Source organism: Tachyglossus aculeatus, unplaced genomic scaffold, assembly GCF_015852505.1.
Source record: "Tachyglossus aculeatus isolate mTacAcu1 unplaced genomic scaffold, mTacAcu1.pri scaffold_198_arrow_ctg1, whole genome shotgun sequence".
Lineage (NCBI taxonomy): Eukaryota > Metazoa > Chordata > Mammalia > Monotremata > Tachyglossidae > Tachyglossus > Tachyglossus aculeatus.
The window spans coordinates 111965-184053 of record NW_024044914.1 but is presented as its reverse complement, the minus strand read 5'-3'; the positions used below and the strand labels follow the sequence as shown (position 1 = coordinate 184053).

Genomic DNA, 72089 nt, shown 5'->3' with positions numbered 1-72089 from the left:
TCTTCCCAGAAGCCTTCCCGGCCTAAGCTCTCATTTCCCTACCCCATCCTCTCTCCTTTCTCTGTCCTTGCATCCGTACCCGCTAAGCACTTAGATACCCACTCCACTCCCACAGCAGTCATGTACATATCCTTGATCTCTGCTGCTTCTCCTATCTGGAATGTATTTCCTTGCCTGCCTCCTTCACTAGATTGAAAGTTCCTAGAGGGCAGAGACGACGTCTTCTGTTCTCAGGCTCTCAATGCAATGCATCGCATCGCAGCATGGCCCGTTGTTGGATAGGGACCGTCTCTATATGTTGCCGACTTGGACTTCCCAAGCGCTTAGTCCAGTGTTCTGCACACAGTAAGAGCTCAATAAATATGACTGACTGACAATGAATGAACGAATGGCATAGCAGCAGCAGCATGGTGCAGTGGATAGAGCGTGGGCCCGGTAGTCATAAGGTCATGGGTTCTAATCCTTGCTCTGCCACTTGTCTGCTGTGTGGTCTTGGGCGAGTCACTTCACTTCTCTGTGTCTCACTTATCTGTCCAATGGGGATTCAGACTGTGAGCCCTATGGGGGATAGGGACGGTGTCCAACCCAATTTGCTTATATCCACCCCAGTGCTTACTACGGTGCCTGGCACATAGAAAGCACTTAACAATTACCACAGTGAGGGTTCAATAAATGTATTTTAAAAATATAATTGATTGATTGATTGAGTGCCCGGCCTTCTTGAGGGGCGGGGAGTGGGCAGGAAGCAGATGGCAGTTCCTGAGGCTGACCCTGACTCCTGGGGCCTCATTTGCTCCTTGGAAAGGTCATCGGCTCCCACGGCAGCAACTACCAGTCCAGTTGACTCCAATATCGGCCTTGTTATCCCAGACGTCACTCCGCCTGTGCAATCTCACGCATCCCCCTAGTAAAAACCATAATAATCATAATTGTTGTCTTTGTTAAGCGCTTGCCATGTGCCAGGCACTGTACTAAGCACTAGGGGAGATACAAGGTCATGAGATTAGACAGAGTACAATCTCAGTTATCCCCACTTTACAGATGAGGGGACCCAGGTGCAGAGAATTGGGATAATTGCTCATGGTCACGCAGCAGACTAGTGGCAGAGTCAGGATTGGAACCCAGGTCCTTCTGACTCCAGGCCCGTGCTCTATCATGCCCTGGGATTCTTTCTGTCCCAGACAACCCTACTTGGGTGTCTTGCCAGCACCTTAAGCTCAATAATTCCCAACCTGAATTCATCACCCTATCCTCGCCTTCCCTGAACTTTCCCGTCACAGTTGACACTACCGCAACACTATACCCCCGCCTCGGAGGTCTGCCATCTTGGCGGGGCCTTGACTCTTCCCAGTCTTTCGGCCCCCACTTCATTCAGTCTGTCATTAAATTCCGTCAGTTTTTCCACCTCAGCACTTTCTTTCCGTTCAAACGGCCGCCTCCCTCCGGTCCGGGCACTTGGCGTGTCCCTCCCAACTTGAATACTATGACTGCCTCCTCTCTGTCTGGCCTCCCTGCCTCCGGTCCCTCCCCTCCCCGGATCATTCTTGGCTCTTCGGCCCAGATCATTTTGTTCAGCACTCCTTCCCAACCAGATCGTGTGACCCATTCCTCTGGGCATCAAGCAGTCACTCGGTCCATGGTATTTATTGAACACTGACTTTGTGCAGAGCACTGTACTAAGCACCTGGAGGAGTAAAATAGAACACAATAGAACAGACACGATCCCTGCCCAGGGCGAGCTTACTGTCTAGAGCCTAAGCTCCCTACTGAATGGATGAGAGAAAATAGGACTCACCTAAGGTTACATCAGGAAGATCACAGACCCAGAGTGGGCTGTGTCCATGGCGAGATCTGGGCTGTCTGGGATCAGTTTCATCTTCAGGGAGTTTTATTTTATGGGCCGGGTCCCCTTAACTATCCCAGCTCCCAGGACCATGTCCATCAAAGGGGAGAAACGCCATGGCGTAGTGGCTAGAGCACAGGCATGGGAGGCCGAGGGACCTCAGTTACATCAAGCAGAGACTCAGCAGTGTGGCCTAGTGGAAAGAACATGGTCCCGGGGTCAGGAGAAGACCTGGATTCCAATCCCTGCTTGGTCACTTGCCCGCCGTGTGACTTCGGGCAAGCATCCAAGATCTCTGTGCTTCAGTTTCCTCATCTGTAAAATAGGGACTCAGTAGCTGTTCACCCTTCCACTTAGACAGTGAGCCAGCCTCAAGTGGGATAGGGACTATGTCTGGCCAGATTAGCTCATATCTACCTCAGTGCTTAGTACAGGACTTGGCACATAGTAAACGACAAATAAATACAGTAAAAGAAATTTGACTTAAAGGCTCTCAACCAGCTCTATCCCTCTTACAGAGAGGTAACATGGTCCAGTGGAAAGAATATGAGCTTGGGACTCTGAAGAACTAGGATCTAATTCCAACCCTACCACATACCTCCTGGGTGAACACGTTAAGTCGCTTAACTGTTCTGTGCCTCAGTTTCCTCATCTGTAACATGGGGATTAAATGCCTGTTTTCACTCCTCCTTAGACTGGGAGCCCCATGTGGGACAGGAACTGTGCCTACCCTGCTTATCTCGATTCTACCCCAGAACTTAGAAAAGCCCTTGACACATAATAGGTACTGAATAAATACAACAATGATAATGATGTTTATCAATCGTCCTTTTCAGCTACTCTGCAACTCATTCACTTTGTTCTTTTCAAGCACCTATTCACCGTGGTTCATCATTCACATATATCTCTGGCCACTAACCCCTACCTCACACTCTCCCCAGGGCCCTGGCCACCCCTCCCCATACAGACTCAACTGAGCACAGCTCCCCTCCTCTTCCAATCCCTTTGGAAATCTCACTTCCAGGAGAAAGCCGTCCCTGCCTCGTCTCTATCTCCTCCCCTTCCCAGCTCAGAACCCCCAACTGCCACTTTGACATTTCTGCACCACTTAGGAATTCAAAACCTCCCGTAGTACTTCCGTGCACATCTTGCATGCATACCCTATTTCAATAGAAATAATCATAATAATAATAAATGCATTTGTTAACTATTTACTATGTGCCAACCACTGTTCTAAGCCCTGGGGTAGATTCAAGAACAGTAATGACAGTAATGATAATGATGGTATTTGTTAAGCGCTTACTACATGCCAAGCACCGTTCTAAGCTCTGGGGGAGATACCAGGTAATCCGGTTGCCCCACATGGTACTCACAGTCTCAATCCCCATTTCACAGATGAGGTAACTGAAGCCCAGAGAAGTTCAGTGACTTGCCCAAGGTCACACAGCTGACAAGTGCCAGAGCCAGGATTAGAACCCATGTCCTCTGACTCCCAAGTCGGTGCTCTTTCCACTAAGCCAAGCTGCCCTTTTGCTCATTTCTTCCATCTTTCATATCGCCTCTTCTCCTCCACTAGACTCCCGGCTCCCCAGAGGGCAGGGATCGTGTCTTCTTCACAATCTCTGCTAAGTGCTTAGTACAGTTCCCTGCTTACTGTAGGGGCTCACTTATGTGAATTGATGGATAGCTTCAGGATCGATGCTGGAAAGCTTGACTACCCTGAAATGATCCTGTTGGTCTCTGGTCTCATGCTAGCTCACTAACTAGAAGGTAGTAGGAAAACCATTTCATCCTATTGCTTTTTGGATTTTCATGGGATTTGTTAAGTGTATAGTACGTGCCAGGCATCGCACTGAGCACTGGGGGAGATAAAAGCTAATCAGGCTGGACACAGTCCAAATCCTCAATGGGGCTCACCGTCTTAATGGTCATTTTACGAATGAGGTAACTGGGGCACAAAGAAGTTAAATGATTTGCCCAAGGTCACACAACAGACATGTGGTGTAGCTGGGATTAGAACCCAGGGCCTTTAGACTTCCAGGCCCATGCCCTACCCCCTAGGCCAAGCTATTTCTCTTCCCCGTTCAAGCAATAAGAAATTCCCCTTCGTCCAGGGAGATCTAGCTCCTTTTACGGCTGAACATGTATCCATGTAATTTTGTGCTTGGTAATCTCTGAAAACAGATTTTTGTCCAGGCCTGATTAACTACATATCCTGGAAAAATAGTGGAAATTTGCTTTCAAACATAGTACCTTGAATTTTTGTGAGTCCCTGAGTTTATATGATATTATTTTATTGTGTCCACACACACACACACACACACATATATATATATATACATATATATATATACACACATATATATGTATATCTGCGTGTGTATCAGTGCTATGTGCTTTGCACATAGTAAGCGCTTAATAAATGCCATCATGATCATGATTATATATGTCGTCTTCACTACAGATATGTTTGTACGTGTGTATGCTTGGTTTTTTTTCAATAAGTCAGAGTGTGGGGCAAAGGCCCCAGACAGCAACCACAAGGCTCAACTGCTCCCTGGGCGGCTTCACGGACAGTACACCACAGTCCCAGAATGCACTGGGACTCGCCAACCAGGGAGGGCAGGAAAAGGGGGCAAAGAGGCTTTTCCATCCCCCAAGTTAGTGTCCTCAGCCCAGGAAGCTGAGGGGCACCGGATCGGCCTCACCCACGGGGCTGAGGACCGGCGGGTTCAGACGATGGAGGCGGTGAGAAGTGGGGCAGAGGTCCCCCAGAGGGCATAGGAACACGAGGATGAGGTCTGCAGGTCTGAGACCCCCTGAGCAGTTTGGAAAATGGGGGAGGGAAGGGGCTGGGCAGCGCTATCCCCTTTCCGGCTCCCACGGCTGACCCGTCGTGGCCTGGCCCTACTAGGGGCCAATTGTGATCCGTAGGTGATGTCACAACGGGCCTAGGAGGGGACTGCCGGGCTCGGCGGCAGGAGAGCTTTTGTGAGGGGTTGGAGTCGGAGAGAGCGGAGGTGGTAGTGGTGGTGGTGGAGAGATATCAGTGGTGGTTTGGTGGTGGTTTGTTTGGTTGGAGAGCGAGAGGAGATTGGAGTTCGGAGAGGCGAGAGAAGGATTTTGTTTTTAGGTGCTGGGAGTGGGGTTTTGATTGGTTGAGGAAGAGGGTGTTTCAGCTAGAGGAGGTTAGTGGAAGGAGAGCGTGTGAACTTGTTTGCGGGATGCCTCGTCCCAGAGGGTGAGTCCGTCTTTCGATCTGACTGGGAGGGCCTGGAGGGGGCAAATCCAGAGGGAGGGGTCTGGGGTGTAGTTTGGGCCCAGAAGGAAAACGTATAGAGAGACGTGAAGAGGGGGGAAAGGGGAAGAAAGTTGGCATTGGCAGTGGGTTGGGAAGGGCAGGAGGTCCTTCCCCGCTGTTCTGCAGGTGGGGAGAAGGGAGGGATGGGGGACAGGAGCATCCCGCCCCAGGAGCCTTGCTCTGCTCCTGTACGGTCCCTAACTCGTCCCTTTCCCCCTGTCCTCCAGGAGAATTTTTCCAGTGGGCGAGACTCCTAGGGAGGGGTGCTGCCTGGGCTGCATCCGTAAGATCATTAGAAGAGTGTTTTGGCCACGCTCCGTCCGGGTCATTCCAGCACCTGAGGAGGCAGCCATCAGCCAGGAAGTACAGGAGAGAGGTGAGGAGCCAGGGGGTGGGGGCGGGGCCCGTTGGAGGGGAAGCTCCAGTCCTAGGATCCCCCAGATAGGGGCGGAGTGCGTATGGGAGAGATCCCGTCTATCCCATCACCGACCCCTCACCCACATCCCGCCACTGGCCTGGAACGTCTTCTCTCCGACAGACAATTACTCTCCCACTATTAAACGCTTATTGAATCCACAGCTCCTCCGAGAGGTCTTCCCTGACCAAGCCCTCCTTTCCTCTTCTCCCACTCCCTTCTGTGTGGCCCTGACTCAATCCCTTTATTTATCCCTCCTCCCAGCCCCACAGCGCTTATAACCATGACTGCAGTTTATTCATTTATTCATTCATTCATTCATGTCTGTCTCCCCTCTAGTCTATAAGCTCACTGTGGAGAGGGAATGTGTCAGCTTATTGTTGGATCGCACTCTCCTGAGCACTGGGTACAGTGCTCTGGACATAGTAAGCACTATGAATGAATGAATGAATGAATGAGCGAATGAATGAAGCACCCCTCTGATCCAGCTTTCACAGCGAGGTTTCCCTCTCTCAGAACGCTGCTTCCGGCTCATCCTTAACGAGCTCCGTGGGATCCAGGCCGAAGGCGATCTCCGGGTAGGAATGCATTCCCCAACAGCCCAGACTTCACCTCCTCTTTCCAGCTAGACCCACTCTGGGACTGAGAAACTCCAGAGCCCAGAGACCCCGAGGGTCATCACCACCATCATCAGAATTCATTCATTCATTCATTCATTCAATCAATGGTATTTATTGAGTGCTTCCTGTGTGCAGGGCACTGGACTAAGCGCTTGGGAAGTGCAAGTTGGCAACAGATAGAGACGGTCCCTACCCAACAGTGGGCTCACAGTCTAGAAGGGGGAGACAGATGACAAAACAAAACATGTGGACAGGTGTCAGGTCGTCAGAACAAATAGAATTCAAGCTAAATGCACATCATTACCAAAATATATAGGATAGTAAATATGGACCGGTAAAATAAGTAGAGTGAGAAAGCTGATCAAACTTATATACAGGTGCTGTGGGCAGGGGAAGGGGGTAGGGCGGGGTGAGGGGGGATGGTGAGGAGGAGAGGACAAAGGGAGCTCAGTCTGGGAAGGCCTCTTGGAGGAGGTGAGCTCTCGGTAGGGCTCTGAAGGGAGGAAGAGAGCTAGCTTGGCGGCTTGGAGGACGTGCGGAGGGAGGGCATTCCAGGCCAGGGGGAGGATGTGGGCCGGGGGTCGACGGCGGGACAGGCGAGAATGAGGTACAGTGAGGAGGTTAGCGGCGGCAGAGGAGCGGAGCGCGCAGGCTGGGCTGGAGAAGGAGAGAAGGGAGGTGAGGTAGGAGGGGGCGGGGTGATGGAGAGCCCTGAAGGGAGAGTGAGGAGTGTTTGCTTGATGCGTAGGTTGGGCAGCCACTGGAGATCTTTGACAAGGGGAGTGACATGCCCAGAGTGTTTCTGCACGGAGATGATCCGGGCAGCAGCGTGAAGTATAGAGTGAAGTGGGGAGAGACAAGAGGATGGGAGATCAGAGAGGAGGCTGCTGCAGTAATCCAGTCGGAATGAGATGAGAGATTGAATTACTGAGGAGCTACAGTGTGCGTCCTAAGTGCTCAGGAGCATTCGATCAAACTAGAAGGTTTGAGTTCTGCTCTCTGGGAGCTTACAATCTAAAGGCGGGAGACCTAGCAGGCACGGTAACAAGAGGAACACAAAGGAAAGCTTAAATACCTCCTGGACGGCCAAAGGAAGGCCAGAATGAATAGATCGGTGCAATAAACCGTGATAATATAGATGCGGTTGGCTGAAACGGCTGCCGGAAAGAGCTTCGACATGGAGGTAGGGATTCATCCGGGAATGTGTAGGGATTCATCCGGGAATGTCTCCTGAAGAAGGGGATTAGTTAGGAGGGATTTGAAGGCGAGGTTTGAGGTGGTGAGGCAGGTGTGAGGGTAAGGGAATTCCAGGCCAGGGCAACAGCTTGCGCAGTGGGTCAGAGATGGGAGAATTGAGAATGAAGTAGAGATGAGGAGCTAGGAGACTGGAACGTAGCGGGAGAGGAGATCCCAGAAGTTGGACACAGCGGGCAGAGAGCCCAATATCCAGGGATCAGAAACGGATGTTTGAGGCTGGCAGGCCCTGCAGGAGAGAGACCCATCCCACTGGAGGTTTACGAGGAGCAGACAGACCGGTGCGTTCTCGGCACCACTGTTGGAAGAGGATCTGGCAGCAGAGGGAGGCTGGGTGCTCCAGGAGGAGCTGCTGTTGAGATTTGTGGGGTGGGGAGGGGGCAATACGAGAAACAGGGACTTCTGGGACCAAAGAGCTTCTGCTGGGGTGGAGGGCAGCGCCTGAGAGAGCCTCCCCAGGGGGCAGCACCCAGACCCTCCCTCCCCTGGCTCTTCTCTCCTCAGGTCTTGGCCAAGGATCTTACAGCAGTCCAGGTGAGGGACCTTACCCAGGAGGTCCTGATGGGTTTGAAGAGCACCAGCTTGGCTAGGGTGAGCGACGCAGTCAGGGTCCTCCCCGTCCTGCTGCAGAAGCCCGGGGCCACAGCTGAGCAGGTGAGGCCCCCCACCCGGGGACAGAGGGCTAGAAGAGCTGAACGGGATTGTCCTCAGAGGCTGCGGGGCCGGCTCGCCTCTCCTCACTTCCCAGGCCTGCCCAGCCACAGGATCGGCGGAGTGGATGGAGATGGGGCCGAGGGGGGGAATGGGGTCGACTCAGTAGCGATAGGACCGTTGGTCTTGGCCCAAGGCTAGCGCCTTCGTTGTCACCTATTTGCCAGTGCGTGGCCACTATTGCATGGCCTGGTGGAAAGGGCCTGGGGCCTGGGACTCAGTGGACCTGGCTTTTTAGTAAGACTCCACTTCTTGCAAGGTGTGTGATCCCAAGGTCATTGAACTTCTCTGGGCCTCAGTTTCTTCGTCTGCCCGATGTGGGCTCCGTACCTGTTTGCTCACTATCTCTCTGGCTGCTCATTCTCAGTCTCTCTGGCGGGCTCCTCCCCTGCCTCCCACCCCGTAACTGTGGGAATCCCTCAAGGTTCAATTCTGGGTCTCCTTCTATTCTCCATCTACACCCAGTCCCTTGGAGAACACGTTCACTCCCCTGGCTTCGACTTCCCCCTCTATGCAGATGATTCCCAACTCTACATCTCCATCCTTGATCTCGCTCCCTCTCTGCAGTCTCAAATTTCTTCCCGCCTCCAAGGCATCGCTACTTGGATGTCCCACCAATTCCTTCCACCTAACGTGTCCAAAAGAGAACTCCTCCTCTTCCCACCCAAACCCTGTCCTCCCCCTGTTTCGCCCATCACCGTGGACAGTACGACCATCCTTCCGGCCTTACGAGCCCGAAACCTCCGCGTTATCCTCGACTCGGCTCTCTCATTTAACTCACACATTCGATGTACGTCTAGTCAACGATCAATCCTATCAGAGCAACTTTCACAACGTCACAGAAATCCACCCTTTCCTCTCCATCCAAACCGCTACCATAATAATCCAAGCACTTACCCTATCCCCCTTGAGTACTGTATCAGCTTCCTGGCTGACTTCCCTTCCTCCTGACTCTCCCCACTCACATCTATGCTTAACTCTGCTACCCAGACGATTTTTCTACAAAAACTTTCAGTCTCCAGTGACTACCCTACTGTTTAACCCGGCGTTTGACCCACAGCAAATGGGTAACAAATACCACAATTCTTATCATTCTGGAATTATAGCGGGAATATGATTTCCAGGTAGAATCCACAGCTCTCGAATTCAGTCCCTCTCAAGTCAAAGCAAACTCTCAGATTGCCAGTTCCGGTCCAGAGGAGTATTCCCGGTCGGTTTTCAATCCCCGGGGATTTTCTCCGCTCCGTGTCTGAAATGGGATCGGTCTTCACTCACCAACCCACTGCCTGGATTCGACTCCCTCCTAACTGCACGGGCTGTGTCAGAGGGTCGCGGGAGGAGCTGAGTCTGACACCGGCCCTCTGTCACCTGTTGCCCTCCAGGTGGCCGACCTCGGGAGGAGCCTGTATCTACAGCTCGCCTCCTCCCGCACCCCAGCCCGGAAGACCCTCTTCCTGAAAGCCCTGGCCCCGCTCACCTGCCGCCATTCTCAGACCGTGGTGCTGGTTTTACTAGAGCACTCGCTGCCCCTGGACAGGTACAGCCTGCCCCGCTGCCGGCTGGGTACAAAGCGATCCCAGCCAGGCTGGCCCCAGGTGGAGCGACTCCAGAGCCCTCCTTCGTGGCTGCTTGCCCCAAGTGTTTCTCCATAAGAGGGCCTGGTCCCAGAGAGGGGGGCGACGAGTTGCCGGGAGTCATCTTCGTGACCACGATATGACCTCCGAGAGTCATCATCCGGATCATTGCATCCCCCAGCCGAGCTCCACCATTTCTGCGTCCGAGACGCCAGATACAGGGGTGGAAGGGCTACTGGGGGTTAGGCAGAATCGGGGTAGGGTGGGAAGGCTGAGTCCAGTCACGGCCTCCACAGACAGGCCACGGACATTTGGAGAGCCTTGGGAGCTGACACCCATCTCGCCTCCCATGTGCTCGGGGTGCTGACATCCTGCATACTGGTGCGACCGGCATCGGGGGCAAGCGACTGTGCTGCCTGGGACGGGCACAGCCTAGAGCCCATTGCGGTGAGTTCCCACCCCGGCCAGCCCCAGAGGGAGGGGGCGAGGGGCAGGGATGACCCCGGAGCCAAGAGTCCATTCCCTTGTGGCCCCTCAGCCCGAACCCTGCTTTTGTGCCCCTGTGACCCCTTTGCTTAGTTCTCGGTCTGGGCAGTGAGGTGGCTTCTGGGAACAATGGGAAGAGCATCCTCCCATGATCCTGGGTTCCAGTGGCCTGGGCAATTGGATTGAACCTGACCTGGCCTCTGCCCGTCCCTGCCTGGGTTCTCAGGCTCCAGAGGCACCTTGGGTTCAGGTCAAAGGGGACAGTGGAATGACACCAGCAGCTTCTCTGAGAGTAAGTCAGGTGGCATAAGGGAACTCCGGGCTGAGACCGTGCGTACTCCCCACAGGCCACCAACACCATTTACGAACAACTAACTCTTCGTTCGCTTGGGGGTACTCCAAGTCTGTGGCCCAGTTCTTACCCCAGCTGTTCCTGGCCCTTCTCACCCAGGTGCACTATGTGCTGGAGCTGGGCCTGTGGGCGGAGCAAGAGCAGGAGGCCAGAGAGCCCACCGTGCCCTCCAGCCTTGGCCCCTGGAGGTGAGCGGAGCCGGGAAGCTGGGCGGGAGAGGGTGGCCCACAGGCCTGCGGGTGTGGCTGCAGCCACAGCCTGATGTGGCAGGTGGTTTCTGCTGAAGCCTAGGTTCGGGGCTGGGCCCAGTCCTTGGGGTTTGAAATGTTGGGAGGCAGGGACCGACCCACAGGGCTAGTAGTGTCAATGTGGTGGGTGGGAGGTGCCGGTGGAGATTTGAGGGGCTACTCTGGCTCTACTCGGAAGGAAACTGTCCCTGACTTCTGCTCTGGTGCTCTGTGGATGGCCGATGAGGCTACTGAGTCGGGGAGGAAGGTTTGCTGCCCTTGACTTGAAACGCCCCCAAACCAACAGGGACAAAATGCAGCACACAAATGTGGGCCCCAGTTTCTGCTCTGAGCAGGAAAGGGGCCAGGGGAAGTTGGATCATGGACTGAGGGAGCGCTGGGAGGTGGGCAGGGTGAGAGGGTGCTGTGGGGCCTGGGTGGTCCCTACTGGTCTGCGGGACTGGGCACACCAGGATTTGGCAACTAGCAATTGGTGGGGCTGTGGGGCACCGGGGAGCAGCTCTGATATGTGTCCCGGTCTTCAGGTTGGGGGAATCTGTCACAGTCAAGGGCATTTCCGTGACTTCCTCAAGTCCATTTGCCTAACAGACGCTTTCCCCTCCCCCGCCCCCACGGCTATTCATTCATTCATTCATTCATTCGTATTTATTGAGTGCTTACTGTGTGCAAAACACTGTACTAAGTGCTTGAGAAATACAAGTTGGCAACATATAGAGATGGTCCCTATCCAACAGCGGACTCACAGTCTAGAAGGGGGAGACAGACGACAAAACATGTGGACAGGTGTCAAGTCATCAGAATAAATAGAAGTAAAGCTAGATGCACATCATCAACAAAATAATTAGAATAGTAAACACGTACAAATAAAATGAATAGAGTAATAAATCTGTACAAACATATGTACAGGTGCTGTGGGGAGGGGAAAGAGGTAGGGCCAGGTGGATGGGGAGGGGGAGTGGAAGGTGGGGGCTCAGGCTGGGAAGGCCTCCTGGAGAAGGTGAGCTCCCAGTAGGGCTTTGAAAGGAGGAAGAGAGCTACCTTGGCGGATGTGCAGAAGGAGGGTGTTCCAGGCCAGGGGGAGGACGTGGGCCGGGGGTGGATGGCGGGACAGGCGAGAACGAGGCACAGTGGGGAGGTTTGAGGCAGAGGAGCGAAGGGTGCGGGCTGGGCTGGAGAAGGAAAGAAGGGAGGTGAGGTAGGAGGGTGCAAGGTGATGGAGAGCCTGGAAGCCGAGAGTGAGGAGTTTTTGCGTGATGCGTAGGTTGACTGGTAGCCACTGGAGATTTTTGAGAAGGGGAGTGACATGCCCAGAGCGTTTCTGCACAAAGAGGATCCGGGCAGCAGCGTGAAGTATAGACTGAAGTTGGGAGAGACAGGAGGTTGGGAGATCAGAGAAGAGGCTGATGCAGTAATCCAGTCGGGATAGAATGAGAGACTGAACCAGCATGGTAGCAGTTTGGATGGAGAGGAAAGGGTGGATCTTGGCAATGTTGCGGAGGTGAGACTGGCAGGTTTTGGTGTTGGTTCGGATGTTCCTCAGGACCTCTCTGGAGGCCCTGAAGGGCCTGGTCTCCAGCCAGGACAGCTGGACGACATTCACTTCCTTGGAGCTGCAGGACGGCTGGGACCTGTTCTCGTGCCTGGAAACCTTCCAGGAAGGCGTGATCCTGCTGGCCAGGTAAAGGGGAGCTGAAGGACAAGGGTCTCTGGGGAGATGGGGCCAGGAGAGGTGGCCAGCAGGAGGAGCCTAATCGGGAACCCCCTGGCCCGGCTCTTCCATGCCCCAAGCTCCGGTTTCCCAGCCCCGGGGCTGCCGGGCAACCCCCTGGGCTCAGACCGGCTGTGCCGTCTCCCCCAGGACAATGGTCCAGAACAGGTCCCCCGTGGTGGGTGGCCTCCTGACGGTGGTGGCAACTCATCTGCCCGGGATGGGCCCGCAGGGACTGCGCGTTGCCATGGGCCTCCTGGCCGAGGTAAGTGCTGGTGCCGTAGGGCCCGCGGAGACCGTGCCGCGCCGAGCGTGGGGCCAGCGGAGCCAGGCAGGGACCGTGGAGCCGCGGACACTAGGAGACACCGTGGGGTGGGGCTGGGAGTGGGCAGGGTTCCGGGGGCGGAGGGAGGAGCCGGGAGGAGCCGATCCGTTGCTCCGGCTCTTCCGCTGTGGACGGCCCTCCCCTGCCGCTCCCGTTCAGTTTCCATCCTTTCTCGGGGAACCCTTGTTCCGCTTCCCCGAGGGGCCCTCCTCCTCCCACAACCCATCCACATCCTGTGTTTCTCTCGGCAGCTCATCTGGATCCCCGAGTTGGAGTCAGACCTGGAACCTGCTACTCTGCAGAGCATACTGCAGGGAGTTCTGGAGGGCCCTGACCCCACGGTGCAGGTCACCAGTCTCCAGGCCCTCAACAGCCAACCCCTTAACCCGGAAACGGTGAGAGGCCGAGGCTGAGTTCTGGCCCCCACCGCCCCAGGGCCCAGAGCCCAGAGCCCAGCCAGAGGGAGCCGGGGCAGGGAGATCTCAGCCCAGGAGCCCAAAATCCCCAGCATCTCCTCAGGTAGGGCCCGGTTGGCGGCAGGAGGGCGGCGGAGGCGAAAGCCCTTCTCCACCCTGCTCTCTCTTCTCGTCCCTCAGGGGTCACTGCTCCAGGCCCAGCTTCCAGCTCTCCTGGAGGGGACTATACCACGAGGGAGAGGAGTCCCTCTTGGCGGCCTTGGCCACTGTGATCAGGGTGGCCCACAGCCTGGGGCATCAGGCTCTGAAGGGTCTCTGGAAGGAGATTGCTTTGATGCTGGGCCCCTACATCGATGACGTGATCCCGAGGCCTGAGGGTGGGGTCCGGGGATCAGCTTCAGGGCCGCGAGGCCAGGACCCTCTGACTCTAACCCAGAAAGGACTGCCCTCTGCTCTGCTCTGCCCTTCTCTCCTCTCTGCCCCACTTTCCCCCAGTAAGAACCACCCCAGGGCTGCCCCTTCCCCAGATTCATCCCCAACACAGCTGTCCCCACCCCCACCCACCCGCCCAATGCCTGCCGTCGGCCCTTCCTTCTGGCAACCCTGGCTGTGTGTTCCCCCAAGGAGAGAGCTCGAGTGCGCATTGCCACCTTGGAGCTGCTTGGAGCCATGGCCCACGGCGGGGTCTGGGAGAAGCCAACTGGGGTCCGGCAGGAATTGATCTGGCATATCCTGCCCGTCCTCGTCCACATGGTGGATGAGGATGCTGCCGTACGGAAAGTAAGTCACTCACCATCTGCGTGCCCGGCCTTGCCCCGGCCCCTCCATTTCTCTCCGTCAATTGGTACATGGCCTCTCTGTCTCACTGACCGGCATCTGGCCCTATTTCTCCAGAAAGCCAGAGCGACCTTCTTTTCCCTGAACCACAGCCTGGGTTCAAATCAAGTCTGTGAGCTGGAAACTGATGGGGGAGCAGGGATTGCACAGGGCCTCCCCCACCATCTGGAATTACATGGTGAGCGGGCTCAGAACCGTCGGGGGCAGTCCTCGGAGGCTCTGGTGGAAATTGTGGGGAGACCCCTGGATTCCGTAGGGAGGTGTCTGGGGGTGAGCTCGCAACAGCACTGGGATGAGGAGGCCGGGAGCCTGGAAGGGCCGGTGGAGGACGACGCCCACTGCCTGGAGAGGGAATGGGGATGGCAGTGATTCTCTGCAGACCGTGGGACCAGGGAGGTTCGTGGTGTGTGGGCATCCACAGCAGGTTGGGAAGGGGTCGGGCTGGGGTCTCACTCTCTTCCTCCCCAGATGAAGACATTAAAGGGCAGCCCGCCAGATGTTTATCTCCCAGGCTCTGGGCTACGCCAACAGCCCCCAGACCGGGGTGCGAGCAACTGCTGTGCTCTTCTTTGGTGAGTGGGCAAGTCGGAGCCCCTGGGGGGAACGGCCTCTCTGGCCACCCCCGGCCCCAGGGATGGCCCCTCTCGGACCCTTCTCTCCACTACCACCGGGGCCCCTGGGCTCTGGGGGCACCAAGTGGATCCCGGCCCTGGAAAGTTCCCCTGGGAGGTGACCGATTGGACAGAGCGCTGGCCTAGAACATGGCAGATTCTTCATTTCTTCCCACCAGTATACACCACCTACTACAGTAGGGGAGAGGCGTGGCTCTCGGAAGACGAGTTCAACTACCTCTCCCAGAGTGAGTCCTGGACAACAGCATCGATACCCTCGGTCTGCCTCTCTCTCCAGCCTGTATTTCCCCCACTTCAACTCTCCCTTTCTCTCCGTCCCTCTCTCCCCTGCCCTGGACTCTGTCACTACTTTCTCCCCTTCCCCTTCTTCCCTGCTTTGTTCTCTTCTCCATCTCTTCTCGTTTAGGATCTCCCCTCCAGTCTCCACGGCTAAGCATTTCACTCTCCCACCTCTTCCTTGCCCTCTATCTCCAGTCCCTCGACCCCTATGGCGTGGATATGTGAAGAGTGCGCGAAGTTGGGAAGGAATGGGGAAGAGAGAGGGAGAACCTTTTGAGGGTCCAAGTGGGAGGAGAATGAGGAGGAAGAGGAAAAGGGGGAGGTTGAGCTGGAGAAGGAGAAGAGGATGTGGAGAGTTTGGTTGTTGCCCAGGAAAATGCGGCTCTGGGTTCCCGTGAACTTTCCCCTCGTTTCAGCGTTTCAGTGTCTGAGAACAGACCCTTTGCCCTGGATCTGAGGTTATATCAGCTGCATTTGGACAAAGAGGAGCCAGGGCTGGAGGGTGACAACCTGAGGGAGAGGAGAAGAGGATCAGGAAGAGCCGGTGGTGGGACCAGTCCCAGTGTCAGGCTGCTCCATGGGCTCACGGAGCCTGGAGTGTCCTGGGGTTTCTGAAGGATGCGCCCACGTGGGAGAAGGCATTGCTCCCTAACTCTCATTACTCCTACTGTTACTATTTTGCACTCATAGCATTTTGCCCTGAGCTGAATAGGAACTGTTGCTTGACTGAGGCGGATCAAAGCAGGCCCTGGTTCTCGAGGTCTGCTCATGGGTTCACAATGCCATCCTCTCTTTCGAACGGGGCAGTGGCATCTGCTGCCACGGTGGTGTCGGCTACTGGCGAAGCTGAGTCCGGGAGGACTCCCTACCATCCTGCTCAAAAGCAGCAGGGTTCAACGTGATGTCACCACCATTTCGCTTCCCAAAGACTGAATCTGAAGTAAAAACGTTCAAATCGTTCCTGAACTGAAGCCAGATAACCCTCTCTCTTCGAGTTGCCCAGAACTGCAATCTCAGGTTGTTCCAGATGAGCCATAGAGTGACGTGAATGTTTTTGTCCTGAATCAGGGAAGTTTGAGCCATTACGTCATTGAAGTAAAGTTGATGGGCCCAGCATTCCCGGGGACTTCACCTGGGGATCCTGTGACTCCGGCCTCTGCCCTCTCCTACTCTGCTCCCTCACCACCCTTTTCGTACTTCCTCACCTTTCCCTGCAACCACTAGAACCTTTGACTTTGTTTCCTATCCTTCCACAACTTCTGGGCACCTGCGCCCATGGACCAAGCGACATAAAGGAGCAGGGTGTGGAATCTTTGTCCTGGATTTAAATTTAGAACTCTAAGTACCTTCTGTCTACACTCTGGATCACCTTTAATCGTCTGCATTTCCTGGGCCAAATTAGACCTGCAGATAGATGTACAGACATAGAGCAGCCTGGCCTACTGGAAAGGACGTGGGCCTGGGAATCAGAATAGTAAGTATAATAATAATGATGGCATTTGTTAAGCGTTTACTATGCACAAAGCACTGTTCTAAGTGCTGGGGAGGGTGCAAGGTGATGAGGTTGTCCCACGTGGGGCTCGCAGTCTTAATCCCCATTTTATAGATGAGGTAACTGAGGCCCAGAGAAGTTAAGTGACTTGCCCAAAGTCACACAGCTGACAAATGGCAGAGGTGGGAATAGAACCCATGAGCTCTGACTCCCAAACCCGGGCTCTTTCCACTGAGCCACACTTCTTCCCTAAAAGGTACGGTTTCATTCATTCATTCATTCATTCACTGGTATTTATTGAGCACTTCCTGTGGGCAGAGCACTGTGCTAAGACCTGGAAAGTACAATTCAGCCATCGAGACAATCCCTGCTCACACCGGGCTTATGGTCTAGAAGGCCGACAGGCTAATCTACAATTCGATTTCTAACTCCATCATTTGACTGCTGTGGGACCTTGGGCAAGTCACTTCCAGTTGATACAGGATCAGTAAAATGATGCTAATACTTCAGGGAACCCAGAAGATTGGAATCTGGCAATCAGCTAGCCAATCACCTTGCAACTTTGCATCAGCTTTTGGAAGTTCCCGTTTGCATGGGATCAGGATATATCTCCAGAGGAGAAATTGCATTCCTGACTTTTATATGAGTCCCTCCAGCCCACTCCAACTCACCTTTGAAAAATGGCAGCCCAGGAAAGAGAGGCTTTTCTCAGACAGAGGGATTAGATTTCCCAGAGCTGTGGCAAGTGAGGGCTTTTTTTCTGATCTTCAGGAGCAGGGCACAGGGGCACAGGGCACAGATTCTGCCTATCTCAATTCACCAGATCTGAACTGACACTCTCTGACCACCATCTCCTCACTTGCCTTCTGTCCCATACAGCCCGATTCCTCCCCTTACTATCCTCTCCCTCACACAGAGACCTCCAATACCTTAAGCACCTCCACTTATTCCAGGCCAACTTGTCCCATCTGAATATTCCCTCATCAACCTCCCCGTTCTTGATGCACAAATCCCCACCCTCAAGCCTGCCCTCTCCACTGCATTCATCCATCCCTTGCGCCCCCATACCTCCACCAATCTCCCACCACTCCACAGTGAATTTCCTCTTGTCAGGTGCTCATCCTGCAGTGCTCTGTGGGCAGAAATCCAGCCACCAGCCCGACCACATCCATCTCAGACTCATCCCCAAGCTACAACTCTGCCCTCGCCTTTGTCCAGTAACACTTTTCTTCCCCTCACCGACAACGCCTGACCTTTAATTCTCTCCTTTAACCCCGAATGCCAATGCCTTCCCATTTCCTGCCCATGTTGGCTTTGCCATATACTTCACTGACAAAACCGTAACCATCTCCTCGGCTCCAGCACCCCCACTTCACCATCTATTCCCTCATCTTTCCCAACTGTTTCTCAAGAGGAGAGAGTAAGCACTGATTACTACTACTACTGTTGAGCCCTCCCACTGTGACTCTCTTCACTCTGTTCCCTGGCTGGGAAGAGGGGCAGCTCCTCGGCCTGGGGGGAGGACACCCTCATGAATCCCATAGTCTGGGGAGCCAAGGACCCAGACATGACCCCTAGCTGCGCGCTACCCATTCCAAGCTGGGGTCTCAGACTGGACCCGGGCCTGCTGGGGGGCTGGGAGCAGGAGGCCGAAGAGCCTCTAGGGAAGAGGGAAGGTTGATTGAGATTAGAGACAGAGGAGAGACTGGGGCCTGCACACCCAGGGTGAGTCCCACTGGGGTCTGTGCTGTGGGGAGGGCTCCGGGCCAGCTTCTGGTGGGAATCTCATTAAGCCTCCTCTATGGGGAGGATTTCAACCTTAACTCAGGCCTGCACCAGCAGTTGGCATAAATGCCGGCATCTATGAGGACGGTGGGATTCTTTAGGTCAGCCTGGAGAGTTCAGCTGATGAGGGGTAGAGGAGTGGGTTGCTGGGCTAGGGGCAATAGGGAGGGGTCTCTGGGAGCTGAACGAGGCTCCTTGAGGAACTATGAAAGAGGCAGTTGACCGGCTCTTGTACCTCTTACCCCTCATGTTGGGGGACTCTAAAACAGCCAGAGGCTTCTTCCAGACACATAAACCGATCAATCCACCAATCATATTTATAGAGTGCACTTTTTCTTACATGTAAAATAATTTGACATACCTATGGTCTATAGAAATAAGATGCTATATATGTTTCTGTGTCAATGACTTTAATGATCAAGTTCAATTGCAATAGTTTTTATTCAGTTTGCTGTCCCCTAGTTTCATTTTACATTTATTTATTTTCATTACTTGATTGATTTTTGAAAAAATATCATTATGCTTATAGCAGAAATATTTATTTAATATCAACTGAATTATAGAGAAGATCCCATGGAACAAGAAAGAGCAAACATAAATTCAGTTGGTTTCCTTAAAACATGATTCAGGGAAGTGAGAGGATATATCTATCGATTCTGTTTTAATCCTTTACATTTCAAATTGTAATTATATTATTGTACCGTGGAATTCTATCCATTTTTCTCTTTAAATCTGACCTTTTATGCTTTTTCCCAAAACATTCAGTCACATTTAAAGAATCTTCATCTATTTAAGAAACTCAGGCCATAATGACTGAGGTGTGTGTGTTTTTTATAGTAATTGTTAAGTGTTCACTAGGTTCCCGGCACTGTACTAAGCACTGGGATAGATACAAAGTAATCAGGTTGGACACGGTCCATGTCCCACATGGGGCTCACAGTCATAATCCTCATTTTATAGGTGAGGTAACTGAGGCACGAAGAAGTTGAATGACTTGGCCAAAGTCACACAGCAGGCAAGTGGCAGAGCTGGAATCAAAACCTAGGTCTTTCTGACTCCTAAGTTTGTGCTCTATTCACTCCAACACACCCCTGCTGCTCCTCTGTACTGTGTGTGCAGATTATTCTGGAGGATGATGAATACAACTTCAATGAAATCTAATTCCTCTGTCCGGAGTCAGGCCATAAAGATCTGGGGTGATGGAGCTTTGAGATTGATGCATTGGAGTTTTCAGATTCTTCCTGGGGCCAGTCTACCAACCCTTCACTCCAGGGTCAGTACAGGGCATGATCACTTTCAACTATTCATGAAGTAGAGGAAAATATGGAAAAACTAGCAAGTGAAATGTGATAAAGTCCTTCAATTTTAAAATGGCCAACCCTTTCAGATATCCCATTTCTTGACGCACATAGATTCTACTGTCCACAGTAGAGCAGTGTGGCTTAGTGGAAAGGTCCCGGGCTTGGGAGTCAGAGGTTGTGGGTTCTAATCCCAGCTCCACCACTTAGCTGTGTGACTTTAGGCAAGTCACTTCACTTCCTCTGTGCCTCATATGTAAAATGGGAATTAAGACTGTGAGCCCCACGTGGGACAACCTAATTACCTTGTATCTACCCCCGTGCTTAGAACAGTGCTTGGCACATAGTAAACGCTTAACAAATACCACCGTTATTATTATTTTCATTATTGATCATCACACACCTGCACTCTATTGGCTAAGATTTAATGGACAAGGCTAAAGATGGATCTCTACATCTACTTGATCTACATCTCAAGAGGAGCAGCATGGCCTAGCGGCAAGAGCACGGCTTGGGAGTCAGAGGTCGTGGGTTCTGGAGAAGCAGGGTTAGAGAAGCAGAATGGCTCAGTCGAAAAGAGCACGGGCTCTGGAGTCAGAGGTCATGGGTTCAAATCCCTGCTCCACCACTTGTCAGCTGTGTGACTTTGGGCGAGTCACTTCGCTTCTCTGGGCCTCAGTTCCCTCATCTGGAAAATGGGGATGAAGACTGTGAGCCCCCCGTGGGACAACCTGATCAACTTGTAATCTCCCTAGGGTTTAGAACAGTGCTTTGCACATAGTAAGCGCTTAATAAATGCCATTATTATTATTTTAATCCCGCCTCCGCCACTTGTCTACTCTGTTACCTTGGAGAAGTCACTTAACTTCTTTGTGCCTCATTTACCTCATCTGTAAAATGGGAATTGAGACTGTGAGCCCCACGTGGGACAATCTGATTACCCTGTACTTACCCCAGTGCTTAGAACAGTGTTTGGTGCATAGTAAGAGCTTAGCAAATACCATCATCATTATTACTATTATTACTATTATCATTATTATCTACATCTACTAGTGACTTTGGGCATATACATATACTACATCTAGTTGATCCTGGGAATGAAAATATTAAGAAGAACTGCAAAATTTAAGATCTTAATCATCAGCAGGTCCGGTACAGGCACAGTCTCCCAGATAAATGCCTAATGCCACCAGGGGGCGTTAGAGAGGCGCAGTCTCCCACAGCAAAAAGCATTGTAAAAAGCAAAAAGGAAAAACCTTGGTGCCGACCTAGACTGTAATCTCATTTGGTGCAGGGAACGCACCCAATTAATTGTGATGTATTGTATTCTCCCAAACACTTAGTACAGTGCTCTACACAAAGTAAGCACTCAATAAATGCCACTGATTGACTGATTGATTCGTCCCTGCTCTGCCACTGTCACCCGTCGTCCGGGGACGAGTTCATTCAGTGATCGGCGAGACGAGAGAGAGAGAGAGGGGCCGGGGACGGAAAGCCTGAGTTTCTATAAAATTTATTCTGCGAGGCGAATTGAATTTATGTAATTGTTTAGGCGCAATGGATTGAACTTCCCTTTCGGGAGGAATATAATCAATTAGCAATATTAGAGCTTCCCTACACGGGAGGAACACAATCATACGTTAATCGCGCGTGGGTGAGGCGGCTAGCTCTCACCCATGTGCACTTCCCACTCGGGAAGAATCCACTTACTTTCCCACATGGGAAGAATTCATTACATTACCCGCACACGTGGTGGGCGGCTAGCTCTCACAGTGTGCTCTCCCTACATGGGAGGAATCCACTCATGATTCCCATCAGCAGCGGGGTAGCTGGGTCCCACCCACGAGACACTCACCCGTCCCGCGGCCCTTGCCTTAGTGTGTTGGTTCTGGTTGTAGGGCGGGCATTTGGCCTTCTGGGCAGGGAGAGACACGTGGGCTGCTGCTGCTGCGTGTCCTGGTGTTCTGACCCTGAAGGTCAGAGGCGACAGGTATTTATTGCCTGTGCCCCTAGGCCATTCCAGCTTCCGGCCTCAGTCTATCCAATCTCTGCCCTCCCCCCTCCTCCATACCTAATTTGATTGGCAGGGGGGCGAGGGACACCTTCTGTATTCCCAGTTTGGGCTGTCAATCTAGCAGATTTGGTCGTGGGGGCGGTATCCCACCCTCACTTCCGAGTTCTGCCTGCTGGCTCAGGTGGTCACGAGATAGCTTTTGACCTTGAGGTGGCCGGTACCCGAGGGTCACCTCGGGACATACCACACCTTGGCCCTCGCCATCCTGCCCACCTGACCCCACCTCTTCCTGCATCCCCTCCAGGTCGCATAGTGGCGGGGTTGCACTGGAAGCCGTGCCTTCCGGCGCTGTCCCTCCCCTGACCGCATGGGCTGATAACCTCCCTGGCTTGACACGGGAACCAGAAAAGCAGATCCGTGGGTTGGGGCAGAGGACGTTTCCTATCCCATGGCCAGGGGCAACAGAAGGCGGCGTCCTGCTCTCAAGGCGTGTGAGTAGGAGGTATGGAGGTGTGAAAGGTGGTCGGTGGCCCACCATGGTTTTGAGGCACTGCACTGAGGAAAGGGGCCAGGGATGGTTGAAGTGGCCGCTACCCACAGATAGAGCAGTGTAGCACTGGGACAGATAACAACCCCTTTCCTTACTAGCACAACGGTCTTAAGATAGCGCACAGAGGCAAGAGCTGGGGGCGACTGTGTGTTTGTCACACCTGTGTGAAAAGGGCCAAGCAACAGCATTTTAGTAGCCACCATCCTCCCACTAAGCCCACCGCCAGAAGCAAAAGTAGCAGCAACCCCTGGAATAGTGAGCTTTCCCTCCTCAAGTCTAAAGAGTCCATAGAACCAGTACAAAACTCCTCTGGTGGTGTGGACTCCTCATTAGCTGCATGGTACACTGCCAGAGATCATCGTATCCAATTGTTCAGAGTCACTGGAATGAGGGGGTGAGAAGCACCAGTCAGGTTGAAACAGGAACAGGTCGCCTGGTAGAAATAGGTTCCCTTCCCTGATGATGTCACACCATGGCTAAGACTGAAGACAGGCTCTCTGGGAGGCAGTTCGGTGATGATTCCTTTGCTGGGCCTGTCTGGAAGTCAGGCAATCCTGACCATAGAATTGGGAGGCAGAGAAGTACCCAGGAGCATCATATAGCCAGATACGATTGATAAAGTTTGAAATAATAGCTTTTTCCTAATAACATTAAACAATTATTCTTAACTCATTCTTAAGAACTACTAACAATTTTAACAAATTTTCCAATTATTCTTCTGTTGCTTTCCAAATCCTTGGGATATGACTAAACCTTTCCAGTCCCTTAAAAGGAAATAATCGCAAAGACAAAGTAGAGATCCAGACCTGTACATATGTATGATACCAAATAACATACAAGTGTTTTTTGTCCATTAGCTAACAATGCAGAACTTGTGTTGTCAACCCTGAAAAATGGAGATTTTATATTAAAGACCATCTGAACCAATTTAACAAGCCAAGATGAACAAACCCCAGTTCTAATACATATAATTTGCAATATGCAGCAATTAAATCTGGACTTTGCGTGTTCTAATATTTAACACGTTAAGTGACGGTCCCCTTCTGTTCTCGATCTACACTCACTCCCTTGGTGACCTCATTCGCTCCCACGGCTTCAACTATCATCTCTACGCTGATGACACCCCGATCTACATCTCTGCCCCTGCTCTCTCCCCCTCCCTCCAGGCTCGCATCTCCTCCTGCCTTCAGGACATCTCCATCTGGATGTCTGCCCGCCACCTAAAACTCAACATGTCCAAGACTGAACTCCTCGTCTTCCCTCCCAAACCCTGCCCTCTCCCTGACTTTCCCATCTCTGTTGACGGCACTACCATCCTTCCCGTCTCACAAGCCCGCAACCTTGGTGTCATCCTCGACTCCGCTCTCTCATTCACCCCTCACATCCAAGCCGTCACCCAAACCTGCCGGTCTCAGCTCCACAACATTGCCAAGATCCGCCCTTTCCTCTCCATCCAAACTGCTACCCTGCTCGTTCAAGCTCTCATCCTATCCCGTATGGACTACTGCATCAGCCTCCCGGTAGGATCCTCTCCTCAGAGCGCCGCCATAGATGCCCGGGACTCCGTTCCCGAGAGGCCCGCCCACCCGCCATCACACCGCCTGGCCCCCGCTGCTCCCGGAAGGATCCTCTCCTCAGAGCGCCGCCACAGACGCTCGGGACTCCGTTCCCGAGAGGCCCGCACGCCCGCCCTTCTGCCATCACACCGCGTGGCCCCCGCTGCTCCCGGAAGAATCCTCTCCTCAGAGCGCCAGAGATGCCTGCCATAAGACGCCCGGGACTCCGTTCCCGAGAGGACCACCCGCCCGCCATCACACCGCAGGGCCCCCGCTGCTCCCGGAAGGCTCCTCTCCCCCGAGCGCCTCCAGGAGGCCTTCCCAGACTGAGCCCCTTCCTTCCTCTCCCCCTCGTCCCCCTCTCCATCACCCCCATCTTACCTCCTTCCCTTCCCCACAGCACCTGTATATATGTATATATGTTTGTACATATTTATTACTCTATTTATCTATTTATTTTACTTGTGCATATCTATTCTATTTATTTTATTTTGTTAGTATGTTTGGTTTTGTTCTCTGTCTCCCCCTTTTAGACTGTGAGCCCACTGTTGGGTAGGGACTGTCTCTGTATGTTGCCAAATTGTACTTCCCAAGCGCTTAGTGTAGTGCTCTGCACACAGTAAGCGCTCAATAAATATGATTGATGATGATGATGAGCGCCGCCACTGACGCCGCCTGCTTCCACCCCCACCGACTTAAGCGACCTTCCTTATAGTGCCCCCCAAACCCCCTTCCCGGTCCGGTCCTGACTGACTCTCCCCCCCACCTACCCCGGGAAAAAGGCCCTTGTTATCACCAAGTTACATTAACGACAACCTCATTCGCACCTACTCAGCCTTCCTGTCCCGCCATGGACCCCCGGCCAACGTCCTCCCCCGGGCCTGGAATGCCCTCCCTCTGCCCACCCGCCAAGCTAGCTCTCTTCCTCCCTTCAAGGCCCTACTGAGATCTCATCTCCTCCAGGAGAACTTCCCAGACTGAGCCCCTTCCTTCCTCTCCCCCTCGTTCCCCTCTCCATCCCCCGCATCTTACCTCCTTCCCTTCCCCACAGCACCTGTATATGTGTATATATGTTTGTACGTATTTATTACTCTATTTATTTATTTATTTTACTTGTACCTCTCTATTCTATTTATTTTATTTTGTTAGTATGTTTGGTTTTGTTCTCTGTCTCCCCCTTCTAGACTGTGAGCCCACTGTTAGGTAGGGACTGTCTCTATATGTTGCTAGCTTGTACTTCCCAAGCGCTTAGTACAGTGCTCTGCACACAGTAAGTGCTCAATAAATACGATTGATTGATTGATTGACTACTGTATCAGCCTTAAGCAGCGTGGCTCAGTGGAAAGAGCACGGGCTTTGGAGTCAGAGGTTATGGGTTCGAATCCCGACTCTCCCAGATGTCGGCTGTGTGACCTTGGGCAAGTCACTTAACTTCTCTGAGCCTCATCTGTAAAATGGGGATTAAGACTGTGAACCCCACATGGGACAACCTGATCACTTTGTATTCCCCCACCCCCCCCACCCCCGGCGCTTAGAACAGTGCTTTGCACATAGTAAGCGCTTAACAAATGCCAATATTATTATTATTAGCTCCCATCCTCATGTCTCTCCCCACTTCAATCCATACTTCATGCTGCTGCCCGGATTGTCTTTGTCCAGAAACGCTCTGGGCATGTTACTCCCCTCCTCAAAAATCTCCAGTAGCTACCAATCAATCCGCACATCAGGCAGAAACTCCTCACCCTCGGCTTCAAGGCTCTCCATCACCTCGCCCCCTCCTACCTCACCTCCCTTCTCTCCTACTACAGCCCACCCCGCACCCTCTGCTCCTCCGCAGCTAATCTCCTCACCGTACCTCGTTCTCACCTGTCCCGCCATCGACCGCCGGCCCACATCATCCCCCGGGCCTGGAATGCCCTCCCTCTGCCCATCCGCCAAGCTAGCTCTCTTCCTCCCTTCAAGGCCCTGCTGAGAGCTCACCCCCTCCAGGAGGCCTTCCCAGACTGAGCCCCTTCCTTCCTCTCCCCCTCGTCCCCCTCTCCATCCCCCCATCTTACCTCCTTCCCTTCCCCACAGCACCTGTATATATGTATATATGTTTGTACATATTTATTACTCTATTTATTTTACTTGTACGTATCTATTCTATTTATTTTATTTTGTTAGTATGTTTGGTTTTGTTCTCTTTCTCCCCCTTTTAGACTGTGAGCCCAATGTTGGGTAGAGACTGTCTCTATATGTTGCCAATTTGTACTTCCCAAGCGCTTAGTACAGTGCTCTGCACATAGTAAGCGCTCAATACGATTGATGATGATGTTGATGATGTATATATGTTGTACATATTTATTACTCTATTTATTTATTTATTTTACTTATACATATCTATTCTATTTATTTTATTTTGTTAGTATGGTTTTGTTCTCTGTCTCCCCCTTTTAGACTGTGAGCCCACTGTTGGGTAGGGACTGTCTCTATATGTTGCCAACTTGTACTTCCCAAGCGCTTAGTACAGTGCTCTGCACACAGTAAGCGCTCAATAAATACGGATTGATTGATTGATTGACGAGCAGGCCAAGCAGTTTCATAGAGTGATGTCGTCATTCCCCTTCTCCCAGGCGTGCTGTCTGCAAAAGAGAAGGGTCTAGGTCTCGGAGGATCTCCAAGCCTCTACCAAAGTTAGTGGGCAGCCCTCATTGGTATTAGCTGCACAGGTTTGCCCAGTCAGATTCATTTATCATTTCAGGTATATCAAGATGACTTTTGTATTTGATTTGCTTTTGCCGTTTACTAAGTTAGTGAAATTTAAGGCAGTAGGATTTCAGATAAAATGATTAAATCACCACCCCTCCAGTTGTTCCTAGGCTGGGAGAACATGGCAAATTCACTCCCAATTCATTCCTAATTACCGCCATAGTAGTTTCTAGGGGGAGGTGCCTTAGATTGAGGAAGGCAGCCATTCACTGAGAGGGAGGCAGCCCTTTGCTAGAGGGAGGTGCCTTCCCTCAAAGGAATGCCCCTTTGATCTCCCAATCTGATAGCTCTCGCCCTGAAGGCAAAGTGGTTAAGTTTCCTACCCCCATGCTTTAGCTTGCAAATTTCTTAAGTAGTTGGGTGCTCGGGTGACGGGAAGGGTCCCCCGTTTCCCAGAAACCCCAATTATGGAATTATTTCCTGTAATTGATGGTTGGCCTCCTTGCCAAGCATCCTTCCTCATCACAGATACCCGGGCCCTGGTGTCTACCGGTAAGGAGACTTTCCGACGATCATTTACTAGGACGGTCGTATGCGGGGGAAGGGCACCCGGGTTGCGAGAGGGCCGCGGCCGCCGTCCAACGGCCGGGCCCGCCGGATTCCCCTGCTAATTTCCCCACTCCGTGGTGGTTGGGGCCGTTGGTCTACCTTCCTGAGTGAGCAGCTTCAGGTTATGTGCGTGCAGCCCATCCAGCTCGCCCACAGGAAATCTCCGCTCCCTTAACTCCCTCCATATGATCACCCGTTCTCCTGGGCCCAACCTTCCTGAGCCGACCCGCTGTGGGGGTCGGTGGGTATCCCTTTCACTATTCGTTGGAACCGGCTTTGCCCTCCTGAACCCCAGGCCTTTCCTAATCATGGCTGCTACACGCCGGATAATCGGCATCTTAGGGGACTGGAATAGGGACCAGTCACTGTTGACCACGTTGGCCAAAGTGGTCCAGGTTTGTACCCCAGTGGCCCTATCCCTCAAACGGTGGGCTAGCCCGCGCTCCGGCCCTGGGGGTGCACCCATTACTATTGCACGAAGTAGGCCCTCTGGGGCGGGGAGGGACCAGGGGCTTGGTTCCTGAGTTTTCTCCCTCTCATCCAGGAGTTGTTCAATTCCAAGCACCAGGAGATGCTGGTTTAATATAGCTGGGTCGGTCCAGCGGAGGGTTCCGGCCCTTCCCTGTTCACTCCGGGGGACTGTCCGAGCCCAGTGTACCGCGAGAGTCCAGAGGGTACGACCTTGACTGTGAGTGTGGGTCACATCCACCCCTGGGCCCAAATCGAGGCGGCTGCTTTCATTTGGGCTGAGGTCCACCTGGGCTGCCGCTCCCTTCCATACCCTGGCCAACGAGCCTATCACCGGCTCCCCGGGGTCCCGGGAAAACTCCTTAGAGAGCTGCCTGGGTTCAGTGGCTGTGAAGTGAGTAGTTTGGGTGGTGACCTTTCCCTCAGGATTCCGCTTTTCCTTGATAATAGGATAGAGGGGCTTGGGCTGCCCCTCAGGGATCTGCGGGGGCACCTCCCAATACCAAGGGGAGGAGGCTGGTTGTAGTCGCGGTAGAGGATCGGGACCCCGCTTCTCCTCCCCAGAGGGATTCTTCCCACCCAGCTCCGAGTACATGGCCCGCTTGCTCTCCTGCTCAGTTACGGGAAGTTTCCTCTGTGCTTCTAACTCCTTAGACACCCGGGGTGCCAATTTCTGCTCTAAAAGTATCGCCTGTTGCATTCTTACCTCGGCCGCTGTCTGCAGTGAGAGGCATTTCGTCTCACGTTCCTTTAGTTTTGCCTCTAGGGCAGTCCTCTCCAGCCGCCACCGCCGGCGGTCCTGGGCGGCGGCCTGCAGCGCCGTTGCTAGGAGACCGAGGAGGGCGGTCTTTCCTTTCTTTTTCCTGATTTGGGTAGCCTCCCGCCAATCACAAAATTCCCTCACCAGATTGGCTGGGTCCTCCCAGTGCTCCTCCACCCAGCGGCTCTCCCATCTTGGGGGTTTCAATCCCTGATCCGCGAGGAATTCAAAAAGCCTATACGGCTCTCTGTCGCCTATCGCCGATCCCATCCTCGTCGCCATTTATGTCACCCGTCGTCCGGGAACGGGTTCGCTCAGTGAGAGAGAGAGAGAGAGAGAGAGAGAGAGAGAGAGAGAGAGAGAGAGAGAGAGAGAGAGAGAGAGAGAGACACACACACCAGGCGGGGACGGAAAGCCTGAGTTTCTATAAAATTTATTCCGCGAGACGAATTGAATTTATGTAATTGTTTAGGCGCAATGGATTGAACTTCCCTTTTGGGAGGAATATAATCAATTAGCAATATTAGAGCTTCCCTACACGGGAGGAACACAGTCATACGTTAATCGCGCGTGGGTGAGGCGGCTAGCTCTCACCCATGTGCACTTCCCACTCGGGAAGAATCCACTTACTTTCCCACATGGGAAGAATTCATTACATTACCCGCACACGTGGTGGGCGGCTAGCTCTCACAGTGTGCTCTCCCTACATGGGAGGAATCCACTCATGATTCCCATCAGCAGCGGGGTACCTGGATCCCACCCACGAGACACTCACCTGTCCCGCGGCCCTTGCCTCAGTGTGTTGGTTCTGTTTGTAGAGCGGGCATCTGGCTTTCTGGGCAGGGAGAGACACGTGGGCTGCTGCTGCTGCTGCTGCTGCATGTCCTGGTGTTCTGACCCCGAAGGTCAGAGGCAACAACACCTGTATATATGTATATATGTTTGTACGTATTTATTATTGTATTTATTTATTTATCTTACTTGTACATATCTATTCTATTTATTTTATTTTGTTAGTATGTTTGGTTTTGTTCTCTTTCTCCCCCTTCTAGATTGTGAGCCCGCTGTTGGGTAGGGACTGTCTCTATGTGTTGCTGACTTGTACTTCCCAAGCACTTAGTACAGTGCTGTGCACACAGTAAGCACTCAATAAATACGATTGATTGATTGATTGATTGACATGTATTTATTGCCTGTGCCCCTAGGCCATTCCAGCTTCCGGCCTCAGTCTATCCAATCTCTGCCCTCCCCCCTCCTCCATACCTAATTTGATTGGCATGGGGGCGAGGGACACCTTCTGTATTCCCAGTTTGGGCTGTCAATCTAGCAGATTTGGTCGTGGGGGCGGTATCCCACCCTCACTTCCGAGTTCTGCCTGCTGGCTCAGGTGGTCACGAGATAGCTTTTGACCTTGAGATGGCCGGTACCCAAGGGTCACCTCGGGACAGCCACTCATCTGCTCTGTGACCTTAGCTGATTTCCTCATCTGTAAAACAGCGATTCAATACCTGTTCTTTCTCCTCCTTAGACTGTTAGCCCCAAGTGAGTCAGGGACTCTGTTTGACTTGATACTCTAGTATTTACCCCTGTATTCAGTACAGCCCTTAGCATATAGTTAGTACATAACAAATATCAAAGTAATTATTAACCGCAAGGCACGAATGGGACATAGTATTATCAGAACAAATAACACAGAAGAATCCTAGATATACATTAATGGGTTGCAATACATCAATTCAACTGAATATGACTGGTTTTCCACAGCATGGAGTCTAAAGGAGTCTGTGTTAATAATAATGATGATGATGGCGTTTATTAAGTGCTTACTATGTGCAAAGCACAGTTCTAAGCACTGGGGAGGTTACAAGATGATCAAGTTGCCCCACGTGGGGCTCACAGTCTTAATCCCCATTTTACAGATGAGGGATTGTCCCCCGTGGGGCTCACAGTCTTAATCCCCATTTTACAGATGAGGGAACTGAGGCACAGAGAAGTGAAGTGACTTGCCCAAAGTCACACAGCTGACAATTGGCGGAGCTGGGATTTGAACCCATGACCTCTGACTCCAAAGCCCGGGCTCTTTTCCACTGAGCCATGCTGCTTCTCAGAGGCATTTGGTTGGCTTACAGATTTTTCTGAGCATCCTATCAAGTTTACCCATCTGACGCAAACAAACAACCACGCCTTTCTCCCTTCTCCCAGTCATACGAGGTAATCTGGTGCCAGCCTGATACCTGTGCCATTTGGCATAACCCAGTCTTAGGGTTCGCGGCTGCCTTGGATCGCTTCTGGCCCTAGAGGAATTTTTAATGCTCGTTTTAAGTAAAGAGAAAAGAAACATGAGGCTTCTCATCTCATCTCTTCCACCTTCTCTGAGAGGAGATGGACGTCTGACAGCATGAACCTCCCAAAATTGTTTGTGCCCATCCCGGCACACTCTCTCCTCTGCAGTTCCAAGCATGGTAGTGTTGGCCTGGCTGCAGCTGCAGCTCTCCTCCACACCATGGAGATCAATCAGGAAAATGAGTTGGGACTGCAGAGGGAAACTCGTTTTCCTGCTCTCCTCATGGTCCCCCTCCCCCCACTGCAAACTTTGCTCCCGAGACCAGGAAAATAATAACATATGTTACAGAGCTTTCTTTGTGCCAGGCCCTGTACTAAGTGCTGAGGTGGTTACAAGGAGATTGGGTTGGACACATTCCCTGTTCCACATGGGGGTCCCAGTCTCAATCCCCATTTTTCCAGTTAACTGAGGCACAGAGAAGTGAAGCAACTTGCCCAAAGTCACACAGTAAACATGTTGCAGGGCCAGGATAAGAACCACAGCCTTCTCACTCTGGGGCCCGTGCTCTAACCACTATACCATGCTGCTTCTTCAGTGGCTGGAAAATGAGCTGGGACAGTGGAGGAAAACACATTTTCCGGCTTCCCCCACTCTAGAGCCCAGGAGCGTGATCCAGGGCCATGGCGGAAACTGCACATACCCCCACAGTCAACCTGGGTTCTTCCTCCCAAGCTTCACAGAATGTTCTGCCTCCCTCTTCCCCTGGCACCTCTCCCTGCTGGGAAGTTCTGATGCCTTCATAATGTAAACTGTGTAGAAAGCCAGCTAGGAGGTTTTATAAAGCACTGTTTTATGGGATCATCTTCAAGGACTGTGCTGAATTAAAATTTTCTAGAGCAAAATCTGCCAAACCATCATGGAACCATCTAAAGGTCTTTCATTCGTGTCCCAGATGAACTTAATGGGTAAACCTGCCATCTTCTCCCGAAAGATCTTGTCGAAAGATCTTGTCGAACGTCTCATTCTGAGCCACAGTTAGGGCATTTTTCCAGTCCCCAATGATGCCTGCAGGGGAGGAGAAGAGATGCAGCATTTATATCTTAGATAACCAAATTGAGGAGTTGTCTATGTCCACTTCCTCTCTTCCTCCAATTCTCTTCTTGACCCCCTGCAATCTGGCTTCAGTCCCCTTCACTCCATGGAAACTGCTCTCTCTGAGGTGACCTCTTTGACCAAATCCGATATAGGTGACCATTGAACTCTTTGCCAAATCTGATAGCCCCTACTCCATCCTAATCCTTCTCAATTTCTCAGCTGCCTTTGACATTGTTGACCACCCACTTCTCCTGGAAACATTATCCAACCACGGCTTAACTGACATTGTCCTCTCCTGGTTCTCCTCCTATCTCTCTGGCTGCTCATTCTCAGAATCTTTCACAGGCTCCTCCTCTGCCTCCAATGCTGTAACTGTGGGAGTCCCTTCAGGCTCAGTTCTGGGTCCCCTTATATTCTCCAATTACACCCACCCCCCTGGAAGATTCATTTGTTCCAAAGCTTCAATAACCATCCCTTCGCATATGATTCCCAAATCTACTTCTCCAGTCCTGACCTTTCTCCTTCTCTAAAATCTTGCATTTCTTACCACCTTCAGGGCATTTCCACTTGGTTTTCCCACAGACACTTCAAATTTTGTATGTCCAAAACAAAATTCTTCATCTTCCCACCCAAACCGTAACCTTCCCCAGAAATGTCCATCACTGTAGACAGCACCACCATCCTCCCTGTCTCAGAAGCCTGTGACCTTGGCATTGTCCTAGACTTATCTCTCTCATTCCACCCACATATTCAGCCTGTCATCAAATCCTGCTGGTTCTATCTTTCAATCGTATTTATCGTATTTATCATATCTTCAAAACTTCTCTTAGAACCCATTCATTCCTTTTCATCCAAACTCATACTATGCCGATGAGAACACTTATCGTATCCTTTCTTGGCTATTGCATCAGCCTCCTTGCTGACTGTACTGTATCCTGTCTCTCCTGACTCCAGTACATACTTCACTCTGCTGCTCAGGTCATTTTCTAAACAACTGTTCAGTCTACCTCTACCCACTCCACAAGAACCTCCAATGGTCCCCCATCCACCTCTGCATCAAACAGAAGCTCTTTACCAACAGCTTTAAAGCACTCAATCACCTTGTCCCTTCCTCTCTTACCTCGCTAATTTCCTACTACGACCCAGCCTACACTCTTGGCTTCTCTAACACCAACCTACTCACTGTAATTTGATCTTGTCTATCTCACCAAAGACTTTTCCCCACTGCCATGGAACTCCCCACCCCTCCTGCCTCCATTTATGACAGACTACCAGTCTCCTCACCTTCAAAGTTTTATTAAAAATCGCATCTCCTCCAAGAGGCCTTCCCTGGCTGAGCCTTCATTTATCTAGCTCTCTCTCCCTTCCGCATCATCTATGCATTTGGATAGGTACCCTTTAAACACATGATAGCCACCTCTTCAGCCCCAAACACTTATGTACATATCCATAATTTATTTCAATGCCTGTCTCTCCCTCTAGACTGCAGTCTCCTTGTGGGCAGGGAATGTGTCTACCAACTCTGTTGTAATGTACTCTCCCAAGTGCTTAGTAAGTGCTCAGTAAATTGACTGTGGGGGAATGTTAAATTTTCATTGTGAGCGAACAATAAAGAGCATATGAAAGAAATTTATTTGTATTGGGACAATTTCTTGAATTCCCACTGCCTTTTTAGGCTCTGTTCCCCGTGGTAAATAACCTACAAAATTTGAAGGTGAGCTACAGATGCTTACAAATCAAATACCCTTTTATCAGCCTCTAGTGTGAAAGCACCTTTTGCAACCCTTGGAATGAAAGTCATCCAGTAGCATAGCTGCTGTGATGAATGCATTTCTCATTGATCCTGTTTATCCTAAATTAACAAGTGGGTCAGTGTCAAAGAATATACATCGCTGTTCCTCATTTTTTTCCTATCTGCCTGACCACTCCTTCTCTGAATTCCTAGCTGGCCCTTCTTCAGTCTCTCAGCCCATATTGCGGATGTTCCACATAATTTCATCTTGTGTTGCCTACTAATTTTAGAAGGCATGCGGTCTAATGGAAAGAGCATGGATGTGGGAGTCAGAGGAATTAGGCTCTGATCCTGGCTCTGACACTTGACTACTGTATGGTGCTGGATGAGTCACTTGACTTCTTTGGGTCTTGGTTTCCTCCTCTGTAAAATGGAAATTCTATACCTCTTCTCCCTCTTATTTATATTGTGAGCCCCATGTGGGTCAAGGACTGCATTTGACCTGAATGTCTTGGGTTAAACCCTAGGGTTTAATACAGTGCTAAGCATATAGTACACATTCCTCTACATCCAAACTGCTACCATTAATAATAATGATAATAATAATAATGGCATTTGTTAAGTGCTTACTATGTGCCAAGCACTGTTCTAAGCACTGGGGGGATACAAGGTAATCAGGTTGTCCTACATGGGGCCTCACAGTCTCAATCCCCCTTTTACAGATGAGGTAACTGAGGCACAGAAAAGTTAAGTGGCTTGCCCAAAGTCACACAGCTGACAAGTGGTGGAACCGGGAATAGAACCCATGACCTCTCACTCCCAAGCTCGTGCTCTTTCCACTAAGCCACGCTGCTTCTAACCCAAGCACTTATCTTATCCTACCTTGATTACTGCATCAGCCTCCTTGCTGACCTCCCTGTCTTCTGTCTCTCCCTATTCCGGTCCATATTTCATTCTGCTGCCTGGATCATATTTCTACAGAATTGTTCAGGATGTTTCCCCACTCTTCAAAAAACTCCAGTGGTTTTCCATCCACTTCCACATCAAACAAAAGCTCCTCACCATTGGCATTAAAGCACTGAATCACCTTGCCCCCTCCTACCTCACCTCTCTACTCCCCACCTACAACCCAGCCCTCACACTTTGCTCCCCTAATGCTAACCTTCTCACTATGCCTTGATTAAGTAGCTACTGTAATAATGATGTCTCTGTAACATGGTCTTCAGGGACTACACCCTTGACTTGGGCAGGACCATATTGTCATAGGTTTCCTGTTCCCATTTCTGCCTGCTGCTGGGAATTCCTGTTTCCAGCCTCTTCTCTGCCTCTACATCATCCTGGACCCTTGTGCCACTTGGTAACAATACTTCTCCATCAGGACCTGCAGCTTAGCCAGATAACACAATGTGACAGTCGTCAAGCCAGCTCTATATCCAGAGGAGGGGGTGAATGAATGGATGGAGAAACTTGTGAGATGTGTTTCTCCCCTTCTAGATTGAATACTCATTGTACGCAGTGTACTCTCCCAAGTGCTTTGTACACTGCTCTGCATATAGTAAGAGCACAATAATTATGATCGATTGATTGATTGCTCCTGAGAGGAAGGACATACAGAGAGGATCGGAGATGTGATCTTTAGAATGACAGGTGGCAGGAGTAAGGTTCTCCAAGGGACAGGGTTGGGGGAGCTGCTCCAAAGGAATTATCAGACAGATCATTGCTCTCCCCCGCTTCAAAGCCTTATTGAAGGCACATCTCCTTCAAGAACCCTTCCCTGCCTATGCCCTCCTCTCCTCTTCTCCCACTCCCTTCTGTACTGCTCTTATTTGCTCCTTCATTCATCCTCCCTCCCAACTCTGCAACACATATGTATAGATCTGCTCTTGTGTATTTTTTTAAATTTATTTTTTTTTTAGAGAAGCAGCGAGGCTCTGTGGAAAGAGCTTGGGCTTGGGAGTCAGAGGTCGTGAGTTCTAATCCCGGCTCCGCCACTTATCAGCTGTGTGACTTTGGGCAATTCACTTAACTTCTCTGGGCCTCAGTTTCCTCATCTGTAAAATGGGGATGAAGACTGTGAGCCCCACGTGTTGACAACCTTGATTACCTTGTATCCCCCCCACCAGTGCTTAGAACAGTGCTTGGCACATAGTAAGCACTTAACAAATACCAACATTATTATTATTATCTGTAAAGGTCTGTAATTTATGTATTTGTCTATTTATTTATATTAATATCTTTCTCCCCCTTTAGACTGTGAGCTCGTTGTGGGCAGGAATGGGTCTGTTTGTTGTAATTCTGTACTCTCCCAAGAGTTTAGTACAGTGCTTTGCACACAGTAAGTGCTCAATAAATACGATTGATTGAATGAAGGAAGGATTTCTCAGGAGTGAGGGGTCTACCCTGGAGGAAGGGCAATGATTATGAGGCTGACTACTTTGATTTACTCTGGCCTCCGAAGATCCTGAAGGAAGGGCTCATAGGAGGAAAACTGGAAGGTGGACCATCCCAAGAGAAGGGAGGAAAGGGCCAGAAGATTGGTGCGCAAGGACACCTTCAGGGAAGTAGAAAGGGCCTAGGAGAGAGGAGAAAATTGTTAGAAAAAGGGAAAATAATTTTGGATTGGAATAGCATTAATCAGTGGTATTTATTGAATGCTCACTGAGTGCAAAGCACTGTACTAAGCTCTTGGGAGAGTACAACAAAGTTGGTAGACATGATCCCAGCCCACACGAACCTTTTAATCTAGAGGGTAAGAAGACAGGCATTAAAATAAATTAAAGGTAGGGGCAGTGACTGAGTACAAGGGTATGTACACAACTGTAGTGGGGCTGAAGATGGAGTGAGTAGCAAACTATCTTAACTATCACTTATTACCTAATTAATACGTTAAAAAAATTTCTTGTTCCCCTATTAAAACAACCCAACTCTTCAGAACTTTAACTATTGTGTCTACCTGCGTTGCGAATTCAGGTAGTTCTAGGGTGCTGGGGAGACCCGTTTGCCTGGGAGGAAGTCCTATTTTCCCCCACATGTCCTGCGGGCTACCTCAGGAGGCAGATAGTAGGGTAGGTGCCAAATACCTCTGGCCTGGAATGCCCTCCCTCCTCAAATCCAACAGACAATTACTCTACCCCCTACAAAGCCTTATTGAGGGCACATCTCCTCCAACAGGCCTTCCCAGACTAATTTCTTCCTTTCCTCTTCTCCCACTCCCTTCTGCATCACCCTGACTTACTCTCTTTGTTCTTCCCCCCTCCCAGTCCCACAGCACTAATGTCCATATGTCTTTTATTTATTTGTAATGATGTCTGTTTTCCCTCATTTAGGCCATAAGCTCATTGTGGGCAGGAAATGTATCTGTTTATAGTTGCATTGTACTCTCCCAAGTGGTTAATACAGAGAGGGGCTCTGCACACAGTAAGCACTCAATAAATACGACTGACTGAATGAATGACTGACTGAATGAATGAACGAATGAATGATCTCCTTGCCCTTCAGAACACTGCTTGGTCGAAAGACAAAGGGTAGTGGTAGTGCCCAACAGGGTACAGGTGTGGAGATTTAGGGAATGCATGATGCAGGTACAAACTGCCTAAACTATGTCTGATGGCTTTCAGCTGTCCCTGGGCACCCCCAACTCAGTTGAAGAGGTTGGTTTACAACATGGTAATGAGCCGCATCCTCGGATTGGTTGCTGCTAACCTGAGTGGCAACCTCTGATTCTAGTTCCTGAGAACAGGATCTGAATCTTTATTAAAACCACCCCCAGGAGACTGAAAGAATGTTTCTGAAAAATCAAAATCGGTATCTTTTCCCATCCTCAGCTCCATTGTTCCTGCTGCGGGAGGGGTTTGGAGACAGTGCTGTTGCATCTTGGAAGGGGGAGGGACACTGACACTTTATTAAAATCCCCCCATTCCCAGGTAATAGTGAGATCATAATGACATAGAGATATTGGGAGATGGAGAGAACATTTCTGACAAATCGAAATCAATATCTTTCCTCATCCCCAGCCCCACCGCAACTGCTACAGGAAGGGTTTGGGGCCAGGGCCACTGCTTCTTAGTTCCGGCAGCCGACCTCAACTCCTTGGGCCACAGAGGGTCACAGAGAGGAGACAGAGAGGGGGACACGTAAGGGGCAGAAGCTAGGCTCACCAAATGTCCCACCTCCCTCTTCCCCACTGATGGCGGCGGTTGTTCCGGATGGCCACCAAGTCACTGGGTGACTAAAGAATTAGTCAGACAGCATGTGACTGCCGAAAGTTTTAATAACGTTTTTATTGGTAAGGCCGAAGACCGAATCGGGGGTAACGCACCCGGCGGCTCATTTCCTTAAGGGAAAAGGCCCCGAGTGCCCGATACAATGGGCTTATATACTGCTGCTGCTGATCACAGTGATTGGTAGATTTGAAAACAGTGGGGACTGGATTAGTGCAGATTTGGTACAGAGCTGGGCGGAGGCTGCCTCCTTATTTGGTTTGGTTCCTCGACCCAGCCAGTGGGCTGCAGGGTCTAAGGCCCATACCAGATATGGCAACAGAACCGCGTACATTCAAACAATATCTGCCACCTTTCCATGGTGCATGAGGGGCCTCCATCACCCACCTCTGCCCTTTGGTCACTAGACAGGCAACTGTATCGGTTAAACTGCCCCGACAAGTGATCAGAAACTGGAAAACTTAAATGATCATCTTGGAGGTCTTAGCCAGATAAATGTGTCATAGTTTAAAATGACACTTCTCCTTTGTGGAACCATTTTAAGGATTCTATTAAGGGTCAGTATTTTCCTAGGTGAGGTTGGTGGAGGGGGGCGGGCAGACATCCTCTTATTCTGGTTTCATGATGGCATTACCTTTGCGCAGAAAATCTTGTTTCACTGTCCTTCTGAAACTTTTGATTTTAGAATCATAATTAGCTCTGGGATCATTTATCATGTTCTGAAAAGTTGCTTGTTTCACCACAGACTCCACCTCCTCGTCAGTCAGCTTCTTTCCCAGGAATTGGCTGATCTTTAGCACAGCGTTTCTGAGGTCCTAAGATAAATTGAGTTGAATTTATATGACACCCATGAAACACAAACAAGAGCTTATACAAATATTCCCTGAAAATACCCAAGAAATTTACACAAAGGCAATGTAGTGTAGGCTCAGGAGGGCTATGGGAGCTGACTGTTCAAGTTTCAACAACTGCCACAGATGTGGTCCAAGGAATCAATCAATCAATCAATAGTATTTATTGAGCGCTTACTGTGTGCAGAGCACTGTACTAAGCGCTTGGGAAGTACAAGTTGCCAACATATAGAGACGGTCCCTACCCAACAGTGGGCTCACAGTCTAGAAGGGGGAGACAGAGAACAAAACCAAACATATTAACAAAATAAAATAAGTAGAATAGATATGTACAAGTAAAATAAATGAATAAATAGAGTAATAAATATGTACAAACATATATACATATATACAGGTGCTGTGGGGAAGGGAAGGAGGTAAGATGGGGGGGATGGAAAGGGGGACGAGGGGGAGAGGAAGGAGGGGGCTCAGTCTGGGAAGGCCTCCTGGAGGAGGTGCTAGCTCTCAGTAGGGCCTTGAAGGGAGGAAGAGAGCTAGCTTGGCGGATGTTGGGAGGGAGGGCATTCCAGGCCAGCCGGTTGACGTGGGCCGGGGGTCGACGGTGGGACAGGCGAGAATGAGGCACGGTGAGGAGATCAGTGGCAGAGGAGCGGAGGGTGCGGGCTGGGCTGGAGAAGGAGAGAAGGGAGGTGAGGTAGGAGGGGGCGAGGTGATGGAGAGCCTTGAAGCTGAGGGTGAGGAGTTTCTGCCTGATGGCAGAATCAAGGAATCAAGGAATCAAGGAATCAAATGCTTCTATTCATCTGCTATTTGCCATCATCATTACCGTTCTGTTTTATGCTCTGTGGGGAATTACCAGAGGAGTAGGACAAGGACAAGTAGTGCAGTTAGGAGTAGGTTTAAGATCGGGGAGAGAACTAATGTTCCGATTAGAGTCAGGGATAGCATTGGGATTTGGATTAGGGCTGGGACTAAGTGTAGTAATCAGTGTATTGTGAAAGTTATGGGTTCAGAATAGACTGTAACCTTCTTGTAGGAAGAGTAATGTGTCTACCAACTCTGTTATATAGTACTCTCCCAAGCGCTTAGTACAGTGCTCTAAACACACTAAATCCTAAATAAATATGATTAACTGATTGATTGATTGATTGATTGAAAGAGTGGTAGGATTGCCTGTCAATAATGGCTACCATTTTTGCATCTATCAATCTTTTTGTAGATGGTTTTAACATTTTTTATGGTATTTGTTAAGCACTTACAAGGCGATAAGCACTGTTCTAAGCACTGGGGTAGATGAAAGTCAGTCAAGCCAAACACCATTCCTTGTCCCACATGGGGCTCACAATCTAAGTAGGAGGGCGAACAGGTATTGAATCCCCATTTGCAGTAGAGGAAACTGAGGCACAGAGAAGTTAAATGATTTGCCCAGGGCCACACAGCTGGCAAGTGGCAGAGCTGGGATTAGAACCCAGGTCCTCTGACTCCCATGTCCATGCTTTATCCAGTGGGCCACACTGTTTCCATTTTCAAGTGTTATCTTTACAACTGACTCTTACTCTAGATAATTCATTTCTTGAAGGCAGAAACCATGTTCTTTTATTGCTGGTGAGCTCTCCCAAGTTTTTAGTACAGTGCTCTGTACACAATAAAAGCTCAATAAACATCATAGTCTTCTAGATGTGAGCCCATTGTTGGGTAGGGACCGTCTCTATCTGTTGCCAACTTGTACTTCCCAAGCGCTTAGTACAGTGCCCTGCACACAGTAAGTGCTCAATAAATACGATTGAATGATGAATGAATGAATCATGAATTGAATGACTGTGTAATACCTAGATGTATATTGGAAAAGCAGCGACTTTGTATATTGGCAAATCTGCTTAAAATGCATCTAATTTTACATTTTAATAGGGCTTTTAGGGCCATTAAAATAGGCTAGTGGCACATCTGCGAAGGATATCAAAAGAAAAATAACAGTGTCTTTCCATTTTGTTCTATTTCCCCGCCACCAATTGCATACTGTTTGAATTCACTGGAAAGATTTCTTGATTTTTGGCCTGGGTTCCTTACTTTCTGATGCTTAGAGTACTACCAAACCTTTCTCGTAAACTGGCCACTTCACCCCAGGGGACAACTGTGTAGAACTCTGGCCATTTTGTTTTTCCATTTATTGCAGCTACTGGGCCTCTGGAGTTTGCATTTTTTTTATTGATTTATAATATCTGTGCCTTTGTGTTTGCCCTGCCTTCTGCCCCCAGATCTGTACCGTGGATCTTCCATCCTTTTAAAAAATAGAGAAGCAGCATGGCATAGCAGATAGAACATGGGCCTGTGAGTCATAAAGTCATGAGTTCTAATCCCACCTCTGCTGCTTGTCTATGTGACTTGGGCAAGGCCTAAATTAGCTCATCTGGAAAATGGGAATTGAGACTATGAGCCCCATGTGGGACAAGGACTGTGTCCAACCCTAATTTGTTTGTATCCATCCCAGTGCTTAATACAGTGCCTGGCACACAGTAAGTGCTTAATGAATACTACAATTATTATTATTCATTCATTCAATCATATTTATTGAGTGTTTACTGTGTGCAGAGCACTGGACTAAGCTCTTGGAAAGTGCAATTCAGCAATGAAGAGAGACATGATTATTATTACTTGCTCCTACCCCTACCCTCTCTTCTCTTACTCTCACTCTCTAATTTCTTTCTTTCTTGCCTTCAAACATATAAAGCACAAAACATATAAAAAGAGCTGTATGTCGACTCACCAGATCCTCAAGATATTTACCCTGCTCCTGTGCAAACTTCTCAAACAAGTCGTATGCAACTGCTCCCTTCACTCATTCATTCATTCAATTGTATTCATTGAGCACTTACCGTGTTTAGAGCACTGTACTAAGCGCTTGGAAAGTACAATTCGGCAACGGATAGAGAAAGTCCCGACCCAACCACGGGCTCACACTCTTTATCCACCACCTCAATTCTTGACCCTCTGCGACCTGGTGTTTACCTCTTTTACTCTACCGAGACTAGAGTGCTGCACCCTTGTCTCCAAAAACCTCCAGTGGTGAATATACTGGGTTTTACTTGGTCCTTCTCCTTCTTGAACTCTAAGCTGCTTTTGATGTGATTAACCAATCCCTCCTCTCAAAGTGTTTCTGACCTTGTTTTCTCTTCCTACCTCTTTGACTAATCCTTCGTTGCCTTCTTTCCTGGCTCCCCTTCTACCTCTCGCTGTTTAACAGGGAAGAATTTTAGGTTTTCTACTCTGCTGCTCTACAACCATACTCTCATGGTTTCAGCAGGTAACTGAAATCATAAGGTTAACTCCCAAATCTGTCCTCGTAAGCCTTCACTGACTCTATAATCTCATATCTCCTCCCCACTCCAGAACACCAATCAGTGGTATTTATTGAGCACTCACTTTTACCTGCAATAGAGTAAGCCCAACGTGAGCCCTGTCCTCAGAGAGCTTACAATTTAATGAGACAGAAATTAAAATAAATTACAGGTAGGAGAAGGAACTGAGTAAAAATGTATGTACATATGTGCTGGGGTTGGGGAGGTAGGGGGAGATGAGAACCTAAATCAGAGAAGCAGCTTGGCTTAGTGGAAACGGAACGGACTTGGGAGTCAGAGGACATGGGTTCTAATTCCAACTCCACCACTTGTCGGCTTTGTGACCTTGGGCAAGTCACTTGCGAACATAGAATAGAAATGGAAAATATGTCCTTAAGGAGCTGACCATCTTCTGGGGACAGACAGATACAAATTGTAAACATAGAATAGGAACAAAAGCTTTGAGTTTCTCGAAGTAAAAACTGAATAAATTAATGAAACAAATAAAAGGACACATGAAAACTTAAGGCAAAGAAGCAGTGTGGCTTAGGGGAAAGAGCACAGCCTTGGGAGTCAGGGGTCATGGGTTCTAATCCCAGCTCTGCCATTTGTCAGATGTGTGACTTTGGGCAAGTCACTTAACTTCTCTGTGCCTCAGTTACCTAATCTGGAAAATGGGGATTAAGACTGTGAACCCCAAGTGGGACAACCTGATTACCTTGTATCTACCCGAGAGCTTAGAACAGTGCTTGGCACATAGTAAGTGCTTAACAAATACCATCATCCTCATCATCATCCTCATCATCAAATGAGCCACAGGTATAACATGAGCAGGGAGGAGGAGACTAGTTGGGAATTGATTCCCCAAGGAAGTGGCTATTTCTCAGGGCTTTAAAGGAGAGGAGAGATGCAGTTCAGCAGATCAGTCATTTGATTTGGTGGTATTTATTGAGTTCTGAGCACAATACTTAGGACTTCAGAGAAGTAAGACACATGCTTCTTCCTGCCCGTGGAGAGCTCACAGTCTAATGGGAAGGTAAGCAAAAATCATTTTACAAAATTATTTTTCTATCCTGGAAGAAGTTCAAGGGAGAAGTTCAGTATAGCAATATAAGTTACCGAATATACAAATGAGAATCTAAGATATATATATATATACATATATATATTTGATTTAGAAGTGTTGAGGCTAGGAATAAAGTACATAAATGCCAAGGGTGGCTGTTGGGTTGATGTACCTACGGTGTAAATTATTTGGGTATTGACTTCCTGAAGGAGCTGGGGTCCTGTGAGGGTTTGAAGATAGGGAAAGCATGGTCTGGAAGATTTGTAGAGGAGTGAGTTCTAGGCCAGGGAAGCAGTCTGAGCAAAGGAAATGGAGATGGAAAAGTGGAGAAGGGAGAAACCAAGAGTGTCAAGTGGGGAGTAGTTCCTAAAGAAAGCTGATGTGTAAAGTGGGGAGAATTGGTGGAGAACCTGGAAGCCAATCATGAGTAATTTTTGTTTGATGCAGAAAGAAATGGTAAGGTACTAAGGTGGGTACACATTTTGATTGGAGTATGACCGTGCCTGCATGCACATATCTATTGCCTTGCTCCTAGTTGAATTCTGACCTGCTAATGAGCTATGTCCTCTGATTGGTTCCTGCAGCCAAAGTCTGATTGATTCGAACATCTGCCACTCACACAATTGTTTTCTCTCAATCATTCGTACTTACCTAAGTAGTTACTGTGTGGAGAGTATGGTACTAAGCGCTTGGGAGAGTACAATATAACAGAGTTGGTAGACACATTCCCTACCAACGATGAGCTCCCACTGCTGCTTATCATTACAGCTGACAGGAAGGAATTTTATGCCAGTGATTTTTATTTCTTTGAGAACACCCCTGTGAGCCTCCCGATTCTACGTCCTGGCTCCTCAAGGCAGTGAGGGGAGGGGATGGATGTCCCCGTGATCCTCACAATGCACATCCTGGCTTCTGGGGGCCTCACAACCAGGGCATTCCCCTCCATAACCCTCAGCCCCTCAGCTCCCGCAGAGTCGGTGGATAGAGTCGGTGGACAGAGTCGGTGAGAGGGGAACACCACGTCATTCCAGGAGGGATAGGTGTGGTGATCACAGAATGCCCCACGTTCCTTCTTCCCCAAGTCTGCCTTCCTGAAGCTAGGCCAGTGACAATGTAGGTTAAATCATTTAGACATTGGAGGAGGGAGCAAGATAATGAAGCTGGTCACCTTGAAGAGCTTGGCCTGATAAAAGGGATGTAGTTCAAAATGACGTTAATCCTCTGTGGAACTGATGAGAAGGGAGAACCTAGAGGCAGGGAATAAGGGGGATGATATAGTCTAATTACGAAACGAGAGCTTGAAGCAGGATGGTAGTTGCCAAAGTGAGAGGAAAGGGTGGATCCAGGAACTTTATGTAGGAAGACCTGATAGTATTCATCTACAGATTGTTGGATGTGAGAGCTGAAAGGCAATGAGGCGTCAAGAATGACACCAAAGTTACAGGCTTCTGGGCACTCGTTGTGGGAAGGGGAATGTGTCTACCAATTCTGTTACATCATACTCTCCCAAGCGTTTTGTACAATGTGCCATGCACAGTAAGCTCTCAAAAAATATGATTGACTGATTGATTGGGACATGAAGAATGGCGATGCTTTTGACAGAGATGGAAAAGTTAGGAAGAGAAAGGAGGACAGAGGGAGGGATGCTTCCAGTGGGTTGGAGAAGGGAGCTTCAAGAGTGAGGTACAATTAGGAAATTAGCTAGAGAAGAATGAGGAGTGAGAGCGCTGATGAAGTGAATGAGCACAAGTGAAAGGTAAGAAGTCAACAGCTGATGAACGCCCTAAATTCAATAGTTAGAAATTTTTGCTTGATCCAGAGAGAAATTAATGGGGTTTTTGGTGGGGGGGGAGGGGGTGGAGGTTGTGTAGGGTGTGTGCATTCTGAATGGAGGTTTTAGAAAGGTGATCTGAATAACTGGATGTGTATGTTTGCAGGTGAGTGAGTGAGTGTGTGTGTGTGTGTGTGTGTGTGTGTGTGTGTGTGTCTGTGTGTCTGTGTGTGTGTGTGTAAAAGCAGCATGGTGTAGTGGATAGAGCACAGGCCTAGAAGTCAGAAGGTCATAGGTTCTAATCCTGGCTCTGCCACTTGTCTGCTGTGGCAAGTCACTTTACTTTTCTGGGCCTCAGTTACCTCATTTGTAAAATGAGGATTGAGACTGTGAGCCCCATGTAGGACAGGGACTGTGTTCAACCCAATTTCCTTGTATCCACTCCAGTGCTTAGTACAGTGCCTGGCACATAGTAAGCACTTAACAAATACCACAGTTATTATTATTATTTGAACTTTGTTTAAAGAAATGACTGTGGTAAGAGCCTTTAGTTTTTGCCAGTTTGAATTTTCGACCTTTGTTTAAAGAAATGACTGTGGTAAGAGCCTTTAGTTTTTGCCAGTTTGAATTTATGACCTTTGTTTAAAGAAATGACTGTGGTAAGAGCCTTTAGTTTTTGCCAGTTTGAATTTATGAAGCCAGCCAGTCATCTATGTGATAGATCACTACTCACCCCATCTTCCAAGCCGTATTAAAGTTACAGCTCCTTCTTGAAGCCTTCCCTGACTAATCTTTCATCTCCCCATCCTATTTTCCCCCTGCCCACTGCTTCCCCTCAGCATTTATTAATAATAATAATAATGGCATTTGTTAAGTGCTTATTAAGAGCCAAGCACTGTTCTAAGCACTGGGAGAGTTACAAGGTAATCAGGTTGTCCCACATGGGGCTCACAGTCTTAATCCCCATTTTACAGATGAGGTAACTAAGGAACAGAGAAGTTAAGTGACTTGCCCAAAGTCACACAGCTGACAAGTGGCAGAGCTGGGATTGGAACCCACGACCTCTGACTCCCAAGCCCGTGCTATTTCCACTAAGCCACACTGCTTCTCTGACCTAAATTTTCATGTGTCCTTTTATTTATTTCATTAATTTATTCAGTTTTTGCTTCGAGAACCTCTATTTTTTGTTCCTATTCTATGTTTACAATTTGTGTCTGTCCACAGAAGATAATCAGCTCCTTAAGGACATATTTTCCATTTCTATTCTATGTTCGCAAGTTTCTAATGTACTGCTCTTGGTGACCTCATTCGCTCCCACGGCTTCAACTATCATCTCTACACTGATGACACCCAAATCTACATCTCTGCCCCTGCTCTCTCCCCCTCCCTCCAGGCTCGCATCTCCTCCTGCCTTCAGGACACCTCCATCTGGATGTCTGCCCGCCGCCTAAAACTCAAAATGTCCAAGACTGAAGTACTTGTCTTCGCTCCCAAACCCTGCCCTCTCCATGACTTTCCCATCACTGTTGACAGCACTACCATCCTTCCCGTCTCACAAGCCCACAACCTTGGTGTCATCCTCGACCCCGCTCTCTCATTCACCCCTCACATCTAGGCCATCACCAAAACCTGCCGGTCTCAGCTCCGCAACATTGCCAACATCCGCCCTTTCCTCTCCATCCAAACCGCTACCCTGCTCGTTCCAGCTCTCATCCTATCCCGTCTGGACTACTGCATCAGCCTTCTCTCTGATCTCCCATCCTAATGTCTCTCCCCACTTCAATCCATACTTCATGCTGCTGCCCAGATTGTCTTTGTCCAGAAACGCTCTGGGCATGTTACTCCCCTCCTCAAAAATCTCCAGTGGCTACCAATCAATCTGCGCACCAGGCAGAAACTCCTCACCCTCGGCTTCAAGGCTCTCCATCACCTCGCCTCCTCCTACCTCACCTCCCTTCTCTCCTTCTACAGCCCAGCCCGCACCCTCTGCTCCTCTGCCGCTAATCTCCTCACCGTACCTCGTTCTCGCCTGTCCCGCCATCGACCCCCGGCCCACATCATCCCCATGGCCTGGAATGCCCTCCCTCCGCACACCTGCCAAGCTAGCTCTCTTCCTCCCTTCAAGGCCCTACTGAGAGCTCACCTCCTCCAGGAGGCCTTCCCAGACTGAGCCCCCTTCTTCCTCTCCCCCTCGTCCCCCTCTCCATCCCCCCGTCATACCTCCTTCCCTTCCCCACAGCACCTGTATATATGTACATATGTTTGTACATATTTGTTGCTCTATTTATTTATTTATTTGTTTGTTTTACTTGTACATATCTATTCTATTTATTTTACTTTGTTAGTATGTTTGGTTTTGTTCTCTGTCTCCCCCTTCTAGACTGTGAGCCCACTGTTGGGTAGGGACTGTCTCCATATGTTGCCAACTTGTACTTCCCAAGCGCTTAGTACAGTGCTCTGCACACAGTAAGTGCTCAATAAAAACGATCGATTGATTGATTGCTCTGCACATAGTAGTGCTCAATAAATACTGATGATAATGATGAGGAGGAGGAGGAGGAGGAGGGAGAATAAAACACTGTAATTGTTCTCAGTGCCTAAACAAGAAGTCTGCAACCAATGGGAACTGAGAAAATACTGCTGACTGACTTAATTGGGCTTTGAAAAACCCTTAACTACACAAAGTAGGGCAGCTCTGGTTTATTGTCTCAGGCTATTCATTTTCCTATTGCAATGTATGCACTCTCATTTCTGTTTCTCTCTCTGTGTCTCTCCAGCTCTGTCTCTTTCTTGTTCTCTCTCTTTCTCCATGCACTACACCAACCCTCTCACTTGTGAATCCATGAACTACATTCAGCACTTTTCAAATATTTTAAGACTAAAACATGTATTTGTGAAGCAAAAAGATTCTATGAAAAATGAGGGCAACCTGGTATCCAAATTCAGCACCAATCTAGGTTGTAATGGAGTTAAGGGAGACCATGAAATTAGGAATATGACACCCTTCCCACTGTCTTACCTTCTTCATCTCCTCAAAGGACATGAAGAGAAGATTGAAGTCATGTTCATGGGTGAACCAGCCCCTAATATGGTCAAACCACAGACCGCATGCCACTGCTGAAAAGAGCAAGGCAATGTTAAGATTAGCTGTTATCTTCTCAAGTGTTTTCTGATCTAGATGGCTTTCCAACCTAGAAAATGATTTTTTTCCTCTCATGGATAAAACCTAGTATATCTGGCTGTTGGTTTTTTTTTTGCACTGGAAGGAAAAACAATATTGAATTCCAGATTCCCTTAATCAATAAGATTTAGCAACAGATTCAATTATAATAATAATAATTGTGTTATGTGTTAAGTCTCACTATATGCCAAAAAGTGTAGTAAGCACTGAGGTAGAGCCAACATAATCAGGTCCCACATGGGGTTCACAGACTAAGTAGGAGGAAGACCAGGGAATGGGAATGTGCATGGGTGTGAAATAGAGGGTCTTGAGTCAACCTACTTACTATGAGTCAACCTATTTACTGTGCCATGTTCTCAATTACCTGCTCACATCCAGCAGACCACTGCTCTCCCATTCAGCATTTCCATGCCCTTTAAGAATTTGGTATACTCACATCCCTCCCCTCCCCTTAACACTCACAAACACCCTAGCCATAGCACTTATATATCACTACTTATATTTTTTATTCTCTGACATTTATTTTAACATCTGCTTCTCCTGCTGGATCCTAAAATCCTTGAGGTCAGGGATCATGTCAACTGATTCTACTGTATTCTCTTAAGCACACTCCATAAACAGTCGATGCTCGATAAATTTTACTCTTTGATAGGAGGGCTGAGGAACAGGCACAGGGAGTGGGTTAGCTTCGGTGGAACAAGACAGCTGACTGAGGTGTAATAAAACAGAGAGTGGGTAAGTAAAAGGGAGAGCTGAATGAATGCTTTAAAGCTAATGGTCAGGAGTTTCTGCTTGATGCTGCAGTCATTGAATCTGGAGAGATGTGTGCAGAACAATGTTTTGGAAAAATAATTTGGGTAGCAGAGTGAAGTGTGGACTGGAGAGGGGAGAAGGAGACCAAAGAGGAGGAGATGAATGTAGTACTTTACCCAGACTATGACCAATACCTGGAGCAGGGTGGTAGTTGTATACCAGGAGAGGAAAGATCAATCTGGAAAACCATAATTACTGGCCTCTTTGGGAGACATATAGTTTGCTAAATATGGTAACACTGATAACTATTGATTCTCAACATGCTTTCTTTGAGTCAGGTAAGTTGCCCAGTTGGCCCTAATGACCAGGCCATATTGAAAGAAGAGAGAATGGCTGTTCGGCATTCATTCAACTGTATTTACTGAGCACTTACTGTATGCAGAGCACTGTACTAAGTACTTGGAAAGTACAATTCAGCAGCAGATAGACCCTCCATCTTAGCAATGATTGATTAGGTGCAGCCTGGTCAATCATATTAGCCAGGTCAATCATTTCAAGAAACCAAACAGCATTTTTTTTTTTTAGTGGTAATTGTCAAATGCTTACTAGGTGCCCGGCTTTGTACTAAGCACTGGGTTAGATACAAGCTAATAATGTTGGACACAGTCCATAACCCACTTGGGGCTCACAGTCTTAACCCCCATTTTACAGAAGAGGGAACTGAGAAACAGAGAAAGTTAAGTGACTTGACAAGGTCATGCAGCAGGCAAGTGGCAGAGCCAGGATCAGGACCCATGTCCTTTTGACTCCCAGGTCTGTGCTCTATCTACCAGGCAATACCGCTTCTGTTACCAAAATAAGGAGGCCGCTACCTTTGAAGTACAATAAATTGAACATTACCGTTCCCTGCTAAAAATCTCTCCATGAAATCCTGCATTGTGTATGCTGCCTCTAGATATATTAAGAGTCTTGTAAAATGATAAAATGAAGTCATGGTATCCTTTGGATTTCGGTACACGTATAGAACCTGCCAAGTTGAAAAGATCCTGTTTCAGGACTTGTGAAATATCATTATCATCATTATGGTATATCATCACAATCAATATGGTTTATTAAAATCATTGTTCCCCTCATTTTTCTCAAGAGAATTATTTCATGGACATCGAAGTGGTGAAAATGCTATGGAAACTCCTCTACCAGTTCAATTATTCTGATCTAAATGAAGACCTTACGAATACTTTAGCAAGCAAAACCAAAATATAAGCATATTACAAGTCTCAATTTTCTGTGGTGATCATCCCGGGAGAGGCATGGGTAAATGAAATCCACAGGTTAATCCATCATTGATATTTATTGAGTGCTTGCTATGTACAGACCACTGTACTAAACTTTTGGGAGAGTACAATACAACAGAGCTGGTAGCTTACCTATAAGGAGCTTACAGTGCACAAGTAATCCAAGCATTTCATTTAAATCAATAGTTTCAATTCCTTCTCCATGAAATCTTTGCCCAAAGCTGTTTACAAATAGCAAAGCAGATTGACTTAAGCACTTAGTACAGTGCTCTGCACGTAGTAAGCACTCAATCAATACCACTGATCAGTTGATTGATTGATTGATCGATGGACCTGAGAAGTGAAGACGGGGGATGTCAGGAAGCAGGGTTAAGCAAACGTAGTTCAAGTGGCAAATGGAAGCATAAAGAAATGAAAATGTTGCCTACCTTGCCTTTTTTGTTCCTCAGAGCTTTGGGCATAATATAGTAAGGCGGGTGGGAACTAAATACGCGGGGGCTTGGCCGGTGGACAAGGTCTATTTTGTTTATGCTGGACTCCAGCCATGGAGCTCTCTCCAAATTCTCCACATTTTCTGTTGCATTCCGATGCTCATCATATAAAATTAAATGCACTATTTGCTGAGTCCAGGCTGTTCCTGAAAAGGGGAAAAAAAATCCCATTTTATACCATGAACAAAAGAAAACGATGGATCACACACTACCTTCTCCAATCTGTTTTCTCTGTATTTGAAACAAACAAAAGGAGTAGCCAGTGCAGCTAGAGGTAAAACTATGGATTGTTTCTCTTTTCTTTAAAGTACCAGCAAGTCCAATGCCAGGAGATAGATGGTAAGCCCATTGTGGTCAGGGAATGTGCCTGTTTATTGTTATATTGTACTCTCCTAAGCACTTAGTACAGTGCTCTGCACGTGGTAAGTACTCAGTAAATCATATTGAATGAATCAGCTCAGGGGCCATCACATTATTGCTGCCGCTGCCCAAACAGAAGCTTCTACTGAATGCTGCTGCAGCTGCTGCTGCTGCTGCTGATAATACTACTACTACTACTACTTTTTTTTGTAAGCGCTTACTATGTGCAAAGCACTGTTCTAAGCGCTGGGGAGGTTACAAGGTGATCAGGTTGTCCCGCAGGGGGTTCACAGTTTTAATCCCCATTTTACAGATGAGGGAACTGAGGCCCAGAGAAGTGAAGTGACTTGCCCAAAGTCACGCAGCTGACAGGTGGCGGAGCCGGGATTTGAACCCACGACCTCTGACTCCAAAGCCTGGGCTCTTTCCACTGAGCCACGCTGAAGTGCCTTTAATGTGCCAAGTACTATCCTAAGCACTGGAGTCGATACATTATAATCAGGATCCACTTGGAGCTCACAGCCTAAGTTAGAAGGGAGAACAGGAACTGAATCCTCATTTTGCAGATGAGGAAAGTAAGGCACGGAGAAACTGAGCGATTTGCCCCAAATCACACAGCAGGTAAGTGGTGGTGCAGGGATTAGAATCCAGTCCCTCTGACCCCCAGGCCTGTGCCGTGGAATTCTTATAAAGATGTGCAGTGTGGGGATGGGTAAAAAGACTTCCATCAGTTCAACATCAAGACGAAATCTTACCTCAGTTACCTACTTCCTCCCTCCAAGAAATCAGTTCAACCAATATCATAGGAGGGAACCCGAAAGAGGTATGGGAGCACTTAGTATGCTCAATAAATGTGATTGAATGAATGAATGAGTGAATCTCAGATGTCAGGGATCTCAGGTGAATGAATATGGGGTCACAAGGAGGGAGAGAAACTAAAGCTTACTATGTGTCAAGCACTGTAATAAGCTCTGGAATAGATAAAGGTTAATCAGGCTGGACACAGTCCCTGTCCTACATGGGACTCCTCGAAGTAGGAGAATGGGTATTAAATGAAACTGAGGCACCCAGAGGAAGTGAGTCACTTAAGGTGATATAGCAGACAAGTGGTGGAGCCGGGATTAGAACCCAGATCCTCTGATTCCCAAGCCCTTGGTTTTTCCACTAGACCACACTGCTTCTATCAATCAATCAGTCGATCAATGGTATTTTTTGAGTGCTTACAGTGTACAGAGAACTGTCCTAAGCACTTGGAAGAGTACAATCCAATAGAGTTGGTAGACACATTCCTTACCCAAAAGGAGGTCACAGTCTAGAGGGGAGACAGACATTGAAACATTGAAATAAATTACAGATGGGGTGACGAAAGAGAAAAAGGATATGTACATAAGTGCAGTGGGGCTGCGGGTGAGATGAGATCCAAGTGCCTAGGTGAGACTTGGCAGATGGACGGGTACCAATCCCACTAGACTTGATAGACATTTTGTATACAGACGGTAGAGAGCCGAGAAGGATAGAGGAATGTAACTGTCCTCAGGGAAAGTAACCAGCATGTTTATCCCAGGAAGATAAAGCCTGCTGACCTAAGGAAAGGAGATTTTTAAACCATTAGGGATTAAGCTCTGTGGTTGAGAGTGTAACCCTTCCATATTATTAAACTCAGTTAACTGCCTCTTTTGTGAACTATTCACCCAGATTGCCATTAGTTTCCTTAGTGCAAGTATGGACATTAAATTATAAAATTGATTTGCCCCTTCTGTTTCACCTCTTCCTTCTGAGAAGCTGCCTTTCCTAGCAGTTGCCAAACTCCCAATCCTCCCTGCCCAATGGATCAGGAATGTGGGGAAATTCCCTTGAGTCAGGATGACCCTCCTCAACTTTGCAGAGAGCCCAGGGCTTGTCACTGGCTCCAAAAGGAGAGAAATGGATTCTTTCTGCTGACTCATAGGAGCTTGTTTGGGCCTCAGATGTTGGCAGTTTGGGGACTATATTTAGGCAGCCTCTATCCCTGACCCATGTTGTAGTTCCCCAAGAGCTGGAAGGGAGTTTTGGTTCTCAGTTTCCAGACGCAAAGTTCAGAGCCGAACATTTTCTACAGAATCTGACCCTGTGAGGCCTATACCCCCATCCTACCTTGTGCCTATTTCTCTGACTGTCATGGGGCATAAAATTCCAAGATCCCAAAGGGCAGAACCATTGTCTTATTCTTAGACCCCTTTTGTAATAGTATTAAATGCTTACTATGTGTCAAACACTGTTCTAAACCCTGGGGTAGGTACAAGTCAAATTATCAGATAAAGTCCCTGCCCTGCATGGGGCTCACAGTCTAAATTGGAGGGAGTACTGGTTTTCAATCCCCCTTTTACAGTTGGGGAAACTGAAGCACAGAGAAATAAAGCGACCTGCCCAAGGTCACATAGCAGACAAGTGACGGAGCCGGGATTAGAACCCAGGTCTTTCTGACTCCCAGGCCTGTGCTCTATCCACAAGGCCACTCATGCTCCTTGAAGATACTCGATCATCCCTTCCCAGTCAATTTATCCACTCGTTTTTCTCCCCCTCCCCACTCCAGTTTAAGCTCTTCATTCCTCTTAAGATAACCTACACACCGTGGCTCATTTCCATCTCTCCCACTGCCTTCCCTCAGCCAGGAACGCCCTTTGACCTCGTATCTGACAGAACACAATTCTTTCCAACTTCAAAGCTCTTCTGAAATCACATCTCCTCCAGGAGGCCTTTCCTGATTATTTTCTCATCTTTGCGCTTTCTATTCTAACTGCCACTTCAGCACTTTAAAAAAAATGCTCAGTCCGCATCCCCTGATTCCTCAAAAACCTCCAGAGGGTGCTCAGAAACTCCTCACTCCATTTGCTGTGAGTCACTTAATCAGCTCTCTCCCTCCTAGTTTATTTCACTCAGCTCCTACTACAGCCCAGCCCTCGCACTTCACTCCTCTAGTTGCCAACCTACTTGCTGTACCTTGAGCTCGTGTTTCTGGCTGCTGACCCATTGCATACATTCTCCCTCCCTCCCTCCCATTCGTATCCGACAGACCACCACTCTCCCCAGCTTCAAAGCCCTACTAAAATCATATCTCTTCCAAGAGATCCTCCTTCCCTTGTCTCTTGTGCACTTGGATCTGTCCTCCTTAAGCACTTGAATTTTTCACCCCACCCCAAGAACACTTGCGTAGTCATTTATAATTGATTTTCATGTCCATCACTTCCTCTAGTCTATAAACTCTTTAGGGGTTTTGTACTCTTTTGTACAGATTTATTACTCTATTTTACTTGTACATATTTACTATTCTGTTTATTTTGTTAATGATGTACATCTAGCTTGACTTCGATTTATTCTGATGACTTGACACCTGTCCACATGTTTTGTTTTGTCATCTGTCTCCCCCCTTCTAGACTGTGAGCCCGTTGTTGGGTAGGGACCGTCTCTATATGTTGCCAACTTGTACTTCCCAAGCGCTTAGTACAGTGCTCTGCACACAGTAAGCGCTCAATAAATACGATTGAATGAATGAATGTAGAAGGGAGAGTGAATAGAAGAAATGAGAGCTTAGTTAGGAAAGGTCTCTTGGAGGAGCAGTGTGGCCTAATGGAAATCAATCAATCAATCAATCAATCAATCAATCGTATTTATTGAGCGCTTACTGTGTGCAGAGCACTGTACTAAGCGCTTGGGAAGTACAAATTGGCAACATATAATGGAAAGAGCATAGGTCTGGGAATCAGAGGACCTGCGTTCTAATCCTGGATCTGCCACTTGTCTGCTGTATTACCTTGGACGAGTCACTTCACTTCTCTGTCTCAGTTTCTTCATCTGTAAAATGATCATTCATTCATTCATTCACTTAGTCAATCGTTGCAGAACACTGTACTAAGTGCTTGGGAGAGTAAAATGTGACACAGTACAGTCAGTTCAACAGTCAATTGACTGTAGGTTAATTCAGTTCTTGACCTACCTCCTCCTTGGTCTGTGAGCCCCTTATGGGACAGGGACTATGTCCAGCTCTATTATTTTGTATCTACAGCAATATTTACTGCAGTGCTTGGCACACTGTTAGTGCTAATAAATGCCATGATAAGTTAATACAGCACCTGGTGTGTGCAAAGCACTGTACTAAGTGCTAGTGAAGAATGTAATAAAGGATACATAATATCACAGTTACTAGCATCACCTTCAAAAACCATAGGGCAATTATTAATTAGTGTGACTAATATTTCCCTAATTTAGGAGATTGCTTATGAAATGGATGAGAGTACAGCAGTACCTCTGTTCATTCATTCATTCATCCATTCAGTTGTATTTATTGAGCGCTTACTGTGTGCAGAGCACTGTACTAAGTACAATTTGGCAACAGATAGAGACAATCCCTACCCAACAACAGGCTCACAGTCTAGAAGGGGGAGACAGACAACAAACCAAAACAAGTAGACAGGCATCAATACCATCAGAATAGATAAACAGAATTATAGATATATACACATCATTAATAAAATAGAGTAATAAATATATACAAACATACACAAGGGCTGTGCGGAGGGGAAGGGGGTAGAGCAGAGGGAGGAAGTAGGGGTCATGGGAAGGGGAGGAGGAGCAGAGGAAAAGTGGGGGGCTCAGTCTGGGAAGGCCTCCTGGAAGAGGTGAGCTCTTAGTAGGGCTTTGCTGTTAATGAGAGCTCTGTCGTACTGTACTCTCCCAAGCATTTTGTACAGTGCTCTGCACACAGAGGGTGCTCAATAAATACCATGGATTGACTGATTGATTGCTTATTCTGCATAGATTTTCTCGCTTTTCCAGCCATCTAGTAAAACCTGCTATTGCAATCTCTCTCTCTCTTTCCCTCTCTCTCTCTCTCTCTTTAGCTCTCTATCTCTCCTCATGCTAGGAGAAAGAGAGAGCTATTTATGCATATCTAAAACTGTATAGATGTCAGTGTCTGTCTCCCCTCTAGATTGTGAGTTCTTTTTGTGTAGGGAATGTGTCTACCAACTCAATTGCATTGTACTCTTCCAAGTGCTTAGGACAGTTCCTTCATACTGTAGGCACTCAAAAAATACCATTGATTGATTGATTGATTGATTGAAGCAGTGTTGCTTAGTGGAAAGAGCATGGGTCTGGGAATCAGAGAACGTGGGTTCTAATCCTGGCTTTGCTACTCATCTGCTGTGTTACCTTCTCTGTGCTTCAGTTTCTTCAATCTGTTTCTGAGATTGTGAGCCTGCTGTTGGATAGGGACCGTCTCTATATGTTGCCGAATTGTACTTCCTAAGGGCTTAGTACAGTGCTCTGCACACAGTAAGCGCTCGCTCAATAAATATGATTGAATGAATAAATGAATTCATTGGAGAAGCAGCGTGGCTCAGTGGAAAGAGCACGGACGTTGGAGTCAGAGGTTGTGGGTTCAAGTCCCGACTCCGCCAAATTGTCAGCTGTGTGACTTTGGGTATATATGTTTGTACATGCTCATTTATTCTATTTATTTATTTATTTTATTTGTACATATTTATACTATTTATTTTATTTGGTTAATATGTTTTGTTTTGTTGTCTGTCTCCCCCTTCTAGACTGTGAGCCTGCTGTTGGGTAGGGACCGTCTCTATATGTTGCCAACTTGTACTTCACAAGCGCTTAGTACAGTGCTCTGCACACAGTAAGCACTCAATAAATACGATTGAATGAATGAATGAAAGTCGCTTCACCTCTCTGTGCCTCAGTTCCCTCATCTGTAAATTGGGGATGAAGACCGTGAGCACCCCCCCGCCCCCGTGGGACAACCTCATCACCTTGTAAACTCCCCAGCGCTTAGAACAGTGCTTTACACATAGTAAGCACCAGAGAAGCAGCGTGGCTCAGTGGAAAGAGCACGGGCTTTGGAGTCAGAGGTCATGGGTTCAAATCCCAGCTCCGCCACTTAGCTGTGTGACTTTGGGCAAGGCACTTCACTTCTCTGTGCCTCAGTTACCTCAACTGTAAAGTGGGGATTAAGACTGTGAGCCCCCCGTGGGGCAACCCGATCACCTTGTAACCTCCCGAGTGCTTAGAACAGTGCTTTGCACATAGTAAGCGCTTAATAAATTCCATTGTTATTATGATTAATAAAGGCCATCATGATTATTATTATTATGAATGATTATCAGAGGAGCGCAGTGTGTCAAGACGGGCTGCCGAGCGAGTCCTGCAGTTCCTGCTGTAGGCGTAGGGTGGCGCTGCGGAGCACACTGCCCGGCTTCGCGGCCCTCGGAGGGGGCGTCTCCCCCAGGAGGGGGCGTCTCCCCCAGCAGGAGGCGTCTCCCCCAGCCGGGCGCTCAGGTGTGCCGGTCTGCGGGCGGCCCCCTCGGGCGGGGGGCGTGGCCCGGCGGCGAGGCGGCCCCGGATTGGTCGTAGGCGGGCTCGGGGGCGTGGCCTAGTGGGGCGGGGCCTGCCCGGCCCGGCCCGGCCCTGACGCCGACGGCGGCAGCAGCCGCGGAGCCATGCCAACAGGGCCTGCGTTTAGCCCAGGTGAGAGTCGGCCGCCGGGCACAGGGGCGTCAGGTGACCCCGAGGGCACCAGGCTGGGGAGGGCACGGGATGCCCGCCCTTCTGCCCCATCACCCATCCCTTTCCCCCTTTCTGCCCCTATTTCTCTGCCCCCAACTTCCACTCTTTTTCCTGCCCTCATCCTCTCCTTCCTCCCTTTTCTACCTCCATTTCTCTGCCCCAATTTCCCCCCTCCCATTCTCTGCCCGTTTCACTGCCCTCTGCTCCTCAGCCCTCTCCCATCCCTTCTCCATTTTCTGCCCCTATTTCTCTGCCTCCAACTTCGCCTCTGCCCTCACCCATCCCTTCCCCCTTTTCTGCCCCTGTTTCTCTGCCCCCCAACTTCTCCTCCTCTTCCTGCCCTCATCCTCTCCTTCCTCCCTTTTCTGCCTCTATTTCTGTGCCCCAATTTCCCCCCTTCCCTGCCCCTATTTCACTGCCCTCTCCCCCTCTGCCCTCACCCATCCCTTCCCCCTTTTCTGCCCCTATTTCTCTGCCCCCAACTTCCCCTCTGCCCTCACCCATCCCTTCCCCGCCCCTATTTCTCTGTCCCCAACTTCCCCTCTGCCCTCACCCATCCCTTCCCCCTTTTCTGCTCCTAATTCTCTGCCCCCCAACTTCTCCTCCTCTTCCTGCCCTGATTCTCTCCTTCCTCCATTTTCTGCCCCTATTTCTCTGCCCCCAACTTCCCCTCTGCCCTCACCCATCCCTTCCCCCTTTTCTGTCCCTATTTCTCTGCCCCCAACTTCCCCTCTGCCCTCTCCCATCCCTTTCCCCCTTTCTGCCCCTATTTCTCTGCCCCCCATCCTCCCCTCCTCTTCCTGCCCTCATCCTCTCCTTCCTCCCTTTCTGCCTCTAATTCTCTGCCCCAATTTCCCCTCTCCCCTTCCCTGCCCCTATTTCACTGCCCTCTCCCCCTCTGCCCTCATCCATCCCTTCCCCCTTTTCTGCCCCTATTTCTGCCCCCAACTTTCCCTCTGCCCTCACCCATCCCTTTCCCCCTTTCTGCCCCTATTTATCTGCCCCCCAACTTCACTTCCTCTTTCTGCCCTCATCCCCTCTTTCCTCCCTTTTCTGCTTCTATTTCTCTGCCCCAGATTCCCCCCTCCCCTTCCCTACTCCTATTTCACTGCCACCTCACCCATCCCTTCCCCCTTTTCTGCCCCTATCTCTTTGCCCCCAACTTCCCCTCTGCCCTCACCCATCCCTTCCCCCCTTTCTGCCCCTATTTCTCTGCCCCCCAACTCCCCCTCCTCTTCCTGCTCTCATCCTCTCCTTCCTCCCTTTGCTGCCTCTATTTCTCTGCTCCAATTTCCTCCCTCACCCATTCCTTTCCCCTTTTCTGCCCCTATTTCTCTGCCTCCAACTTCCCCTCTGCCCTCACCCAACCCTTCCCCATTTTCTGCCCCTATTTCTCTGCCCCCCAACTTACCCTCTGCCCTCACACATCCCTTTCCCCTTTTCTGCCCCAATTCTTCTAGACTGTCAGACCGCTGTTGGGTAGGGACCGTCTCTATATGTTTCCAACTTGTACTTCCCAAGCGCTTAGTACAGTGCTCTGCACACAGTAAGGGCTGAATAAATACGATTAAATGAATGAATGAATCTGCATCTGAAACTGAACCTCAGTTCCTATTATATCACTATCTGTATAATTGATAGATATTTCACAGATGATGGACAAAAGAATGTAGATCAAAGTGCAAACCACCATTACTATTGCTGAAATATCTCAAGAGCACATCCTTTTGGCAGTAAGATGCAAATTCCCTTGTCTTTCTTCCAACCTGAGAGAATCCCATAGCCCTCAAGTGTATGTTACTTCCAGCTCATCTCTAGACTAAAAGTTCATTGCCGGCAGGGACTGTGTCTGTTTATTATTGTGTTGTCCTCTCCCAAGCGCTTAGTACAGTGTTCTGCACACAGTAAGCGCTCAATAAATACTAATAAATGAATGAATTAAAAATGCTTTAATTTTATCATTTGTATCTATATCTTACTCTTTAATCTAATGCACATTTGGGCCCTTGCATCAATTTGTCTTTCCTTTAGATTATAACCCCTTGAAGGTAGGAACTGCATCTTTTACTTCCACTACATGCTTCCAAGTACCACTTTTTCTTGGTATTTGTTAAGCACCTACTACATGATGGGTACTGTATTAAGAGCTGAGATAAATGCAAGATAAGAAGGTTGGACAAATGAAGGAGAAATGAAGCGACCGACTTGCCCGAGGTCATACAGCAGGAAAGTGTCAAGGCCAGAATTGATGATGATGATGACGATGGTATTTGTTAAGTGCTTACTATGTGCCAAGCACTGTTCTAAGTGCTGGGATAGAGGCAGCGACTTTGGGAAGAAGGAGATTTTTTTTGCTCTGTCTGTATGGGCAAAAAAATGCCCCAAGGTCACAGGCGATGAGATCTCTATAGTCCCACCCCGTGCACTGCTGTACTCCTGAGCACCAGTAAAATCTCTCCAACAGTAGCAGTGTGGCCTAGCAGGAAGAGAAGCAGCATAGTCTAGTGGGTAAGAGAACAGGTGTGGGAATCAGAAGGACCTGGCCCTGTACTAGACACTGGGGTAGATACAAGCTAGCAGGTTGGACACAGTACATGTCCCACATGGGGATCAGGGTCTTAATCCCCCAATTACAGATAAGGTAACTGAGGCACAGAGAAGGTAAGTGACTTCCCCAAGGTCCCACAGCAGACCATCGGCAGAGCTATGACTAGAACCCAGGACCTTCTGACTCCCAGGCCCCTGCTCCATCCACTAGGCCATTCAGCTTCTCCATTATTAGTTGGGCAGATAATATTAGTTATTATTAATGCCATCTCTGATTCTAGACTGTAAACGCATTCACTAGACTGTGAGCCCGTTATAAGCAGAAAACCGTTTCTGCTAATTCTGTTGGATTGTACTTTCTCAAGTGCTCAGTACAGTGCTCTGTACATAATAATAATGATGTTGGTATTTGTTAAGCACTTACTATGTGCAAAGCACTGTTCTAAGTGCTGGGGTAGATACAAGGTAATCAGATTGTCCCATGAGGGGCTCACAGTCTTCATCCCCATTTTACAGATGAGGGAACTGAGGCCCAGAGAAGTGAAGTGAAGTGACTTGCCCAGAGTCACACAGCTGACAAATGGTGGAGCCAGGATTTGAACCCACGACCTCTGACTCCAAAGCCCGGGCTCTTTCCACTGAGCCACGCTTAATAACTACCACCTACCACTGATGGACTGACAGTACGATCTAGATACCTCCCCCACGACCTTGGAGGGGAGGATTCCGCATAGAACAAACTTATCCAGGAGACCCCCTGGCTTGGGTTGGGTTTGGGTCGGCCCAAGCCACTGGGAAAAGTTCTTTTCTCCGGGCGCCGGGTTGAGATTCACGCGGTAGAACCAGGACCTACCGGCAGGTGGCGCGCGAGGCTTGGGCAGGGCGGGCTAGGCTCAATCTTGGCCATTTCCTCCAGAATCAATCAATCAATCAATCAATCAATCAATCAATCGTATTTATTGCTATCTTACTGTGTGCAGAGCACTGTACCAAGCAATTGGGAAGTATACGCTGGCAACATATAGAGACAGTCCCTACCCAACAGTGGGCTCACAGTCTAGAAGGGGGAGACAGAGAACAAAACCAAACATACTAACAAAATAAAATAAATAGAATAGATAGGTACAAGTAAAATAAAAAAATAAATAAATGGAGTAATAAATAGGTACAAACATATATACGTGTATACAGGTGCTGTGGGGAAGGGAAGGAGGTAAGATGGGGGGAGATGGAGAGGGGGACGAGTGGGAGAGGAAGGAAGGGGCTCAGTCTGGGAAGGCCTCCTGAAGGAGATGAGCTCTCAGTAGGGCCTTGAAGGGAGGAAGAGAGCTAACTTGGCGGATGGGCAGAGGGAGGGCATTCCAGGCCCGAGGGAGGACGTGGGCCGGGGGTCGACGGCGGGACAGGCGAGAACGAGGCACGGTGAGGAGATTAGCGGCGGAGGAGTGGAGGGTGCGGGCTGGGCTGTAGAAGGAGAGAAGGGAGGTGAGGTAGGCGGGGGCGAGGTGATGGAGCCTGAACGAACAGGGTAGCAGTTTTGATGGAGAGGAAAGGGCGGATCTCGGCAATGTTGCGGAGCTGAGACCGGCAGGTTTTGGTGACGGCTTGGATGTGAGGGGTGAACGAGAGAGCTGAGTTGAGGATGAAACCAAGGATGCGGGCTTGTGAGACGGGAAGGATGGTAGTGCCGTCAACTGTGATGGGAAAGTCAGGGAGAGGGCAGGGTTTGGGAGGGAAGACAGCCAGATGGAGATGTCCTGAAGGCAGGAGGAGATGAGAGCCTGGAGAGAGGGGGAGAGAGCAGGGGCAGAGATGTAGATCTGGGTGTCATCAGCGTAGAGATGATAGTTGAAGCCGTGGGAGCGAATGAGGTCACCAAGGGAGTGAGTGTAGATCGAGAACAGAAGGGGACCAAGCACTGAACCTTGGGGAACCCCCACAGTAAGAGGATGGGAGGGGGAGGAGGAGCCTGCAAAAGAGACTGAGAATGAACAACCGGAGAGATAAGAGGAGAACCAGGAGAGGACGGAGTCTGTGAAGCCAAGGTCAGATAGCGTGTTGAGGAGAAGGGGGCGGTCCACAGTGTCGAAGGCAGCCGAGAGGTCGAGGAGGATTAGGATAGAGTAGGAGCCGTTGGATTTGTTAAGCAGGAGGTCATTGGTGACCTTTGAGAGGGCAGTTTTCATGGAATGTAGGGGACAGAAGCCAGACTGGAGGGGTTCGAGGAGAGAGTTGTTGTTGAGGAATTCGAGGCAGCGCGTGTAGACAACTCGTTCAAGGAGTTTGGAAAGGAATGGTAGGAGGGATATGGGCGATAACTAGAAGATGAGGTGGGGTTGAGAGGGTTTTTTTAGGATGGGAGAGACATGGGCATGTTTGAAGGCAGAGGGGAAGGAACCAGTGGAGAGTGAGTGGTTGAAGATGAGAGTTAAGGAGGGGAGAAGGGATGGAGCGAGAGATTTCATGAGATGAGAGGGAATGGGGTCAGAAACAGAGGTGGCCAGAGAAGCACTTGAGAGGAGGGAGGAGAGCTCCTCTGAGGATACTGCTGGGAAGGATGGGAGAGTAGCAGAGAGTGTTGAGAGCCGGGGGGTTGGAGAAGCTGAGGGGAGTGACTTTGGGGAGGTCGTACCTGTTGGATTTAATTTTGTTAATGAAGTAGGAGGCCAGATCACTCAGCGTTCTGGGTAAGGTCAACCGAGCCCACCAAGGCCGAGGGCACCATCCGAGGGGATGCCCGCGCTGCTCTCAGGCCCCTACTTGGCTGCTCGCTGGTCTCCGAAGGTCAGGAAGTCAGGAGGATAGCCCGGGTGGAAGACATTTTGCCCGGAGAACGCCCGGGCCGGGCTGGCCCCTTATGGCCCTGGACAACGGGACTGATCATCCCGCAGGAGGAAATTTTCAAGACCCCATAGTGTTGGAGATCTCATTGCTCCTGGGTCGAGGGCTTAACAAAAGCAGGATCCTTTGTGCTTGATGTTTCTCTGTAGGTTCAGAAGGGCTTTCTCTCTGTGATACTGACTATCATGGTTTGTTAATAATCATAAAATTAACAACGGTATTTGCTAAGCGCTTATTATGTGCCAGGCACTATACTGAGCACTGGAATAGATGCTAGTATAGTATAGCAGTCTAAGAGGGAGGGAGAACAGGTTTTTGGGTTTTTTATGGTATTTGTTAAGCGCATACTATGTGCCAGGCCCTGAACGAAGCAAGGGGTAGATACAAAGCAATCAGGTTGGATGCAGTCCCTGTCCTACATGTGGCTCACAGTCTTCATACCCATTTTACAGATAAGGAAATTGAGGCACAGAGAAGTGACTTGCTCCAGGTCACCCAGCAGCTGAGTGGCAGAGCCTGGCCTGGAATCCAGGTCCTTCGGTTTCCCGGGCCCGGGCGCTAGCCACTAGGTAACACTTTCTTTCCCCCTCCTTCTCCCAGGGACACACAGGCTGGACCTGGGTGGGACTAGCACCTCAGGATGGCAGGAATCAATCCTAGCCTCTGGACTGGAAACTTGTTGTGGGCAGGGAATGTGTCATATTATTGCATTGTGCTCTCCCAAATGCTTCGTACACTCTGCCCTGCCCACAGTACCATGCAGGACTCACCGACAGGGAGTCCCGGAGGGCACCAGTCTCCACGACAGCTCAGAAATCCAGGCACCGGGGTTCCCCAGTTCCGGTTCTGGCTCCAGGTTCCGACATCTCGGCGAGTTGCAGGTACCTGACAGAGACTTGCAATTCAAGTGTAGTAATAATAATAAAGACGCAGCATGGCTTACTAGAAAGAGCACGGCCTTGGGAGTCAGAGGACGTGGGTTCTGTTCCTGCCTCCGCCACCTGTCTGCTCTGCTCTGTGCTCTGCGCATAGTTAAGTGCTTAACAAGTACCGTAATTATTGTTATTATTATTATTATTATTGTTATCTACATATACATCTCTACATCTCTGCCCCTGCTCTCTCTCCCTCCCTCCAGGCTCGCATCTCCTCCTGCCTTCAGGACAACTCCATCTGGATGTTTGCCTGCCACCTAAAACTCAACATGTCCAAGACTGAACTCCTTGTCTTCCTTCCCAAACCCTGCCCTCTCCCTGACTTTCCCATCACAGTTGACGGCACTACCATCCTTCCCGTCTCACAAGCCCGCATCCTTGGTTTCATCCTCAACTCAGCTCTCTCGTTCACCCCTCACATCCAAGCCGTCACCAAAACCTGCCGGTCTCAGCTCCGCAACATTGCCGAGATCCGCCCTTTGCTCTCCATCCAAACCGCTAACCTGTTCGTTCAGGCTCTCATCCTATCCCCTCTGGACTACTGTATCAGCCTCCTCTCCAATCTCCCATCCTCTTGTCTCTCCCCAATTCAATCCATACTTCACGCCGCTGCCCGGATTGTCTTTGTCCAGAAACACTCTGGGCATGTTACTCCCCTCCTCAAAAATCTCCAGTGGCTACCAATCAACCTGCGTATCAGGCAGAAAATCCTCACCCTCGGTTTCAAGGCTCTCCATCACCTCGCCCCCTCCTACCTCACCTCCCTTCTCTCCTTCTACAGCCCAGCCCGCACCCTCCGCTCCTCTGCCACTAATCTCCTCACCGTGCCTCGTTCTCGCCTGTCCCGCCATCGACCCCCGGCCCACGTCATCCCCGTGGCCTGGAATGCCCTCCCTCCCAACATCCGCCAAGCTAGCTCTCTTCCTCCCTTCAAGGCCCTACTGAGAGCTCACCTCCTCCAGGAGGCCTTCCCAGACTGAGCCCCCACCTTCCTCTTCCCCTCCTCCCCATCTCCACCCCCCGCCTTACCTCCTTCCCTTCCCCACAGCACCTGTATATATGTATATATGTTTGTACGTATTTATTACTTTATTTTACTTGTACATATCTATTCTATTTATTTTATTTTGTTAATATGTTTTGTTTTGTTCTCTGTCTCCCCCTTCTGGACTGTGAGCCCACTGTTGGGTAGGGACCATCTCTATACGTTGCCAACTTGTACTTCCCAAGCGCTTAGTACAGTGCTCTGCACACAGTAAGTGCTCAATAAATACGATTGATTGATTGATTGATTGATCTTGAGAGAAGTTCAGGGAAAGGCGCTCTGCTGTCTGAGAATTTCCCCTGTTCCTCCAAGATTCCCTGGGGCCTGCGCAGAAACCATCCTTTCCCACATCCTTGAGAGCGTCCAAGTTCAGCTCAGCAAGGTCCACATTTGGCTGGGAAACTCATCTTGAGCTGGTCACTCCCAGCCAACCGGGCAAGGCACCTACCCCCATCCCTCTCAGGAGTGCTAGAAACGGAAACACCTGCTTCATCTGACCAAGAGAGACTTTGGGTCAGTAGCAGACTGGGAGTCCGAAGGTCATGGGTTCCAGCCTCGGCTCCGCCACGTGTATGCTCTGTGACCTTGGGCGAATCACTTCACTTCTCTGTGCCTTAGTTACCCCATCTGTAAAATGGGGATGGGGACTGTGAGTACCACGTGGGACAGGGATAGCATCCATCTCAATTTGCTTGTATCCACTCCAGTGCTTATTACAGTACTTGGCATCTAGTATGCACTTCACAAATACCACAATATTATTATTATTATCATTATATAGGGCACTCAGAGGGGCCCTGCCTGCAAGCCAAATTCTGAAACCTACCACCCACCACCTCCCTGAGCAGCAAAAATGGGCAGGGAAACTAGAGGCCTCCGTTTGCTTCCTCCACCCCTCCTCCTCCCCTTCCCCATCCCAGACCACAGCAGTTTTCTGGGGTCCTGCTGGCTGCTGGACGTCATCCCCCGGGCCTGGAATGCCCTCCCTCTGCCCATCTGCCAAGCTAACTCTCTTCCTCCCTTCAAGGTCCTACTGAGAGCTCACCTACTCCAGGAGGCCTTCCCAGACTGAGCCCCTTCCTTCCTCTCCCCCTCGTGCCCCTCTCCATCCCCCCATCTTACCTCCTTCCCTTCCCCACAGCACCTGTATATATGTATATATGTTTGTACATATTTGTTACTCTATTTATTTATTTGTTTTACTTGTACATATCTATTCTATTTATTTTATTTTGTTAGTATGTTTGGTTTTGTTCTCTGTCTCCCCCTTTTAGACTGTGAGCCCACTGTTGGGTAGGGACTGTCTCTATATGTTGCCAACTTGTACTTCCCAAGCGCTTAGTACAGTGCTCTGCACACAGTGAGCGCTCAATAAATGTGATTGATGATGATGATGATGATGCTGGTGAGGCGGGGCAGGGTCTCCCTGGAGCCGGAAACCCTGGCTGCTGGGAAGGGTGTAGGTCTCGGTGAGTCTCAGGGCCACAGGGGTTCTATCTGAGAGGGGGAGAATTCAAGGGTGGGGCAAGGGCCCCCTACCCCATGTGCTTAACAAATACTTAAGCCTTAGTATAATCGATCGATTCTACAGTTCATCGAGAGTACATATTGAGAGCTTACTGTGTGCGGAGCACTGCACTAAGTGCTTGGGAGAGGATGACAGAACAATATAACAGACATAATCTCTGCCCACAATGATCTTAGAGTCTAGAGTCTAATCCTGGGGGGTTCCTGAAGCTCCACCTGCTTTTGTCAAGAAGCAGTGTGGCCTAGTGGAGAGAGTCTGGGCCTGGGATTCAGAAGGATCTGGGTTCTAATCACTACTCCACCGCTTGTCTGCTGTGTGACCTCAGGTCCCTCATCTGGAAAATGGGTATTAAGACTATGAGCCCCGCCCACGTGGAACAAGGACTGTGTCCAACCTGATTAGCTTGGATCTACCCCAGTGCCTGGCATAGTAAGTGCTTAGCAAATGACACAATTATTATCATTATTATTCTTTTTAATAAATACCGATCAGTCGATCGTACTAGAGTGCGTACCGCTTGCAGAGACTAGCAATATAACTGACACATTCCCTGCCCACAGCGAGCTTACAGTCTAGAGTCTAATAACCAAAGTTAGTGTACATGTTCTCCCTTCTACTTAGAATGTGAACCCCATGTGGGACATGGACAGTGTCCAACTTGATTTGCTTGTATCCACACCAGCGCTTAGAACAATGCATGATACAAAGTAAGGGCTTAGTAAATAGCACAATTATTAAAAATTATAGTAATGATAATAATAATGGTATTTGTTAAGCACTTACCGTGTGCTCTACACACTACTAAGCGCTGGGGTAGATATAAACAAATCAGGTTGAAAACAGTGCCCACATGGTGCTCCCAGTCTCAATCCCCATTTTATAGAGAAGATAACTGAGGCCCAGAGAAGTCAAGTGACTTGCCTCAGGTCAATCAATCAATCAATCGTATTTATTGAGCGCTTACTTTGGGAAGAGCACTGTACTAAGCGCTTGGGAAGTACAAGTTGGCAACATATAGAGACGTTCCCTACCCAACAGTGGGCTCAGTCTAGAAGGGGGAGACAGAGAACAAAACATATTAACAAAATAAAATAAATAGAATCGATCATACAGCAGACAAGTGGTGAAGTAACAATTAGAACCCAGATCCTTCTGGCTCCCAGGTACGAACTCTAGCCACTAGGCCACTAGACAGCTGACAAGTGGTGGAGCTGGCATTAGAACCCGTGACCTTCTGACTCCCAGGATTGTGCTCTATACACTATGCCATGGTGCTTCTATTATCATTATTATTATTATTATATTATTATTATTATCATTATCATTCCCTCTAATCTTTAAACTCCTTGTGGGCAGGAGTCGTGTCTGCCTACTCTGTTGTAGTTTACTCTCCCAAACTCTCTTCCTGTCACAAGGGTGCCAAGACAGGAGATCACTTTTCCTTAAGCCAATTATCTATCAATCAGTGATATTTTTGTGTGCAGTGCACCATACTAAGCGCTTGGGAGAACCCAATACAACTGAGTCAGGAGACACAGTCCCAGCCCACAGTGAGCTCAGAGTCTAGAGGGGGAAGACAAACATGACACAAAGAAATTACAGTAAGTGATCCGGGGCTGAGAGGTGAATAAAGGGAGCAAATCCAAGTGTGAGGGTGATGCAGAAGGGAGTGGGAGAAGAGGAAATGAGGGCTTAGTCAGGGAAGGCCTCTTGGAGAGCATGTGCATGTAGTAAGGCCGGGAAATGGACTAATTTGTAGGACTAAATCCTACCTGGGCTTTGTTGCCAAAGTGATTTTCAACTGAACAAGGGTGTTCTTGTGTCACGTTTAATGTAATGAATTATGTAAAATGACAGGGGAACTTAAGAATGTTGACGACCGAACCTTGCCTGCTGTATGACCTCAGACAAGCCACTTAACTTTTCTGGGCCTCAATGTCCTCATGGGCAAAGGGGGAGTAAATTCTTCTTCTCCTTCCCTCATGCACGGTGAGGCCCATGTGGGATGGGGACTGTGTCCGATCTGATGATGTTGTATCTACCCCAGTGCTTATTACACTCACTGCTTAGCATGTACTAAGCACTTAACAAAGTTAGCATTACTATTACTACTACTACCATTATGATTATTAATAGTGTTATTATTAATAATAATAATAATAGTAAGCGCTTCACAAATACTATTGTTATTAATTATTATATTATTCTTATATTATATGCCAATTAATTATTATAATAATTATTATTATTTATTAGGTGCCAAGCACTGTTCAAAGTGCCGGAGTAGATACAAGTTAAGAAGCTTGGGCTCACTCTCTTAATCTCCATTTTCCAGATGAGGGAACTGAGACCCAGAGTTGCCCAAGGTCTCACAGCAGATATGTGGCAGAATCGGCATTAGAACCCAGGTCCTTCTGATTCCCAGGCCCAGGCTCTGTCTGTCTGGACCCCTGGAAGACCTTGGGGAGCTGGGGTGGGCAGAGGCTGTGGTGGGGGCAGGAAGGGGTCAGGGTGGGCTGCCCAGCCTGTGCCCCAACCGGTTGGCTCATGAGGAACCCACCTTTACCCCACCTGGAGCTTGGCCAGAGAGCAGGCAGTATAGGGGAGCCAGTTAAAGCCAAGAGAGGAAGAGGAGGAGGAGGAGGAAGAGAAAGTGAAGTCATTGGTCTGGAATGTGAAGAGAGCAGTTGTATTGGTAGATAGGGCCCCATTATCCCACCAAGCTAGAGCCCCTGACCAATGGAGATGTCACCGAAGGCGGGCCCCCTCCCCAGGGGAGAGAGAAAGAGAGAGAGAGGGGAAGAGAGACAGACAAGAGAAGATAGAGATAGACACAGAGAGAATGGAGAGACAGAAAGAAGAGTAAGAGAGAAAGACAGAGATATGGAGAGAAGAGAGGGGAACAGAGCCAGAGATAGACAGAGAGTGTTCCACAGTGTTGTGAGTCGGGGAGGCAGCGGGGGGCCCAGCCCCACCCATAGCTGAGGGCAAGAACCAGGGCAGGGCTCCAGGTACTCTCCCAAACCCTTAGTACAGTTGCTGTCTTGTGCTGTCGAGTCCTCTCCGACCCATAGCGACGTCATAGACGCATTTCTCCCAGAACGTCCCACTTGCATCTGCCATCGTTCTGGTAGTGTATACAGATTGTTTTCTTGGTAAAAATCTGGAAGTGGTTTACCATTGCCACCTTTCGCACAGTAAACTTGAGTCTCCGCCTTCCACTCTCTCGCTTGCCGCTGGTGCCCAGCACAGGCGAGTTTTGACTGGTAGCAGATTCCCTTCCACTCGCTAGCCACCGCCCAAGCTAGGGATGGAACGGGTAGGCCTCTGCTCGATCTCCCTCCGGTAATGGAGACTGGTAGAGTACTGGAAACTCTCCAGGCATGACCCTGCAAGGGGCCTTAGTACCGTGCTCTCCACATAATAAGTGCTCAATGATTGCCTGACAAGAGGAAATGGAAATTCCTCTTTGTTTAAGCCAAGCGGCTCTGAGCAGCTTGGCCCAACCCTGGTCTCAAACCCTGCCCTCTCCCTGACTTTCCCATCACTGTAGATGGCACTACCATCCTTCCCGTCTCACCAGCCCTCAAACCTGGCGCCATCCTCGACTCCGTTCCCTCGTTCAGCCCTCACATCCAGTCCATCACCAAAACCTGCCAGTCTCACCTCCGCAACATCTCCAAGTTCCGCCCTTTCCTAGCCATCCAAACTGCTACCCTGCCGGTTCAATCTCTCATCCTATCCCGACTGGATTACTGCATCAGCCTCCTCTCTGATCTCCCATCCTCCTGTCTCTCCCCACTTCAGTCTATACTTCACACTGCTGCCTGGATCATCTCTGTGCAGAAACGCTCTGGGCATGTTACTCCCCCCATCAAAAATCTCCAGTGGCTACCAGTCAACCTACGCATCAAGCAAAAACTCCTCACTCTCAGCTTCAAGGCTCTCCATCGCCTTGCCCCCTCCTACCTCACCTCCCTTCTCTCCTTCTCCAGCCCAGCCTGCACCCTCCACTCCTCTGCCGCTAACCTCCTCACTATGCCTCATTCTCGCCCATCCCGCCATCGAACCCTGGCCCACAACCTCCCCCTAGCCTGGAATGCCCTCCCTCCACACATCTGCCAAGCTAGCTCTCTTCCTCCTTTCAAAGCCCTACTGAGAGCTCACCTCCTCCAGGAGGCCTTCACAGATGGAGCTCCGTCCTTCCTCTCCCCCTCCCCCTCCACCCCGCCCTACCTCCTTCCCCTCCCGACAGCACCTGTATATATGTTTGTACAGATTTATTACTCTATTAATTTTACTTGTGTACATATTTACTATTCTATTCATTTTATTTTGTTAGTATGTTTTGTTTTGTTGTCTGTCTTCCCCTTCTAGACTGTGAGCCCATTGTTGGGTAGGGACCGTCTCTACATGTTGCCAACTTGTACTTCCCAAGCGCTTAGTGCAGTGCTCTGCACACAGGACAGTGCATAAATACGATTAAAAGAATGAAATGGTCTCAGAGCCCGACAGGCTTCCCACAGACCACAGGAAGCATATCACCCCTGGGTCCTGGGCCGTGTTTTGGGGGCAAGGGGGAAGAGGGGGCGGAAGGAGAGCACTGGTTCCCCTAGAGCTGTTTGGGCTGGACATCCAGAGTATAGGATAGTGGACAGAGCCCAGGCCTGGGAGTCAAAAGGTCATGGGTTCCAATCCCGGCTCTGCCACGTGTCTACTGTGAGACCTTGAGCAAGTCACTTCACTTCTCTGTGACTCAGTTCCCTCATCTGTAAAATGGGCATTAGGGCTGTGAGCCCCATTTGGGACACGGTCTCTGTCCGACCCCATAGGCCTGTATCTACCCCAGTGCTTAGAACAGTCCTTGGCACATTGTAAATGGTTAATAGATACTACAGTTATTATTATTATTATTATTATTATCATCATCATCACCTTCACGGTTACCTTGGCAGAAAATATGGCAAGAATAAATCTATAGGTTTGAAACTCCAGTTACACTTATTTTTGAAATGGACAAGCTGGAATGTTTCAAAGACCCCTTAAATGTGGGGGGAATCTCCCACTAAAAATCTACTTGGACCCACCTAGTGGCTCAGATACTAGGCACTTGAGTAGAATTACAGATCAAAGACAGTTATAACAATTGAGTGCTGAGAGGACGCCTATCGATAACCCGCGAAAACTTTGGGACAAGGACAGATTGAGTCAAACACCACAGAGGTCAAGCCTTGGCATTTTATAGTATATGGAAAATGCTAATGTAAGTAGTATTACAGAAGCAGCATGGCCTAATGGATAGAACCAGGGCTTGGAAGTCAGAAGGACCTGGGCTCTAATCTCAGCTCTGCCACTTGCCTACTGTGTGACCTTGGGCAAGTCACTTTACTTTTCTGTGCCTCAGTCCCCTCATCTGTAAAATAGGGGTTGAGACTGTGAGCCCTAGATGGGACAGGGACTGTGTCCAATCTGATTAACTGGTATCTACCCCAAGTGCTAAGTGCAGTGCCTGGCACATAGTAAGTGCTTAACAAATGCTAAAAAAAAAATTAAAATTCTGAATTGGTTCACTGAAGCAGGCCCTTCCTTTCTGTAGAAGGACCCCTTATCCACCACTCCTCCCTTGTTGTTTATCACTTCATGCTATGTTAAAGGAATCTTTTTCATTCATTCATTCATTCATTCATTCAATTGTATTTATTGAATGTCAACTTTGTACAGAGCACTGTACTAAGCGCTTGGCAGAGTAGTAAAGAACAATAAACAGATATGTTCCCTGCCCACAATAAGCTTAAAGTCTAGAGACAACGAGCTCTTGTAGGAATTCTTAACTTCCTAGACTGTTCCAGGAAAGGGAGGGGATTCCTGACAGGGAGGGGTATACCTACCTCTGCAGGCCTCTTTCAATCCTACTGCGGTGGCCTCTGACATTTTATCTTTCACTGCATCCGCCCCTCGGTCCTGCCACCGGTTTTACCTCCAC

General features: G+C 49.1%; 2 pseudogenes; one reads left to right on the top strand and one right to left on the bottom strand.

Annotated features, from left to right (window-relative positions):
• The window catches only part of LOC119923427, an 18136-nt pseudogene extending 3707 nt beyond the window's left edge, over positions 1 to 14429 (top strand).
• Positions 14430 to 31357: 16928 nt separating this feature from the next.
• Positions 31358 to 52747, bottom strand: LOC119923429 (annotated as a pseudogene).
• Between the last annotated feature and the right edge of the window lie 19342 nt (positions 52748 to 72089).